The sequence below is a fragment of the Talpa occidentalis genome, unplaced genomic scaffold (genome assembly GCF_014898055.3).
Source record: "Talpa occidentalis isolate TD23 unplaced genomic scaffold, MPIMG_talOcc4v2.1, whole genome shotgun sequence".
Taxonomy (NCBI): Eukaryota; Metazoa; Chordata; class Mammalia; order Eulipotyphla; family Talpidae; genus Talpa; species Talpa occidentalis.
Window position 1 is genome coordinate 89931469 of NW_026555331.1, and position 72089 is coordinate 90003557.

Below are 72089 nucleotides of genomic sequence, written 5' to 3' on the forward strand. Positions count from 1 at the left end.
TACATTATCAATTAAAAATACGAGTACCAGCTAATTTTATTACTATAACCAGTGAAATTGTATATAGAGTAAGAGCAACATCACATTCTCCTTCAGATACAGAACTAATGTTACTGAGTCACCAATATTATGATGTACATTGGTTTATTCATATTCATGTCCTGACTTTTCAATTTAAGAGGTTTTTTTTTTTTTTTTTTTTTTTTTTTTTTACCTTGAAAATATTTTAACTATTTGAACTTGAGTACTTCTATCTAAAATAACTTTGGCATTATTTTGGTCTCAACTGAAAGAAATAAAACATATTTCCATATACTTCCATTGTTTATGACAGAAAAATCTCACCAATATTTTGCACTTCTCAACTTAAAAGGACTGGTTCAACATATTTATGTAATAGTTTGGGCATGGAAAAACATGCACCTGTAAACACAAGACTAAAGCTTCTTTGTGCAGAGTTGTTTCCTTAGTGCCTAAACTGTAGTCTTCTTTAAAGATTCTCTCATCCAGTGAACATACCAAACCTCTACCTGTACAAAGAAAAACCAAATCTAGTTGGATGTGCTTTTTTTCCTTTTACAGTATGATTTCAAGAACCAATAGTTAGATTTCAGATTCCAATGATACAGATTCATTCATTGTTTATAACAGCCATTAAAATGCTGTTTATGTTTAAAGATTGATGAACAGAATTTCAATATATGTGATTTTCTATAGACTAGAGTTCATAATTTAGCAGATAATTCTTGAATTTCACATGATCAAGGAATGAAAATGACTGTTTTTTTTTAATTAGTACCTCCAATAGTTCAATTTTCTCAAACTAAATAACAACTTGCTGCGAGTCTCAGATATTTGAAATCTCAGGTATGCCAAATTATTGGTAGTGTGCAAATGAGGGGCATCCAGGGACCCCAAAATTTCAAGGGGTGCATATTCTAAAAGGGATTGAGAGACACATGCCCAAAGGCAAAGAAAGCACGTTCTTTTTTTTAATTTTTTATTTTAACATTTATCATTTTTTAATTTTTTTTAGATATTTGCTCTCCCCTTCCCCCAGTACATTCTTAATGTGAAAGACTTTTAATAAAAATGGAGTGCATAGAGAGAAAGAAAAGAAAGGATTTCAAAATATATTTTCCTGTTAGAATTCCCAAAATTATACCACCTTTTGTGAGTAAATGGCCAAAATGTTTCAGCCTGAAGTGGGGGGCTGCTGAGGCTTGAAAGCTTGCCACAAATCCATATTACCTTCTGGTTAGTAACCACAAGAAAGTGGCTAGGCAGTCCAAGAGCTAGGACAAAAGGAGAGAATCAAATGTCAAAATATACCATGTCAAGATAACATCTGCCATTATGTCTGCCAAGCACAAGGAGCAGCCTCCCCACGTGTCTCTCACTCATGTGCCAAGCATCTCCAAGTGCCTATCTTCTATGTGTCTCTTTCCATGTATTCCTTCATTCCATCTTGCTTTATACATCCACCTCACTCCTTCCCTGCTGCCCCACACTTAGGAAGACCTATTCATGGCATGCTGGAACTTGTGGTCCAAGGTGAATGCATGTAAGTTGGGGAAATGCTGCCTCCCCTTCATAGAGGTGGATCAGTAATATTTATCACTCTTGAAGGTCTCATATTACAAATATATGTAGCAATAAGAAGATAGTCTTTAAAAATAAATAGACTTACACCGTATTACTATTTTTATGACTGTAAACAATATACTTAGCTATATTTGGTTCAGTTTCCTCAACCAAGAGATGAGAATAATACCCAATTTATTAATTCACTGTAAAGATTAAATAGTGATACAGTCAATGTAACATAGTCAGTGGGATGACAGACTTAATAGTTGCTGTTATAGAGGATTAATAGTTATTATAGAGGCTTAATATTCCTTTATGACCACTATACAGAAAAAAAAAATTAAAGATAAAGTGACCAGGTAGAAAAAAACTTCTCAATTTTTCTGTTCTTAAATATCAGTGGTTCACTTCCCCAGTCTACACACTAACACTCCAAAATAGAAGCAACATGAGGGAAGCTTTTTATTATACAGCTTGGGTAGAAGCCCCTTGGGGTAGTTGCTAATGCCTGAGTTAAAAGACTAGATGGGTAGTGTCAACATTACCTGAGGAATTTTGATCTTTTGGGATTTCAGCCTTCAGGATTTTGGAGTTCAAGATTGAGTCTTCAAGGATTCTGATTGGCACAAATTCTTTTTGGAGGGTACAGAGGAGGAGTTCAGTGTTAGGAATGTTTAAAATGGGACACTTTTAGAAACTTTATTAACAACTAATTCCAAATCTGACTTGACTTGGGGATTTAATTTAATTTCTTTTCTCCTGAGAAGTAAGTGCTTCACTTTTTCCAGTCATTAATGCATAAACAAACAGATGAGTTCTAAAACTTTCAGATCCAACCAGGCATGGATTATATATAGTTGATATTCAATAACAGTTTTGAAAGTGCTACCCATTGTTCAAAGTGAAGCATGGGATATTTTTCTTAGATTTAGTTGTGACTGTAAGAAGTATATTTTTGACATTCAAATCTTTAACCAAGAATAATTTGCATTAATTGTGTTTTGTAACACTGGAGGAAACTATCAGAAATTGCCTGGTCGAGAGGGTCACTGAGTTTTTCTCAATTTCTCTAATTAAAGATTGTTTTTTTTTTTTGGGCCTCCCCGGTGGCGCAGCGGTTGAGCGCTGGGTTGCGAAGCTGCGCGCGGCCTCTGCGGCGCCGGTTCGATCCCCGGCTGCTCCCCGGCCACCAGAGGAGGGTCCCACATGGCGCGCAAACCCCTCCTGCCGCCCGCTGCTCCCCTCAGCAGTGTACTTCGGTCCTTCTGCCTGCTCTGCTCCCCGCTCTGGCTCTGGTGAATTCTCTCGCCCTCCCGCGCTTCTGACTGTACCCAGTGCATGTATAAACAAAACAAACAAACAAACCAGCAAACAAATAAATAAAGCATGCCTCTATAAAAAAAAAATAAATAAAAAAAATAAAGATTGTTTTTTTTGAAGGCACACATGGCTCTATGTGTGAAGGGGCTGAAGTCATACCTGATTAAATAGTTTGACAGAAGATTTTGTATTATTTTTACCTGTTTTTGACTCAGTTTTTCAATATTTTCTGTTTTGTACTTTCAGAATTCTTTTATACTCAGGATTATGATTTTTGATATTTTAGATTTTAGGGATTTTGATCTTTTGGAATTTCAGCATTTGGCATTATGGAATTTAGGATTGAGTCTTTGAGGATTATGATTGGCGCTAGTATCCTATGTGTGTATGTATTACTTGTAGCATCCAGAGAAATATTTGTTAGAGTATCTATCTTCTTTATAGAAATGGCTGACTCAATGAACCAACTTGTTCCATTTTTCTCTGAGAAAAAATGCTAACATGAGAGATCAGAATCCAGAGGCAAATATATATAGCTTATCAATGAAAGAGCTATTTTGTCTCCAGACATAATAAATGAAAAGTTATCTTCTGTTTCTGCCTTGGCTCTATCCAGGGAAGCCAAAACAGAGAATGTTATAAACCTGTTGTCTGACATGTCTTTTATGTACATGTCTTAATGAAAAATTTAATTTTATAGTTTTATTATTGAATGTTTGCTAATGAAAATTAAGCCAGAGTGTATTGGGTATGTTCTATATGCTTGATAGCTTGGTAGGTCCTTGGCTTGAGTGTCTCTCAGTCTACAATTATTTTCTTTCTAATTCTCATAATGTTAACTAATTTATACCTTAACATAATTTAGGAAGATGGCTCCAGAGTTTATGCTGTGCACCAGAATTTACTCTCTGAAAGAGAACATAGATAGAAAATTAGTGCAGCTGGTGAATCACACACACACAAAGATCTATCATGTAAGTATTTAATTCTTTTATTCTAAGGTAACCTAAAGGCACTATATTTTTCCAGAGAGATTAACTTGTTTGAGAACAGAAGCTATTAATCTATCCCATAAAAGGCTGTTGAATCATTCTCATTCATTCTGTCAATGTCATTTTACAACTGAATTCCAGACAATTTTTGCAAGAGTAAGATGTGTAAGTATTCGAAAATGTTAATATTCTCAGTTAAGTGTTCCTAATTATGTCTTTGGTTTATATTTTCTTAAGGCTTTTATGTAGCAATAATCCCCTCTTCAGTTTCTTCCTTTTTCATTATATCACACTTGGCTGGTGCTAGAATGATGGCATTCTTTGACTGATAAGTCTCTACTTACCCTGCACAATGGGATGCCTCAATGGAATATATTAAAGAAATTAGTGATCAAAAACATGGACAAGATCTTATCACTTTAATCATTGTGCTAAACTAAAAACAGTTACTTGGACAGATGAAACTTTTCTCTGAAACACAGCACAAATGCAAAGACATACCAATTATTTTACCAAGTCACGTAGGTACTTTCATAAATAATCTTTATAATGTCTCCCAAATTTTCTCCTATGTTTTTGACTATTCAGAAAGAAGTATATTTCTAGATTTTTTAATGAACAAAGTCATCTTTCTATTTGCAATGTGAAATTAGCAATAGTTTCAAAAATTGAGGCATAATTAATCAAGGTGAAAATAAAATTACTTCACTTTATATGGGATTTTACTAATTTTTAATTCTCTGTGATACTTTGCTTTTTTCATTTAAACATTTTAATTTAGATTTAGATTTACAGAATTGTGAATACAGAAAATTCTAATATACTGCTCACCTAGATGCGCCATTAACATATTGCATTAGTATGGCATATTTATTTCAAATAATGAACCAATTTGATTGATTGCTATTAACCAAGTCCATATCTTTTCTTACATCTTTAATGTTTAAATAATGGTCTTTTTACATTCCTGAATTCCATTCAGTTTAGAATACTACACCTCATTTAGTTATCAGGTCTCCTTAGACTCCCTTAGGACAAGAGGATTTCTTAGATTTTCCTTGTTTTGACAGTATTAAAAGTTTTGAGGAAAACTCATCAGGTAATTTGTAGACTGTGCTTCAACTGTGTTTTGTCTAATGATTTCTCATGAATAAACATGGATTATTCGCTTTTAAGAGGAAACCCATGGAAAGAGAATGCTATTCTTATCACATTATGTCACTTGTACAACCTCAATATTATCTATTTCTACTGATACTAATCTTAATCATCTGGCCAAGGTAGTGTTTGTCAGGTTTTTCACTCAAAGTTACTCTTCTATCCCCTTTCCTTACTGTACTCTTTGGAAAAAAAAGGATTATGTCAACAAGTATTTTAAAGGTGAGGAGTTATGATCCATTACTCAGAGGGTAGAATATCTACATAAATCATTTGAATTTTTTTCTGTATGAGGCTATATGGATTCTACTCCAATTTTCTTATTTTTATAATTTATTTTTTATCAATATAGACTCATGAGTATTTATATTATAATTTAGGTTATAAACTAATACTACTTATTTTTTTTTATTTAAATTATTCTTAGAGCATTGGGAAGCTCTATTCCCATAAGTTGATTTGTTTGTTCCTTGATATTCCCACATATTTGTGTTTTAATTGAGCATGTTCTTAATCTCTGACATTATAAGATACTTAGTATTCATATGTTTTCTGCCCCAATTCTAGAATAAATTATTTTTCCAAGGCATTCTTTTGTTGGCTTAGTATTATAAGCCAAGATCTAGGTAGTAAGTATACTCATCGCTATAGTGTTAATAACCTTAACTGACAGAGAAAGGAAATATATGTGTGTATACAAACTAATGTATATATGGCTATCAAAACATGTATATTGTATATGTAGACATATACACACAAATATTTATATTAAAATATATGCATGCATATCATCATATGCAAATGTGCAATTTATACATGTATAATATATTATAATAGTATAATAGATTGTGTATAATATATATTACATATATTTAACTTTGTTACCTGACATATTCTTTACATACATGTCTTAATGGAAAATTTATTTCTATAGTTTTATCATCAAATGTGTGTTAATGAAAATTAAACAAGAGTATATTGTAATAGTCATGTATTTTGGACACATTTTCTTCCAGATCTTTACCTCTATCTCTATCCTTATATTACCCATTCTGGAAAACTGTACAAAAAAATCTTAAAATCTGTGGACATTGTGAAGTGGCTTTAATTATATACAAAACAAATGTGTCTATAACTATACATAATGAGGACCTGGTAAATATCAGGTGGAACTGTATTACAGTATTTCAGAGGGAAAAACAATTACCCTTGAATTTAGGATGGGAGTGAGAATGAGGTGAGAATTAAAGTAAATGAAAAAAGTAGGGAGAAAAAGATATCTATAAAAAAAGCTTACGTCAAGTTGATAGAATAAGTAAGGCCAAGCAGAGTAAATTTCATTTGAGGAGTATTCATAACATTAACTCCTCATGAGGGTGAGCTATTTACATACAAATTTGGTGATGTTGAAAGAAAATATTAGAATATTTCCAGAGTTGACTACATGTCACTTTTCCTTTATATGAATACCATAAGATAGATACCACTTAACGTTACTTCATTAACAGTATTATCTAAAGAAAACTGCTACTTCCTTTGATAGGAGTACATTTCCCCCCAGAAATAATAAGATATATATTTATAATATCACAAATGTGACTCTTAATACTATGAATATACTGCAAAGTTATAGTCTTTTGTTATTAAGGATAGTAAATTTTAGGTGCAGATAGTATCAATATTTATTTATATATAGGTTTTCAGTATGAAGACCATTTGATAAACGGATGAATAATATCTGTATGCAATGTTTTTGTGGTTCACCCAAACCTCCCTATGAGAAAGCCCTTTCTTTGACATTGGTGGAAAAATTCTTGCACTGGAGCTTTTCAGAGTTTATTGTCCTAAGTGGAAATAATTTGATGGGTCAAGGACAGATTTAGAACTCTGTTCACACTGAGTACTCAAAAAATATTTTTTTGAATAAATGAATAATTGTGGGTTAATTATTATGCTTAATGGCACAAATTAGAAACTTTAGCCATTACTTGTAGCATTGTTTCCATGGAAATTTAATTTCTTTCTGCTGATTTATCAATATAATTATAAAAAACCATCAAACTTTCAGTAAATGACACAGGGAATGCCACCATATATGAAAAGTTCCAGTGAGATGGCAGAAATTCAGCATTAATAAGAAGAATGAGAAGGAGGAAATTATCAGTGGATATTTGCATACTTATGAGTTGGATCCCCTGACAGGACATTCAGTAACTTTAGGAGAACACAAATACTTGTGGGCATTATGTAGCTTGGACATAAATGGCATTGGGGATGAGGTTCTGATGAATATTAAATGGTATTAGAAGGTTAAGATCTATCACCTGTCTGCATGCCTCTTTTCTGTTTATATTTCTATTGCACCAAGTTTGTGTATTTACCAAAACAAAATTTACTATGTCACATGTTTTATTTCTCTCATCATCATAAATTCCCATTTATTCTTAATAACTTAGTCCCCATGTCTTCTTCCTTTTTTATTATTTAAATTTTATTTTTATATTTCTCTTATAATTATAACCCCCTTATTTTGACCCCAATCCCTCCTTTCCCCGCCCCCCACCCCCCAATAGAGTGTCTCTGGTTCATAGTTGTTTGTTGATTTCCATATTTTCTTTCTTATAGTTATTCTTTTTCCTGGTCCCTTATTTAAGTTTTCTAGATTCCTGCTATGAGTGAGACCATCCGGTATTTTTCTTTTTTCTTTCTTGCTTATTTCACTGAGCATGATCCCTTCCAGCTCCATCCATGCTGCTGCAAATTGCATGTGTTTATCTTTTTTGATTGAGGAGTAATATTCCATTCTGTATATGTACCACATCTTCTTGATTCAGTCATCTATTTTGGGACATTTGGGTTGTTTCCATAGCTTAGCTATTATAAATAGTGATGCTATAAACATAGGGGTGCAGGTGCCATTTTGAATTAATGTTTCTGTGTCCCTTGGGTAAATACCTAGGAGTGATGTGTAAAAGTTGAACACTGTTAAAAGAAATAGAAGAAGACACAAAGAAATGAAAGACATCCCATGCTCATGGATTGGAAGAATAAACATTATTAAAATGGCCATCCTACCAAAAGCAATATACAGATTCAATGCTATTCCAATAAAAATTTCAATGTCATTCTTCAAAGAAATAGAATAATTATTGATGAAATTCATATGGAATCACCAAAAACCTGAATAGCCAAAGCTCTCCTGAAAAAAAAAAAGAAGGGAATGGAGGCATCACACTCCCAGACTTCAACTATACTACAAAACCATAATCATCAAAACTGCATGGTATTGGAACAAGAACAGACACACAGACCAATGTAATCGAATAGAAAATCCAGAAATAAACCCACAGATTTATGGTCAACTGATCTTTGACAAAGAAGCAAAGAATATGCATTGGAGCAAAGAAAGTTTGTTCAGTAAATGGTGCTGGGAAAACTGGGTCGCTACACGCAAAAGTATGAAGCTTGACTACTACCCATGTCTTCTTCTTCTAATGATCTTCCTTGATACTATTCTCCAAAAAAGATTGACTCTTTGTGGCATTTATATGTTTATTACAAGATCTTATCATACTCATCAAACTACATAATCAGGGCCTTCCCTGGTGGTACAGTGGTTGAGCTCTGGGCTGCAAAGCTGCCTGCAGCCTCTGCAGTGCCGGTTTGATCCCCGGCTGCCAGCGAGGGTCCCACATGGCACGCAAACCTCTCCTGCTGCACCCGCTGCTCCCCTCAGCAGTGTATTTCAGTCCTTCTGCCTGTTCTGTTCCCTGCTCTGGCTCTGGTGAATTCTCTCACCCTCCCACGCTTCTGACTATACCCAGCACTTGTATAAAATAAATAAATAAATCTTAAAAAAAAAAAAAAAAAACTACATAATCAGCATTTGAACAGAAATTTTTCTTTTCAGAGCATGAGCTTATGATCCTTTTACATGACTGAAGAATATGGTTACTACCATCCTAATCTCAGAGCCCAATGCAGTCACTGTTAATAGTAAGTGCTCATTAAACATTTTTATTTTTTTCACTTCATAATTTTATTTTTTTAATATTCTGTATATTGTTACATCACTTTTTTTTTATTTTTGCACAATGTATGCATTACTTACTCTTTTAATTTTTGATACAAGAAGGTAGTCAGTTTCCTGTAGTCTATGCAATAAGTGGTTACTGAGAAATATGGTTCTATAAAAAGAGACAATGTGAGAAAACAAAATTTAAAAAGGACTTGCACCGATTAACTGCTTCAGTTATAAGGCATTCATGCTATTGATAAAGAAGTTACAAAAAAATAACAGTTGCTTTTAACTTAACATGAGTTATCACCAAACAAACGTGTGAAGAGGCATGATCCTATATATCTGTAGGGTAAAGAAAATATCAGGCTTTTCTACCCTTCCGCCATCAGGATAGATGATGGATCCTTGTCCTGAATGCATGCCTGATGGCGGGCACCTGGAATAGGGTGTGGGCATAGGTAGATGGGATTCAGCTGAGCTAAGACTGTGCTTTTTTAAGGGCGGCGTCACGGGGACGCCAGCAGCAGCAGCAGCAGTGGGAGCAACAGTAGAAGCCAAAGCAGAAGCTGAAGGAGCAGCAGTAGAAGCAGCAGAACGAACGCTAGAGCACCCGGATAGAGTGAGGATTTGCTGGGGGCTGGAAGGACTGCCAGCCTCCCGGCCCCCCAGCACCCCTGCCTGCCATATGCCTGGTGAACCCCAATAAAAAACCTGCAAAATCACTGAGGACTCTGACTCCTCCTTTACCCGGTCTGCATGGGATCAGAAAACCTGCACTGTGTTCCGGTCCTGGCTTTACAATATCTTAATCATATATAGTTTTGTAAAACAGCAATAATTTATAGAAAAGAAAGAAAAAACTCTTGCATTAATTTCTCATTTATTTTTACAACATCATTAATTGTCTGTTTCCACTGATGAGGTAAGAGACAAAATATGACCTCTCACTTGAAACTACCACAAAATGGAAATAAAGTGTGGGAAAAAGTGGCTTTCAGTACACTGGACATCATGAATTTCTATTAATTTGACACTCAATCCAAAATTGAAACTACAAATCAAAAACTTCACTACAATAATAAATTTGGAATACACAAAAATGCTTTTTGAACCATAATTAGCAGTTGGTAGCAGCCTATTAAAAGATTTAGCACTAAGGAGAAAGATTCAAAGAACACAAAAGAACTAAAAAATAAGAATTAATTTACCATCAGCCAACTTCAAAACGATCGTTATTTTTGCCAAATCATCCTGAGTCACACTCCTTTTTTAACATAGGTAGTTAGATTTCTCACAAGAATTCTGTTGTTAACTCTGAATTCAACATCCTCTTGCTACAAAGAAGCTTCTGTGAGGGAATGAAAAGATAAAAATAAATTAAATAATTAGTATTTTGACTTTATAGATGAAAGCTGTTTAAACACATATGAAGTCATAATTGGTTAATTGATGCTGGTAAGTTAGACTGCTATGAACTGAATGTTTTAAAGGTCCTACTCAGGCACTCACCTCGTATACACCAGGGATAGTCTGAACTACCATGAACTAAAAGAAAGCTACTGTTCTCTTTTGGCTTAGTCTTAGCATTTTCTGGAAGCTGTTTAAAGAATCAAGACTCAAAAGAAACACAACTAGGGAGTTTATTTTGTAGAAAGGATTGGCTTAGTGGAAGCTTGGAATGGAATACAGTGGCCTTGTGTTAAGCCCTTGGCCTTGTGTATAGCAGAGGCATCACTAATTATTTATATCCTACTGTTAAGCGTAAAACTGGCTTGACTGCCCTTACAACAGCTGCAGTCTCACCACGTGTGCAGCACCATGAACTTTATGTGTGAGCTCTCCTGAAGAGCTTTCAGGGGCACAGGGCACTACAAGCAGGTAGAATCCTTGTCAGAAGAGTCTTCTGAAGAGTCCTGGTGCATCGGCAGCAATTAATGCAGGTGGTATTTTAGACAAGGGAGCTAATGAGCTTTAATATGCATGCAGGTGAGGGAGTGCTGAATCAGTAGAGCCATTAATGAACCTATGACAGCCTAATTAGCTACAATTTAAAATCTATGGAATCTAATCAGAGGAGCTGAACACTGCTGCAAATCTGTGTATGAATGAGTCTTTCTAAATACTCCAATCTGTTGCTTAGTCACTGATTGATAGTAATTGCTTTTTTTCCTCTATTGTGTATAGGAAAATGCCCAATTTTGCTCTGATAGGGGAGGACACAACATTGAAGTTAAATGCCTAAGATGTTTAGCTGCTTAAGTTTAATCAGTGAATGCTTAAAAAAAAATCAAAGCAAAATTAATTTTCAACTTTGAATATAGATGATTAAAAACATACTACCAACTTCTTATATATTGGGTTGGCAAAGGCTTCAGAGTTGTTAATCAACTCCAAATAGCATATCTGAAAGGCAAGCAAAGACACTGTAACATGCAAATGTATAAAATGCATTTATTAATCCATAATCTGTTTTAGAAGGATTTATTTATGTTAGTTATCCTAGATAACAGGGCAAATATAGTTTTATTGAATGCTTGAGATAAGAAATAGTTTTCTGTGTTTAAAATGATCTATTAAACATCCTACCTTAAAGTGACCGAATAAAGTGTTCTTGCAGAAATTGAGAATAATTTTATGAAGGTGTGAGGTGATAATATTTTGTAGTGCCCATTTGGTAATAACTGATGTAGAAAAGGTACAAGCAGTTTTTCTACTCTGACATTTCACCCATCTATAGCACAATTCAACTGAGAACCTTAAAGAACTTTGCAGGGTCTGATTTATTAAGTCTTATAACACCACTGGAAGACAGGTCAGTGCCGCTGTCCTCGTTTTACAGTCAGCTCTACAGAGTTCCATTTGTTGAAGGTCACAAGTGAGTCAGTGGAAGAACTATAAAAAGACACCCAAAAGTCCAGAGTACATTCACTTACTTTTTCCATTTGATAAATGGTGCACCTCACAATTCTGACATTTTAGATAAAAATCAATGTATCTAATTTTTGAATATCAACTTAGGAAAAAACCTTGGAATACCAGCTTGTAATTATGAGGACTGTTGATATTTGGCTTATCAATATAGTATTATCAGTTGCCACATTTCCTCATTGGTGTCAGTGGAAGTGATATTTAAGTGTTATTTCTATTAGATTATCTATCAGGTAGTGAGTTTGAAAGCAAAGGAAAAAGATTAAAGTTTTCTGTAGTTAGAAACATATAAACAAATCCATCAAAGAACTTCAGAAAAGATCTTTTAAATAATGCTGCTGACATAGGTGTGTATGATCCACTAGAATTTATTTTAGCGAAATCTCTCTAAGAGAATGAGAAAAATGTGAAAATATACAAACAACTCATGATATATTAAAGAAATTTTAGATTAAGCAGTTATGTTAGTACTCTTTGCTAAACATGTGCTAAGATGGGCAATTATATGAACTCTAATATTTAGATGAAATTCACTTGATCCTTGGCCCAATGGATTTTTTTTTCATATTTGACAATATCTTTTCTTGTTTTAACCATTATGCATTCAACCAGTATGCATGTGAGCAAAGTAATTTATAAATTCCTACTAATGTGATGGTGTTTACACAAGTTTCCATTTTCTTAGAAATAGTTAAAATATGCTTGTCACCAAACAAAAACAAGCAAATAAATATAACATAATATAGTATACAAATAAATAAAATACAAACCATTTACTAAAGAAAACCTGTAAATGTACCTTTTGTATTATTTGTATAATTTGCACTTGACCAAGGGAAAAAAAATTATAAACATTTTACACCATCATTAATTTAAAGACTACATCTGTTTTAATTATAATATTAGATTTAAATTTATAATAAAGCAGGGGCCTCCCCTGGTGGCGTAGCGGTTGAGCGCTGGGCTGCGAAGCTGCCTGCAGCCTCTGCAGTGCCGGTTCGATCCCTGGCTGCTGGGCGAGGGTCCCACATGGTGTGCAGACCTCTCCTGCTGCCCGCTGCTCCCCTCAGCAGTGTACTTCGGTCCTTCTGCCTGTTCTGCTCCCCGCTCTGGCTCTGGTGAATTCTCTTACCCTCCCACACTTCTGACTGTACCCAGTGCTTGTATAAATAAATAAATAAATCTTTAAAAAATATATAATAAAGCAAACCTTATAGGAAAGTATATTAATTTCATGTGGTGTGGTGTAGAAGTTAAAAGTTCATTTATAGTCAGTCTCTGATTCCATTTATTTTAGTTTGCTTTCTTTTTCTTTGATAACCCATCTTATTATGTTCTCTTCCCAACAATCATATTAATTTTGTCTTTTTTAAATTTATTTTATGCATTCAAGAACTGTAATATAGGCCAGAGGTGTGGGGTTGGGGGACAGGGAGAGGATTCACCAGAAACAATGGGGAGCAGAACAGGCAAATTTACTGAAATACCCTGCTGAGGGGAGCAACGAGTGAGACAGGAGTGGTCTGCTGTGACATCTGTGTGAGCTCCCTGGCCTGGGATCTAACTCATACTGCAGTGGCTGGTGATAGCTTGATAGTGCTGAGACTTAACCTCTTGCATCACTAGGGAGGCCCATAACTTTGTATTTTTTACAATCATTACTTAGTCTCTTCAGTTTCAGTATAAAACTAATCCATAAAAGACTTAACACCGATTATATATATTTGTATTGTTTATTATATTAATACTAGGATAGGTTTTCAATTAAGAAATGCTTCTTTTGCTTCAAGGTTATTATACTATTGCTGATAACAAGAGAGTATTTAATAAATTTTTTGTCTATGTCACCTTGAAGCTTCTGGTTCCAAATCAGTAACTACCTTAAAAATTTGTGCTCAAGTAATGCTCAAGGATGCAAACATTATATATTCAGGGACAAACTAGTACTTGATAGAAAACCATTCTACACATTGAAAATATTTCAATCAGTGTGTCAAATTTCCTGAACTTGATTTAATTTTGGAACCATAATAATTTAAATATTGGTTGTGAGTAGAATCATATTCCTGAGTAAATTAGTTGCATTAAGATCTTTATTTGATATAAATAGCTGACTTGAATTACTAGGTTCAGATATATTTGAAACTGAAAATTTAATTATACACAGATCTTCAAAGGTACTCATGTTCATTTGTGTATTTATTTATTTCCTTGAGCCAGCATTTTGTCAGAAGGATATTACACTTCATCTCCAAACTTAAAGTGCTTTATAACTATTGGGACTGATATTTTGACACATTTGCTGGATTCTGGACCACATCCTGGAAGGCCACATAACTTCTGAATCCCGCATGACTGAAAGATCCTCTGAATCACTAAGAATTTTGTTGAAGTGTTTGGCCACTCCAGGTGTGCCCCTCCCTTTGCAGGCATTCTCACAGGAAAATTACCAGGCATTTCCCCAGGAAAGCCACCCTGAAAACAAGCCAGATTGAGTCTGATTTTTGCCTGGTTTATTCCTTCCTGTGGGCTTTCTCATATTCTCTCCAAGTTTTCTTCACCAATTTTCTATTCTCTCTTTAATTTGTCACTCTTCAAGCTTTCACTCACTCTTTCTGTGATGTTCTGAAATTTTCTTACACTGAAATTCTTTCAATATTGCATTAACATTATCATCATAATCTGATTTACATGCAAGGACAAGACCATGTGCTACTTCTTCCTAACGACCCAAAAGTCTTTATGTTTTCTCTTCCCACTTGTAAGATTGAGTTGAAACATGGTTTATTTCAATAACTCTGTCACATAAACAGCATTTGGCTTCTATAATTTGATAAAGACACTGGTGATCTTAGCATTCAGAATAGTCAAGTTAGGATTCAAGTTGGTGGCATCACTGAACAAGTCAATCACTTTCTGTAGTTTGTCATCATTTGGGGCATCAATGGCAGGAACTTGTTTTTAATTTTTGTTGCATGATCCATCATCTCCTCAGTTATCCCAGCATTTTCATTTCCCATTTCTTGAGAGGCATCGGTGTCTAATTCAATCACACCTCCATTGACAAATCTAGATCACTTTCCTCACATCATGGTTTGTTTGCCTATGTTATCCTCTGCAGTCTTCCATCATGCTTTTTGACATTTCCTTGTGCTATGTGAAAAAATAAACTAAACCCAAAGTTAACAGAAGGAATAACAAAGATTAGAGCAAAATACATAAAGTAGAAACTTAAAAAAAAACTGTAGAGGTATTTATGAAGCTAAATATTGATCTTTAAAAGATAAACAAAACAGACAAATCTTTGGCTGGATTTAATTAAGAAAAAAAAAAGAACACAAAAGGATATATGATAATTCATACCACACAAATACCAAGGATCATAAAAGATTATTAGAAACACTTATATATGAATGAATTAGACAGTCTATAAGAAATGCATAAATTCCTAGAAACATTCAACATAATAACATTGCATCATGAAGAAACAGAAAATTGAAACAAACCAATTATTAGTAAGGTGATTAAATCAGTAATAAAAGTCTTCCAACCAAAAAATTCCAAGTCTACTCTCAAAACATCCATTCAACATGGTAATGGAACTCTTACTTGGTGCAATTATCTAAATTAGAATGTAAGAAGTAAAACAGCCTCTATTTGCAGATAGCATGATACTAAAAACAGTAACCCTAATAACTCCACCAAAAAACTGTTAGAAATAACTAATTAATTCAAGAAAGTTGCAGAATACAAAGTCAATATACAAAAATCAATTGTATTTTTATTTACTAATAGCAAACATCAGAAAAAAAGAACTAAAGAAAATAACACCAACATGCATCTGAGAAGATATGATGACAACTATGAGATACTGATTAAAGAAATTGAAGAAGCACAAATAAATTGAAAGATATCTATATTCAAGGGATGAAAAAATTAATAGTGTTATAACATCCATACCATTCAAAGCAATCTATAGATTCAATGCAATCCCATTAAAATTCTAATAGCATTTTTTAACAGAAAGAAAATAAAGTAACCCCCAAATTTGTATGGGACTGCAAAATAGCAAATTGCCAAAGCAATCTTGGGAAAGAACAAATTTGGTGATATTATACTGCATGATTTCATACTGTAAGACTTTATAATCAGAATAGTATGATACTGGCATAAAAATAGACACACAGGCCAATGGAATAGAATAGAATAAGAAAATAAACACATGCATGAATGCTTAATTAACTCATGATAAATGAACCAAGTGGGGAAAGAGTAATTTCTTCAATACATGGTCTTGGGAAAACTGGATACTCACATGCAAAATAATGAAACTGAACTTTATCTTCTACTATATACAAAAGTCAACTCAAAATGGATAAACATGTAAGCATAAGACCTGAAATCATAAAGCTCCTAGGAGAAAACATACCATGGATCTTGGAAATGATTTTTTTTACATTTGACACCAAAAGCAAAGTCAATAAAAGCAAAATAAGCAAGTTGGATTACATCAAACTAAAAAGTTTCTACATAGTAAAGGGAACAATCAACAAAATGAAAAGGCTATTTATGTAATAGGAGAAAATATCTGCAAATCATGTATCTGACAAGAGGTAATATCCAAAAATAGGTAACCCACAGATCTCATTAATAAAAAAAAAAAGGTACATTTGATTAAAAAGCAGGAAGAGGATCAGAATACAGAGGGTAGAGAAACTGGGCAATAAGATAAAATTTTGAATGAATGGCAACATAAAAAGGCAAGATTCAAGATACTTGGAACATAGTGAGTCCTCCAAAAAAAAAATTCTCTAATTAAATTGCAATTATTTGAAGCTATTTCTTGTGCTGGTTATTATATAATATTTCTGATTCAAAAGAAACAGGAATGTTTTCAATCTTTAAAATCTTTAATTGAAAAGTAGAAACTTAATGGAAGTCCTAGTGAATATTACATATAATTTTTATTATTATATCTCCCTTATGTAATAAAATTTTCATACTGTTTTAATTTTATAATGCTTTAGTTGAGAAAATCTTAGTTGGCTTTTGTAGTTGGCTTCATTTGTAGAATCCCCAAAAAGCCGTCAGGAATTTGAGAAAATTGGATAAATTATAATTATTCTATGGGAATTAATACTTTATAATTTATATAGAAATAGTACTTGTGTGAAAGAATTTGTTGACATTAATTCAAGAGCAAGAGCATAAAACACACAAAGTGCGGAAAATGGGAAATTGAAGGCTAAAGTTGTTATATTAGAAATAGAAAAGAAGTAACAGGGTCTAATCAGTTGCTTTGGTTTGAAGCAGTGATCATATTATAATATGTATTTATAACCCACTCTTTCAAATACATGAAATATTAATAAATTCATATAAATAATATGCTTTATATATATCTTTTACCTTGTTTCAAGATAAATTTTGGAAACTAAAATATTAAATTGATAATTTTTACAAAAGATTTGGAGTAGTAACATCACAGTTGCTAGATAATCCAAATGTTATGTTATTTGAATACTGCCATATAACTTTTACTACTATTTTCTGAAACATGAACTTACCATAGGTGACAGTTCTTTGCAAATACTTAGTAGAAGAAATGAAAACATGTGGATGGTTTTGTGGTATATTTTGACATGAAAGCAGAAACTTTTCTAAAATCTGAATTAGAAAAACCTTTATCAATTTCAATGAGACCAAAATCAAAGTGAACAAAAAATTCATTGTTTCAAAAACAAATGAATTTGTATAAAGCAACATCTATCCTACTGCCCAATTTGAAGAGGATTCTGAAAACACTAGTAACAGTTAGAAAAAGGTCAACATAAAATTTGATGTGAGAAATATTTGTGATCAAACAAAGATCAAGGTTCTTAGATTAGGGCAATTAATGCTTTGTGTGTGTCACTTTAAAAATGAATTTTTGCAAATGTATTAAACATTTGTGGAATTATTTTTCAATTTGAAACAATTTTGAATTGAGACCACTTTTATGTTAATATTTCATACTTTTCACAGTTTCTATAGCCTAAAGTCTGTCATGTAAATGTCTATTTTATGTATTAAATTATGTAATCTTATCACTAAATATTGGCTTAATGCATGTATTGTTATGTATTTTTACACAGGATATCTCTGGAATATCAAATATATATAAAGACACATTCAAAAAATCACTATTGTTATGTTCTTTCATTATCATTTTTTAAATCATGTACATACAGAACATATATTCAAATAATTCAATCTACTCTCCTGAAGGAAAATATTTTTCATAAAAATGGGAAGTTTCTACCGTGATTCCTATTGCAATAAACACCCCAACTCTTGCAGGAAGTGTGTACCGTCTGATCTTCTACACATTGTTAGGTTAGTATCTAAATTCATAGCTGTAATTATCAGAGATAATAAAAGGAGTATTGACACTGTCCAAGATCATTATCATTTGACTATCTAAAGAAGTTGGGGAGCAATGTAAGGAACAATAAAATTAACATATCACTCACTCACTTTCTCAGATTTTTTTAATGGGGTTTTAATGAGTTGGTGATAAAAAATAAGTAGATAAATAAACCAGTTGCAGGTTATTTTAAAACTCTTAATTTTATAAAGGCCGTAATTCAAAGCATTATTCAACTGTAGTATCCTTTTATAATCTTTTCAGGATATTTTTCTGTGCTTTTTTTAAGATTTATTTATTTATACATACAAGAACTGGGGTACAGACCAGAGGTGTGGGAGGGTGAGAGGATTCACCAGAGACAGAAAGGGGAAGAGAACAGGCAGATCAACTGAAATACACTGCTGAGGGGAGCAGTGGGCGAGTCAGGAGAGGTCTGCTGTGCCATGTGGGTAGCTCCCTGGCTCGGATCTAACTCATGCTGCAGTGGCTGCGGATAACTTCATAGTGCTGAAGCCTAACCCCTTGCATCACCAGGGAGCCCCTATTTTTCTGTACTTTAAAAAAAATTATCAAATGGACATTCACTGGTCATGTCAGATGATATAACTATTGGTCCAAGACCTCCTACCATTACACATTGCCTTCTTATCTGCTCTAATCTCCTAACAGAAGATCATGATCAAAATGAGACAAGAAGAAAGATGTTCTCATAAATGAGGTTAGTTCACTGGTAAGGGTTGATTGTTACTAGTCATACATATATTTTTCAGTTGGCACACAACATTGTAATTGGACAATATCTGAATTAGTAGCATTAGTTTGTAAATCAGACCTATAAGAGACCTATAAAAAGAAATTGATAAATTGAAGAATAGTCATTTGACAACATTACTGAAGTCAGAAGACATGGACATAATAAAAAAAAATGGATTACAAGTATCTTAACTTTTCAAAAACTCAGTGCCTTCATCTAACAAAAATGAAGCCAAAGACATACAAACTGCCGCTGCATGGACTTTCATTCCTCTTTTAAATTTTTGCTTCGCTTAGATGTGAAGATATCCTGTGACTGAGCTGTCTCATACTGAAGAGTCAGCACTGCTGTTGCTGTTGAAAGAGCTATATTGAGAACTTTATTATGCCCATCTGAAAAGCAAAATCAGTGATTATGAACAACTTACAGGACAGCTGAAAGTAGTTAAATCATTTACTTGTAATACTCCCAAGATCTTAAAATGCTACAATATATAAAACACATTCAGTCACTGCAGCACTTTTACACTCAGATGAACCCTCTTGAATCTATGGGAGCTTTTCATTTAATCTCTTTCTCCTTATTCTATTGTGAGACAGAAGTATTCATAAGTAGACAGTTTCTTACTTTGTGCTTTGAATTAGAGGTTTAAATTCATATGCTGTTTTCAATCCAGAAAAACAAGAACAATTTAACAAGAGGTCTTCTTATGGGATAATGTTTACTTACAAGCTTAAATGTCTGACTTTAAAGTCTTGGGCAAATGGATTCAAGTTATGGCTGAGTCACTTACTAGTTGTGTGAGTAGGAAATTTACTTAACCTCAAACTAACTCAGTATCCACATCCTAAAAATGGGCATAATCACCAGATATACTTTATAACATTGCCAGCAGTGTACTTCAGCTCCAAGATGAGATCAATCGAGAAACAGTTTGTATGGTGGTGAATTTCAGTATCAAAGGCATGAGTTTGATTTCTAGACTTATCACCAGTTATTGAATTCTTTTGGGTAAGATTTCTAATTTCTTTTAAGTCTCAGTTTATTTTTCTATAAAAGGAGTAATTTACTTCATATATGTATAGCTATTTAAATGATAGCATAGAAGTAAAGCTAAAGACTCAGTTATCCCTGCCCTTTTTCATTTGTTTAAACATTGCAGATCAGTCCAGTGATGGAGACCAGTGATTTAATCATTGTATTTAATGCAGACTTCAAAGGATGTCTGTTACCTGTCAGCCTAAGTCTTCTGACTTGAATTCATCTCCACATCCCTACAATAGGTCAAGTTATTCCCAGTGAATATTTCTGTCTATGTGAGATACTATCAAAATTCTATATATTAGCGAGCCATCATCATTTTTAAGATTTTTGTGACTCTAAACATGTAATTAGATCCATTGTTTTTTTTTTTTTTGTTTACTTGTGGTCTTGAAAAACTTTGCAGTGGGTCTTCTTGAGAGCACCATCTGTCATTAAGACTGAGTTTTGCTCATAGCGGTCCTCCTTTATACTATTTCCAAATTGTTTTTCCTTCTCCTCCTTCAAAAATTCTTAAACCTTACCATGTACTCTACATGGTACAAATTGCATTCACATTAATTATTTCCCCTATTCCCATTGTACATCCATCCTTATCCAGATATATTTCTGTGATCTATCACAATAAATACTACCTTTCATCCTGCTCCATTCCCTTGTCTTCTCTCTGTCTCTTTTTCTCTCTTCCTTCCTGGATTCATCTGCTTGATATCTGCACGTGTGTTACTGCAGTCAGCTAGAAACTTACAAAGATGTTGACTTGTCTCATTTCTGAATAATTATCATAAATCTCAAATAGACTTCCAACAGTATCCTTTAGGCCCACTACATTTGTCTGTGTTGGCACTTTCATACTCCAGGATTATCACTTCAAATCTTGGTCATTCATTAACTCTCTGTCATCTTTGCTCTCACACATACCCCTCTTACATGCAAATACAATTGAGTACGTGCACACACACACACATACTTACAGTCAATAAATTTGTTTTCATTTTTCTTCAGGAATGAATAAAATGTTCTTATACCTAAAACTTCTCACCACCTCAAAGTCTTTTTTCATTCTTTACACTTAAAGTTCAACAGCATTACAAATGGAAAACCTCAATTTTATCTCAGATCAGGCTAATGCTGTGTGAGTAGTTCACTTAGAAATGGGTAACTTTCTCCTGGTAGATCTTGTCACAGCCTAATGCAAACATATGTAATTGCCAGATAAGTCTCTTCTTAGCTTTTTAATAGAGAGGATTGACTTGCCTTTGGGTTTATAAAGGTCCTATACACATTTAATGCTCTAATGTCAACTTTTGAAATTCCTAATAATTTATGAACAGTTTTCACTTTATACTGGGCCCACAAGATAAACAGCCTGTCCTGACTTACAAATAGGTACTTCAAATTTAGTTTATCTAAACAGACTTGATTCTTACTTGCCAAACCAATTATTCTCCATTTTATCCTATTTTTTTTTAACTCCCAACAATATCATTTTAGTTACTCAGGTAAAAATCTAGAAGTCACATTTGTTGTTTTCCTCTTCTCACCAGCCAATGTGTCACAAAGTTCTATTTGTTCTGCATCCATGTTTCATCCTATATTTCTGTACAGTATACTCAATTTTTCCATTATTACACCATAGAGTATTAGACTGTAATGAATGTCTTCTAGCTTGCATCCCTTTTCTACCCTTAAGTTCATATAATCCATTCACCACATAGCTGCCAGAAATATATATCTATAAATATATCTATATCTATTATATATAATAGATATATTTATATATAAATACATACATGCATACATACATAATATATATTATTAAGAAATGCATCAACAAAGTCTTATGTCTAATAAATGAGTTCAGTAAGTTTGCAGAATACAAAATCAATATACAAAATCAATCATGTATTCACAAAAAAAAGTTTAAAAACGAATTTAACAAAATTTCCTACAGGGGGGCTCCCTTGTGGCACAGGGTTTAAAGACACAACACTATCAAGCTAGCGGCAGCCACTGCAATACCAATTCTATCCCTGGCCAGGGAGCTTACCCATATGGCACAGCAGACCTCTCCTGTCTCACCTGCTGGTCCCCTCAGCAGTGTATTTCAGTCAATCTGCCTGTTCTGCTCCCCATTCTGTTTTCCATGAATCCTCTCACCCCGCACACTTCTGACCTATGTCCCAGTTCTTGCATGCATAAATAGATCTTAATACAAAAAAAAGAAAAAGGAAAACAACAATAGGATCAAAAACATTTTGGAATAAATTTAAACAAAATAATTGCAAGATTTGTATAGTAAAAACTACAAAATATTGTTGAATGAAATTAATGAAGGCTTAAATAAATGGAAGGACAGTGCATGTTCATAATATTCTCCTAATTGATCTATTAATTCAATAGAATGCTAGTTTTCTTTGATTCTCCTGAAAAATTGATAAGTTGATCCTAAAATTTGTATGAAATGCAATGAGACCAAAATAGTAAAAGTAATATTAAAAAATAATAAATGTGTAGCACTCATATATCATAATTTCCAAACCTGCAATAGTAATCCAGACAAAGTGGTACTAAAATAAAGATATATGCTTCAATCAATGGAATAGAATTGAAAGTCCACAAATTAACCTTTGTGTTTATTTATGGTCAAATGATTTTTAACAAAGGTACGAATACATTTCAATGAGAAAACAACAATATTTTCAACATGTGTTGCCAGGAAATCAGAAATTCATATGGGAAAGCATCAGAGCCTTTTTTAATAGCACATGAAAAATCAATTAAAAATAGATCATATTTTTAAAGATTTTTTTAATATATGCATACAAGAACTGGGGTACAGGCCAGAGGGGAGGGGTGAGAGGATTCACCAGAGACAGAGTGGGGAACAGAACAGGCGGACTGATTGAAATACATTGCTGAGGGGAACAGCAGGTGAGACAGGAGAGGTCTGCTGCACCATGTGGGTTGCTCCCTGACCAGGGATAGAGCAAGTGTTGCAGTGGCTGCTGATAGCTGCATAGTGCTGAGACTTAACTTCTTGTGCCAGCAGGGAGACCCAAAAATAGATCATATTTAAATGTAGGAACTACAACTATAAAATTCTGATAAGAAAGCAGATGTAAATCTTTTTGTTTGCTAGTTATTTGTTTTGTTCTGTTTTGTTTTGTTGCTGTTGTTGAGATAGCCTTGGTTTGTAACATTGTATATAACTTAGAGGTATAGGATCTTACTTACCATACCACACCCAGCAGCAAGGTAGCAAAAGGGGTTGATATCAGTGTCCTGACTGCTCTATGAATTCAGTCCATAATGAAATACTAATAGATATCAATGTTCCTCTTTCTCCTGTACCCCAGTTTCCTGTACCTCTCCCATCACAAGCCCTGGCCACTAGTCTCACATACCATCATCACCACCTCTCAGCTTACAGTGTGCTTGCTCGCTTCCTGATTCTGGTAAATGAAACTTCACCACACATGCATTATTTTTGCTTTGTATAGTCAGTGTATTTACATTTCATCCCTGCTTTTACTAATTGTTACTATTATTTTAGGTTTTCTATGTTACTTGGTATGGTTTATTAGATGAGTGTTCGGCTCTGGAAACATTAAAAAATTTCTTCATTTAAATTAATTAATGGTACCTGCTTTTTCATTTTACACCAATTTCATTTAAGAAATGTTCATAGAAACATTCTACTTTCAGATAGTGGGGGAAACCTGCAAATGTGAAATAATGTTTTGTTTTAATTTTGAAATGAGTATTTGTTGTATTTGTCAAAGTGGGTTGAAGATCAAGAGAAGAAAGATATTTTGAAAATTTGGATATAATAAGTAATGGAATCTGGGAAACATTGAATTTTCTTTTTTATTATTTTTCAATATGGTAACAATTGTTTACAACATGGTATATGATCTGTATGTATAGGATCACACTCTTTCAGATGTATGTTAAAAAACCATTACCACCACCAGGACATACATTGTGCCTCCTCCCCATTTTCATCATTTATAGAATCTACAGAGTTGAGTATTTCACATTGGTAGATGACTTATGCCAAATGTAAAGTTGTTAGGGATACTGAATGTAATGTAAATGTAAAGTTGTTAGGGATACTGAATTGAAGATGAGGTTGGTGATCTTTTTCTTCCTTAATTTTAATGGTACTTTTCCCAATTTAAAATAAAATGGAGTATTGAACAATTAAACTTCAGAATGAAACTTCCATCAAGGAAGTTACTAAAACATGTTGTAATCTCTGAATAGCGTTTAGATTGAAATCTCCTAACCTTGAGCAGATCTCCAGTTTTGCTTTTTAACTAAGAAAGTCCTCTAAAATACAATAGTACTGTAAGTTCATGATCAAATGCAAATTCAATCTTGATGTAGGAAAGCTATTCTTCTTCACTAGTCAGCTTACCATGGGGAATGATTGCCAGAGTATGTTTCTGGCAATTGTCTTATTCTTTGAAAACTCCGAAACCATTCCTGGTTAAAAATATGTAAGACAATATTCCATTTTTTCTTTCAAATTTTAATAAAAAAATAAAAAGCCTAGTAGCAGTCAGTACTTAATAACGATAGGTACTAAAAGAGTCATTAATGTTTTGAATGATTTTTGTTTGTCTCAGTTTTAAGATTGTTATAATAACCCTAAAACATAAAGTATATGCCTATTTTGTATTGATGGAAAATTTTAAATAATCCGTCAACTATTGTCCAAATTTAAGTAGCAACTTCATCTATTTTATCTTTTAGTAATCACAAAAATGTACTATATGAAAAAAATTTTGCATTTTTATCTCTTAAAATACATGCATGGCAAAATGTAGGCCATGTAGTTTCTGTCACTACTTTTTATTTCCCTTTGCTTGATATCATCTCTGAAAATCTTTTAAAATTAGAGCAATAATTATAATAGTGTTTTAACTCAAGCCATGTATTCTCTATCAGATAAAAAGGGATATGCTGTGGGATATGAAATAGTTTCTACAGAGAATTTGGGATTGGTATTAGAACATCCTGCTATCAATAATCTACTATGTGACTACAGATAGCTCTAGTCCTCCTCTTCTTTCCATGCATCGAAAGTTTGTGATATCAGATGTGATGCACTTAATAAACAAATAACCACTCTGTCACTGCTAGTTGTTATCATTAATGTCTATATTATTGCAGTAAAAATACAAATTAAAAATCAGAAATGTTCTGGGTCTTTATAGATACATATATATATATATGTGTGTGTGTACATATATATATATATATATATATATATATATATATATATATATATATATATATAAATTACTCTGCTCAGAGAACTCTTCTTCCCAAAGTTTTTATTTTCATTGCTAGAAGACAGAGTCTGGAATCCAACCTACACTTTGCAATAAATGAATAACTCTTATCTATTTCTAACTGTGTAGATGTCTTTGAAATAATATCTACACCAAATGGTTTTTACAAACAACAATCTTTATTGATTTCATCAGTTTGCCCTATTTAAAATATCATTTGTTACCTTATTTTTTTCTAATTTTTGAACAAGTAACTTAACTAAAAGTTTTAGCCTTTGTTTTTGGTTGAAGTAAACTAACTTGCTTAATTATATATATATATATATATATATATATATATATATGAAATATCAATGAATGAGTCACATAGTATTGACTAAGCATTTTGATGGGAAATAAACAATTCTGATAAGTGGATGTCACATGAGTACCTTCTTCACTCAGGTTTTATTATTATTGTAAAATTTATAGTAAGACAAAAAGAAAGATCTCTTAGCAACCAAATTTGTGGTACTGACCATTTTCTATGTTTCCATATTGAAGATAAGAAAATCTTAATAGAAAACTTTTAAAAATACTCAACTTACATAGAGCAGTTGAAATAAACAGTCACAGTCAATCAACTTGACAAAATAGTCAGGATGTACAATTGTAATTTTACTTTAGCATACCTACTACTTTTCTTTGTTGCATATGTTATTTTCAGTCTGGAAAATTCTTCAAGGTAGTATTTAGTGTTTGATACTTTAATTGGTGGTCCTTTATAATTTCATTTCCACTTTTCTGCCCTATATTAGAATGTATTCAAAACTTAGAAAATTTTATTTATTTAAAAACACAATTTATTTGAATAAGTTTTTATTTGTTTAATTTTATATATTTTTACATCATTTTTCATTTTTGCACAATGTATGCATTTTTTTTTTTTTTTTTTTGGGTGGGACCCTCACCGGCGGCCCGGGAACGAACCGGCACTGCAGAGGCTGCGGGCAGTCTCGCAGCCCAGCGCTCAACCGCTGAGCCACTGGGGAGGCCCCTGTACCACATTTTCTTGATCCAGTAATCTATTTTGGGGCATTTGGGTTGAATGCCACATATTAAAAAAACTAACAACAACAAATGTTGGCGAGGATGTGGAGAAAAAGGAACTCTCCTGCACTGCTGGTGAGAGTGCAAACTGTTGCAAACACTGCAAAGCTGTGTGGAGATTCCTCAACCTGCTAAATATGGAGCTTCCATATGATCCAGCAATTCCATATGGAGCGTCCATATGGAGCTTCCATATGATCCAGCAATTCCACTAGTAGGTATTTCCCAGAGGACACAAAATCATTAATTCAAAAGGGCGTCTGCACCCCTATGTTTATAGCAGCACTATTTACAATAGCTAAGCTATGAATAAGCTTTTAAATTATGCAAGGTGTATATATAACGTAAGTCACTCTAAGTTGATGTAAAATCAGACTCTATATAAAAGATCAAGAATCTGATTGCTCTGTTAAAACTGATAAACATACTACATTCATCTGTGTTAATTCCTCTAGGCAAGAACTTTGTTGTTTTTTTTAAAATGGCACTTGCCCAGTCAGAAATGAAATCAGTACCAGTGAGATCAGAATAAAGCAACAGGAGAACATTGGCCTAGAACTTGGCTCATACACTCAAGACTGTGAGGCCTGGGGTTGTTCTGAGAAGAAGTTGGTCACCATGTGGTGCTATTGTAACACAGCAGGCCTGGGTCTTTTTGCTAAAGGAACAATCATATAATGCTGGCACAAAGCATTGGTAGGAATATGAAATCTTTCTTTCTTTTTAACACATCCATAACAGCAAAGGAAAAGATACAAGCCAATGGAAATATTATTGATAACAAAAATTGAATTAATTTTTTAAAGTTAATGTTCCTGAGTTCTTCAAGATTTTACACAGATAAATAAAATACACCAATTTTCACCACACTCCCTATCTTTTCTCTCTTACATATAGACATGCATGTACACATACACACAAACACACAGTCAATTCATTGCTAAAATACATTATCTTGCTAAGAATTTTGCAAGACAGACCAAATAGAGTCCCATGAACTCTAAAGATGAATGCAGCCATATGAATGGTACATAAGTAATACATTGGGTATGAGAGTAAAATAAATTAAAAATTACCTCTGATATAAGATAGAATGCATGTCTTCTAGTAACAAGCTATAAGTGTTCTTCATAATTTAGATATTCTTGTCAGGAAAAGGTAGTCTACTTATCTCTCTAAGTGAATTTTTATTCTTTTTTTAAAGATTGATTTATTAATGAATACAAGAACTGGGGTAGAGGCCAGAGGTATGGGGGGTGAGAGGATTCACCAGAGACAGAGTGGGGAGCAGAACAGACAGACTCACTGAAATATACTGCTGAGGGGAGCAGCAAGCAGGTGAGACAGGAGGGTCTGCTGAGCCATGTGGCTAGCTCCCTGGCCGTCTGGGGATCGAACTCATGCTGCAGAGGCTGTGGATTGCTTTATAGTGCTGTGCTTAACCCCTTGCACCACCAGGGAGGCCCTGAATTTTTATTCTAATCTTTTGCTAATCAATTTTCTGCATCTCCAAAGGAGGACTTCACTGGCACTCAACCTCTTTAGCAGCAACTGACAATCCGGAGACTAAACATTTTAATCCCTTGTTATAGTATCATCAATAGCCAAATTTTAGAGATTTTCAAAGTTTTATTGTGAGTCACTAAAGAATAATATTTTGTGCAAATGATAACACAAATGAAAAATTACTGAATGTGTGCCATTATTTTTGGTGAACAAATACTTTTGTGTTCTTGGTCACTTTTTTATGACTTGAAGAGAAAAATACCAGAAACAATACCAAGACACAGACACTCACATAAAATATTTTATGTTTGGGCTTATTTTTTCTGCTCTCAGTACACACAGTTTCTTTTGATAACATTCTTGCTTACTTGCGCAAAACAGGAAATCATTTTTTTATAGCACCAGTTTTCATATGTAATAAATGCAGGTGTGTATCATTAGAGACCAGTATCAGACTGCACTCACAATAAAGTAGCTACACAGTTGTATACAAAGTGAAGGTGTGGAGAAAATACCCCATTTTCTTAAATGAAATAAAATTATAAAAATGAGTCAGGTGACCGCCATCTTCATTTCTGTATCTTAGTGTCTATGAAGGAGGACATATAATGTCTGTGAGAACTTTCACCTTGGATTCAGTTAAAGGAAGGAGATATTCAGGAGATAGCTACAGGGGAAAAGTCCTGCCCTTTTGGTGGAGAAAATGGCATTTATTTGATTTTTTATACAGAGATTGACGATCCCTTCAAATGCAGCCAAGTAATTAAGAGTGAGATAATAATAACGATAAAATAAGGCAATGAATGTGAAGCCTAAGAGTAGACTTACTAACTCTGTCAAAATGGCCTTTCTCCTATTTTTGTTATTGACACACTTTTTTTCTCCACGGAGAAGAGAGGAAGAAAAAGGGAAGAGAAAGGGATTTTCTCTTGTTTTAAAATGGGAAAGAGGATTCCTCCTTTCAATAAGGAATGATTAGGCGCCATATGTATGCTCATTTCCAGGTGTTAATTAGTTAGACATGCAAACAGAAAAAAATATACAGGGGCCTCCCTGGTGATGCAACAGGTTAAGTCACAGCATTATCAAGCTATGGCCATCCACTGCAGCATGAATTCGGTCCCCTGCCAGGTTGGTGACCCAAGTGGTACAGCAGACCTCTCCTGTCTTGCCTGCTGTTCCTCTCAGCAGATCCACCTTTTCATGCTCCCCATGCTGTCTCTGGTGAATGCTACCCTCCCCCCACTTATTTATATATAGCACCTAAATCTCTGTTTCATGATTTATTAGCTTTAGAAATGCAACAGTAACTATGGATTGTTACCAAAAAGATGGGGAAATTAATACTATTGAGATGACTTTTTATTTTAACTTGTCTCCACCTTTATGAACAGTCAAAATGTAATCTATTTACAGTAAATCACCTTAACAATAGACAGTAGCTAACAGTTGATGTTCAGATTTTTTTCCTGTATCTGATTGTTTTTATTTGGGCAAGTTTGTATTAACATATCATTTATTGTCATCTTTTTGTCAGTTTTTAAATACATATCACTTTGTTCCCAGAACTACAACAGCTGTTTAACCCTATTACTATATCTATATGGATTCAATGCTCAATGTCATTCTATTATAGTATACTTTCTCTATTTTTGAGTTTCTTAATTTGATAAATTTCTTCATAGGTTGGATTCCAGCAATGAGTAGTCGTAATTGATTTTGTTTCCCCTTTTTGGTTGTGAAATTTTTAGTCTATGAACATGGATAACATTTAAATACATACATCAAAAATTGGATATGTGTAATACCCAATTTAGTTGGGTATCACTTTTAGGGGCAACATTTCCCCTCAGAAGTCAATTCCATCTCCTTCTAGGATTGAATGTCATTGGCCTGTTTTAATATTTAAATTCCATCTCTTGTTATTTCCTATTCATTTTGTAATAGAGCAGATTTGTCATTAAGTTATTTCATGGACCAGGAATATTTGATTTTCCAATAATTTATTTTATGCTTTCCTAATTTTCTTTTCCTGTTTTTATTCTTTATTTCATAAATTTTACTTGTTACATTTTTTTAAATAATGGTGCATGTTTCCTGAAAAATAATCCATTTTTTTCTGGAGTTTTCATCTGTATTGGCATATTATTGTTTTCTTGGAGGAGGCAGAAGTCTATAATTCTAGGTCATGTGGCCAACCATTTAACTATATTCTTAAAAAACTCTATCTTATAAACATTAAATATATTTGTTGTGGTCTTCTTTTTAAAAAAAGCATCCTAAGGTCTTTAGTATTCAATATTTTAGTGGTCGAACTTATTAACTTCATTAACTTTAGAATTTAGGCTATGTTGACAGACTAGATTTGTGTGATGAAAAAAAAAAAAAACAGTAGATGACTTTGATGTTTATGCTTGCCCCTCAGAAAGAAAGACCAATTTTCATTTTTCAGAAACAATGTCACCTCACTAATTCTTTCTGTCAGTTAGGGACAATGCATATTCACAGAAAGAATGGCTACTGAGGTTAATGTCATGGATGGGATAGTGCATGTGATAAATGTAGAAATGGAATCTAGGTCTCTGACTGTCACCAGCATACTAGCTAGAACATTGCTAAATATGATACTCAGTGAGTATTGCTAAGTAGTCAGTTTTAGAAATGTTTCATTCTATATAAAACTGGTATTTTTAGACTTCTACAATTATATTTTAGATCTGTAGCAATAATGTAAAAACTCTCACAACACTTTGATATCAAGTATGATTATTCCTATGTTGTATTTTGTTTAGATATAGAAATAATAATTTAATGAGAAAATGAAATTAAAAGAAAGTTGAAGAAAAACTCAAAAAAGACAAGATTTATTGAACATAAATGTTGGCATATTCATCAACAAGTTGAGTAGTAAATATTCATCATCTGTTGAGTAGTAAATGATTTAGGCACTGGGAATATTGGCAATCAGAATAGCTCCAACTACAGTGAACATGCATACCAATTTAGGTGTCAGAAAATAAACATAAACATACCAATGTCTAACATTTAATAGGTACTAGGTAAATGGAAAAAGCACAGGCGAGTTAGGGTATTTAAGTAACTTCAGTATACAGAGGTGTTCATATTTATAGAGCAGTTAGAGAAGACCTCTTTAATGCTAACATTTTGGTAGAAGCCTGAAGGAAGTGGGAAATTAGCCATTAAGACATTGGGGGAAAGCCTATTCTAAAAACCTGTAGAATAGCCTGGAAAAAAAAAAAACAAAACAAAACTTGTATTTAAACAGAGAAATAATATTACTTAGATTAACTTGTAAAGAAAACATTGAATTTGTGCTGTGGGGATACTCAAGAGTATGTCTGTCTTGAGGAATCTCTCTACTGTTTCCATAATGGCTGCGCAATTTACATTTCCACCAACAGTATGTAAAGGATCCCTTCTCTCTACCACTTGTTTCTTATCTTTTGGAGAATAACCATGTTTGATCTGCTTAGTTTGATTTGTATGTGTCTAATAATATTTGATGATGAACATCCTTTCTTGTGTCTATTGGCCATCTCTATATCTTCATTGAAGAAGTGTCTCTTCAGATCCTCTGACATTTTTGATTGTGTTGTTTGTCTTTATTGTTGAGTTTTCTGAGTTCTTGCATACATTAGATAATATGCCTTGTTTGACCTCTGAAGAGCAAATATCTTCTCCCACTCAATAAGATGCCTTTTTGTTTTGATGCATGTTTCTTTCACTGTGCTGAGAATTTTAGTTTGATGCAATCCCTTTTGTTTATTTTCACTTTTGATTTTTTTGCTATTTGAGTAAAGTCCTGTGAGGGGAATGTTGTGAAACATATTGGCTGTGACTTCTGTGCATTCTGTGGTTTCAGGTTTTACATTTAAATCTTTAATCTGAATTTCTTTTTATCCACTCTATTGGAAAGGAGTTTTTCTTTCTTTTTTCTTTTTTTTTAGAGATTTATTTATTTATGCATACAAGAGCTGGGGTACAGGCCAGAGATGTGGGGAGTGGGGCGGTGAGAAGATCCACCAGAGACAGAGTAGGGAGCAGAACAGGCAGACTGACAAAATACACTGCTGAGGGGAGCAGCAGGTGAGACAGGAGAGGTCTGCCTTGCCATGTGGGTTTCTCCCTGGCTGGCTGCAGATAGAACTCATGCTACAGAGGCTATGGATTTCTTCATAGTGCAGTGCTTAACCCCTTGTGCCACCAGAAAGGCCCAGGAGTTTTTCTTGATACACTGTAAGTTCTTGGATCCTACTTATTAATTAGTTGTCCATATATGGGTCCCAAATCTGTTCCATTGAACTGTGTGGCTGTTTCAGTCCATTACAAATGGCTTAAATTACCATCTCTTTTTCTTATAGTTTGAAGTTGAGGAGTATGGAAATAATAATTCATGATCCAGTTACCCCTCTTCTGGGTATTTATCTATTTTTTTTAAATCACATATTTGAAGATGTTTATAACATATATAAACATATATAACATATATAAACATGTTTATAACATGTTTATAACTCCAAATGTTTATAACATAACAATTTACAGTAGTTATGAACTAGAAACAGTGTCCATTAATGGAGGAATAGATAAAAAACTATATTGTATATAAACACAATGGAATACTATTCAGCTATTTAAAAAAATTCTGAATTCCTTCCAGTTGCAAAAATGGATTACATAGAGACATGTATTAAGGTAAAAAGCTTAAAAAACTAAAGTTGAATATTCAGTGTTCTTGGCATAATAAAGCCATTTAAAATCATCAGTGTGGATTCATTTCCTTTAAGCAGTAGACTGAGAAAACAGCAACACTCAAGATTTATTTGTTGAACATCCACATATTCAGAACTCAGAATAATAAGGAAGAACAAGCAAAAGAGGCTTAGAAAATGCAGTCTGTAAAGTAAGGAAGGAATTAAGACAGCTAATGTGATATCTGGCAAATCAAGTTGAAATAAACTATTTGAGAAAGGAGGGATGATCAACTATGGAAATGCCATATAGACTCAATACAAGGAGGTCTAATAGTTGTGCATTTTATTTGGCAAAATGGAAGGCACTGTTCACTTTGATATGGCCTAGTTTAATGAAAAATTGGAAGCATGATTTGGATAGGGTTGAGAAAAAGCAAGAATGTATTCTTGTTCAGTCAAGATGTCAGTAATTGTATTGAATAATTCCAAACCTCCTAAAGGAAATTAGAAGATCAGAACTTAATAGTCAAATAAAATTTCAAGGAGAACATCTTTAAAATAAGAGGCCAATTAAGTGAATATTGACTTAATTCAGGTTGAGAGAATTTGGTGCTTGTAGTCTGAGTGCTAAGAAGGAAATGAGACATGGTTTGATCTTTTGTATAATTTTAAAGAGGAACCAATAGGATTCCCTGAAGGATTGTATGTTGGGTTTGAAAGAAAGACAGGCATCTAAGATGACTCTGTATATTTGAACAGAGCGTCCAGGGCGGTACTGTTGCCTTCATTGAAATGACAGTGATTTTATTTTTTTAAGAGCAAGTCAGTTCATTGCACCTAGCTGATTAAAATCTTCCAATGGTTTTTCTCAATTAATTTAGAGTTAAATCAGAAGCTTTTATTATGGTATACCCCTTTACACTTCCTAACAAATCTCAGTTCCTATAATATTACAATCTTAAATTTTTATCTGACAATTAATTGTATTCAACCATATGATATTATTTATAAACATCATGTATTATTTTTTCCATGTGTATGTCTTTCTGTACATAAATGAATCATAAGCTGCTTTAATTAAAACATGCTTTTTCTCAGGATTTAGCAGTAGTCTAAGTATGTACATAGAAGATGTTCACACAAATCTTTTTAGTAATTAAAGGAAATAATATGAAGGAAAATCTTGTTTAGTATATATCTGGCATAAGTACACAGTTGAATTAGTTGAAATAACTAAAGTTCTGCATATTCAAGTAATGTGGATGTTTGGCTAGATGTCTAACAGCTAAGAGACTAGCCAGGTTTTCTGGAGTACGCTGTTTAATATATCAATTTTTTCTGACTACAAAATTAGTTTCACCTTTTAGATTTTACACATCACTTTAAAGTAGATTAATAACCTAAACTAATAATAATGCGTTTCCATTGTTTTGAGTTACATGCTTCTATTATGAAAAGAAGTGCTACAGATGATTTCAGTGCAAAAGGGCCTGAACTAAAAGAGATTTTGGAAATATTTCATAAAGAGCTTAAATGTAACAAAAACTAACTGAAGATTTATATTTTTATGAAAGAGTTTGAAACAAAGGAAGGAAAGATTGGATAGTTTCAGCTGATATAACAACTTTAAAATCTTATATAGGATTGTCAGATGTTTTAACATAAAATCTTGAAGGATTCAACTAAGAGTAGTAAAAAAGCAGGTGTTTGTTCTAAAACTAGATGACCAAAACAATGAAAACTTCCAAGGTAAAAAATTAATGAAAAGAAAACTCATACATATGTTATAAAAGGTAAGTATTAACTCAGATATAAGCCAGATACTCTCCTGTGAATTGAATTTTAATAATCATAGAAGGTTCTGTTTAGTCAAAAAGGTTCTATTTGATGGGTTATACATGTGGTAGGTAGAGAAGTTGGTTTATGAATGATGATAATTGGACAAAAGCAGAATCGTGAGTTTCAAATTTGGAGATTGATTTGGATATCATTAATCCTACCTGTTTGCAGAATTTTCCATTTTCAAGCATTAATGGTCAGTCACTGTTTTGTGACTTATAAATTTATTTCTATGGAAGTCATTTGTCCGAGTTCCTGGGTTGTTTTATTTTTAAATGAGTTATAACATGAAAAGCATATATGTATGTTTTGTAAAACTTTGCAGTATTATCTAGTTAAAAAAATAATATGTGATCCAGATTCTGTGATTAAAGGTAAATAAATTATCCATTATTTGGAATTAAGTAAATTATGTAGGAGACTAAATTCTGTAGCCATTTAAGTCTCTTAATATGTGGCCTGAGCTAATGTTAAATAAAGGTAGCTATAGATCAAGGTAACTGATCAATGATCCTAGGCAAATTAACCCATCAAAAATGAACAAGCTTCCAAATACTGACCAACCAGATGAACATGACTCAATCAACATCAAAATCAATGAGGTGAAAACAGTCTGCCTTCAGTGAAAATCAATGGTGGTGAAAATGGACTTCCTTGAACTTGACTTTTACAGAATTGGAGTCTGCCTGGAATAACAGAAATGAACTTCATTCATAACAGAGTCCTGCCTCTTTGTAGTGCTTTTAAAATCTCCTAGAATTTAACAATAATTCCATGTTAGAGTACTTGGAATCTTTCAAACTCAGTTAATGCCAGAAATTTCAAATATAAAGAAAAAGACAATTACCTTGTAAGCTGTAGATGGTTCTATCATCTAAATAATCACATCATTAAAGAGTTATTAAATAAACATTTGTCCATCATTTAAATTCCCCAGGCATTCCTATCCTCTTATTTAGCTATTCCAAAGCACAACAAAGTGTTTTTGCAACATAGTTCAAAATAAAATTGTTAGATGAAAAGTATGTATAGTATACTTTTGCTACCCTATTTTTGTTCCCAAACAAAGCAACTTTGTCCAGTTTAAGTATAGTTCTGCATTTCAATCTGGACACAGGAATTGTAATGCAAGGGTACTAGAGGTTCTGTGTCCATTACTCCACCTTTGCAAACTTATTGATCCATACTTCCTACACCACTCATTCAGCCTCCTTTCTCCTCTAATATAAACAACACAGGCCCTAAATTCCTAATAATAAAACCTTGCCATTTACATGCTATGAGATTATGGTTTTTCCCCAAGGTACATTTGTTAAGTTGAGATTTCTGATTTTCCAAATATGCAGTCTTTAATAATTGGGAGGCAAAATTCAGTAATTTGGAGCCAAAGTAACATGCCTTTTTATTGAAGTTCTTTGAAAAGTGCAGCTAATGATTTATATTTCTCTTTATTAGAGATCAGGAAACCTTTTCTGTAAAATGATAGTAAATATCTTGGGCTTTGTGGGATGTAAAATCTTTGACAAAATCCTTTGTTCTGCCATAAAAGTTAAAAGATGGCCATAGAAAATGCATAAAGTATAAGCATGGCTCTGACTGATGAAAATTTAAATTGTATTCATTTTATTTATCACAAAATAGTATTCATGTTTGATTTGTTTGAAACTAAATGTGAAACTAAAAATCTATTTTGTTGCTGGCTATGCAAAAAGAAGTTGGGCAAGATTTGGAGTTTGTCAGCTCCTGTTCTAAGGTAAATATATCTACAGGTATACATAGTTTAAGTCCTTGTTACAAGTAAGTGAGTGAAAAGTTCAAACCCATTAAATACCACCAGCTTCTATCATATTTTTCCTGACTATTAAAATTTTGGGAGCTTGATTTGCCATCTTATTATTGCTTTATTAACTTAATGCATCTTCTTTAGTGGAAACACTGATTCCATACTACCATATATTAATCACAATATCAAACGTATATGGAATAAAGGAAAATAATCACTGTCTTCAAGTTTCTCACATTAGGTATAAATATTTCATAATAGATATATTTTAGATAGTATTTCAGTCCATTTGTTGTAATATAACATTAGTTAAACACAGTTTGGATTAGGGTCAAAATAAGAGGGGGTACAGTTGTATGGGAAATATAACCAAAATGGAAATGCATACATTGTGCAAAAATGAAAAATGATGTAAGAATTATATAAAATAAAATATTAAAAAAAACTAATTTGAATCAATTGCCATAAAAGTTATCAGTCTCTTTTTAAACATGTAATTTGTAGATTTATGATCTATTGTATTTTAAACAAACTCATTATCTAATTAAAATATGATATATATAAAGATTATTTGAACTTTATAATCAAATATCACACATATTACACATTTTATAAATCTCCATCTTTTCTTAACTAATGAGACATTATTATTATCTCTTTGGTTTAACTTAAAATACTTTTTTGGAAACAGTACCCTAAAATAAAAATCTCAGTTGTGATTCTGTTCATTTTACTTACAGTTACTAAAGTATTCAACAAATATTTTCTCCATTCCCACAAATGGTTAGGCACTATTCTAAGAACTTATCATTCTAAGAACTTTACACTGATTCATAAATAGGGCTCATTGTCCTTGTGATGAGAACACATTCATTCTAGTAATACAGTAAAAATGGATGAATATTCATAGTTGGAGAACAAATTGAAATTTGAAAGTACACTTTTGTGTGCAGTACTATGATAGGGTAAGAGGCATTGTGATGATCGTTATTGTTACTTGGGGTGTCTTCTAGAGGGAGTTGCTCAGTGCTAGTGTCTATAGCAGTTCAAAAATAAAGATTTGTAAGAACAATGAATCATAGCCAGAGTTGAATTAGGTTAATGTTTGAGAGTATCTGGAGGACTGCAAAGAAAAGTTGTAATTAAGTTATTGCTTTTATTAATATAAAAAGAAATTACTCATGTAGGCATAAATCATTCAAGACATTTATTTCCTAAGGTAGTTGAACAAAAATCCCCAATCAAGTACGGTCCTTTAAGTCCTTTTACCCTATGGTGTTTTGAGCTCCTGCTTCTGTATATGATCTATTAAAAGCACTGTGTTCTGGGACACTATTCAAAACTTCCTCAAATGGCTTTTTCTGGAGCCTCTCTGGTGGTGCAGGGGTTAAAGTATCTGTGCTATCAAGCTTTCACTATCACTGCAGCATGACTTATATCCTAGCCAGGGAACTAGCCCACCAGCCAGGGAGCTAACCCACATGGTACAGCAGACCTCTCCGGTCTTGCCTGCTGCTCCCCTCAACAGTATATTTCTGTAGATCATCTTGTTCTGCTCCCCACTCTGTCTTTGGTGAATCCTTTCACTCCTATTCCTCTGGCCTACACCCCGGTTCTTTTATGCATAAATAAATAAAAAATAAATCTTTAAAAAAATGACTTTTTCTGAAGAGATAGGAAAATTGTTTCCTGTAAATCCCCAATAAAATTCTCCTGTGTTTTACCAACCCAAACTGGATTATATATCTATTTCTTTACCAATCCCTGTAGTCATGGAGCACTGTACAGTGATTAACTTAGGTTTGGACTTCTTGAACCAACCACTGATTGAAGCAATCATTGCTGGTTACTTCATCTTTGAAGGTTTGAGAGAAGACCCTTGTGAAACCATCTTGTCTCAGGTTTTTGGTTTTGGAGGGACATTTTTGACTGCCATTTAATTTCCTTATTTATAGTTGGTCTGTCAGGTTTTATATTTCCTTGGACTAAATCAGGTTGTATAATTCTAAGAATTTGTCCATTTTTTAAAATTATCCAAATCTATTTTGTCATAAAGGTGCTTGTAATACTACAAACATGTATTATCTTATGATCCTTTGTATTTCTGTGGTATGTGTTGTAACTTAAATATGTAATCTTAACAGATTGGATATGTTTTTCATCTACAATATTTCTTTTAGCAGGAATCATTACTCAGAGTGAAAGAAAATCTCACCATATTGTAGGAACACATTTTGTAATACTGTGTCATACAAATATTTTCAAAACACATCAGGATTTTAATTTAAATTTAGGCCTGGCCCTCAAAATTGTAAGAAGCCTCAGTTCAATCATTCAGACAAATTCAGGTCTGGCCACAAATAAGCTGCAATTAGGCCAACCCTCTTGCCATCCCAGTCAAGCCTCATCATCTTCCATCTCTGACATAGGACATGTTCCTCTGCACAATGAAATTCATGTCCAGGCACTTCTTAAGTCAAAATAAAACTATTTTATCAAAAATTAACTGAGTACTCTTTTAACTGCGTGATCAGTAATTGAGACATTTTTCTCAAGGACTAGCTACCAAGTTACTACAAGAACTAGATACCAAAGAGTTACTTTATTGACTTTCCTCTGACATGGAAACTAAGTAACTCTGACTTAGACAGATGTTGATGAATTTGCTTCTTTTTTATAAGGGAAATTAGTCTTTCTGATGGAGGTGGAAGAGTGACAAAGTCTTTTACATATCTTTAGCAGCATAGAGCTACTTGGGGTATTATTTTTTTCTACTAACATAATGAAATAATATAAGGGCTTTAAATGTAAGTGCTTGAAAAATTTATAAAAGATTTTGATATAGCAATTGTGCATAGACTCTAATCAAGAAAAACAAGTATCCTATGACAGATGCAGATAGATGCCAAAACCAATAAGTTCTGAAGCCGGATGTCTTGTTCAGTCTCCTTTTGGTGACACAGCAGTGGAAGATCCTCCTCAAGGTAGCATACACTGTTAAGTATTCTGATTCCAATTTAGTATATTGTCAAGTGTCCTCAGAAGAGTCAGTTTTTATTAAATTGTATTCAGTGCAGCTTTAGTGTTAAGTTTATTTTTTCTAATTTATTGCAATATAAATCTAATATAATATGGCATTAAGATGGATATTTTCTTGCATTATTTTCTGTATTATATATTTTGTATATGTATATGGCATATACAACAAATTAGTAATATTTATTTTTTTAAAGATTTATTTATTTATGCATATAAGAACTGGGGTACAGGCCAGAGGTTTCTGGAGGGGGGGGTGAGAATATCTGCCAGAGATAGACTGGGGAACAGAATAGGCACACTGACTGAAATACACTGCAGAGGGGAGCAGTGGGTGAGACAGGAGAGGTCTGCTACGCCATGTTGGTAGCTTCCTGGTCAACTGAGGATCGAACTCATATTACAGGACCTGTGGATAGCTTCACATTGTTGTGCTTAACCCATTGCACCACCAGGGAGGCCCCAAGTTTGTAATGTTTAAACATTGTATTTAATTGGAGCATAATGTTACTAATATTAAAACTGCCCAAATATATTGAAAAATGATGGTAACATATGAAAAAATGTATTGGTGTGATGATGATATGTATCATTAGGATGAAATGCCAAATCATTCTGTGATTTCTGTTTAAAGCCTTAGAAAATTATACATCTCCAAAGATATTTTTAGCTCATTTTCAGTAGAAACATATTTTCACACCCACACATCATTTTACTTGTATCTAAATGTTTTTTGAAATGATATGGTTCAATGAAATGATAATGGTAAAATCTCAGGTTCAAGTTTAGTGGAAATAAAACCATAATACAAACCATATCTGAGAAAAATTGTTAATTTTATATAAAATGCTGAAAATTATGAGTCAGTGCTCAAAAAAGTCTATGGATTTAATTTATATGTGTCATACATGTCTTCAAGTCAGATTTAAACTCACTGTTGAATGAATATTCATTAAACTACCATGAGATGCTTTTTTCTAACCAGAACAGATTAATAGCCTTGATTAGAATGATTATCTGATAAAGCAGTCTAGAATGGTCTTAATATATTCTGTAAAAATTAGCATCTCAAAGAATAATGTAATATGGCATTGCAGGATTTTGCATGATATTTATCTTTTATTATGGGGTTTTCAACTGTTGAACAAGGGAAAGCTTCTTAAAAAAATTTTCTCAAGATAATATGAATGGAAAATACTATTTGTCCATAATACATTTAAGCCACCTGCTTTGCACCATGGTTTTCTTCTTTTAAGGATGAAACCATTCTGCATTTTCTTTAGACTATTCAGAGGGCAAGTGTTCTTTTCATGAAAACCAGCTGTTCTGAGTAAATGCAAATATGTGTCACATCACAATTTGCTGAAGGGGCAGAGTTAAAAGCAAAACCTTTTGCTGTACTAATTAATTGGGAATCAACGCTTCATCAGTGACTATTGTCTGTGGCTACATGAAAATCTTCTAAGTACAAAGATTAGTTTAACAACATGACAATTATAGGAACCTAGAGATATGTGAGAGTTAATAAAGCACCAATAAACTGCAACCAACTTTAAAAATGGTCATTTTTAACAACTGAAAATAAGAGTTTGCATGAGGTGGATTGTAGAATATTTGTACATCAATCTGTTTAGCATTGAGTGGTGAAATCATTGAGAGGGCATATTCATTTAAATGGTGGGCAAAAACACTCCCTTGTATTCAGTGAGTCATTTCAAAAAATTCAGGTCCAAGCAGTACTATAGGCAGGTTTTATAATGGACAAGATAGACTTTCTTTCCATGGTGATTTCACATTTTGTGGGACAATACAATATCAGGGTTGCCATATTGCAAAGCTTCAGGGGGCACTATAGGTTACGATTATCATTCCTTTCATCCTAACACAGACTTTATGTGAATGGAGTCCCCTGAGTCTGTGCAGCACACACTGTAGAGCCAAATGTGGTGACCTTTTGCAATGAGAACAAATACCTGCTTGCTGAGGGTACTCTGAGAATGTAGGACTAGGAAATGGAGTCACTAACATTTTCTGGGAAAAGAGAAAGCTGTATGGGGAGGTTATCTTTTGGATGGTTCTTGAACTACAAAGAGCAGTGAAACAGGACATTTCAGGCAGAATCTGCATTATGCGTAAAGGCAAGGATACTGGATTTATCATCTGTTTAAAAAGTGGCAAGATACAGGCATTGCTCTAGTAGTGAAGAGCAGGAACAAGTTTGATAATGAAATAGGCAGGGGTTAATTTTGAGTGGTGTTTGTGGAATATCATTGGGAGAATGAGGTCATCATTTTTGTAGTCTGGAAAAAAATCAGTCTGACCAGAGTGTTAAAATGGAATGAAGATACTAGATTCTGTGAAACAAATCAGAAGGTTTGTCATTGCTGAAGCAAGAAATGATAAGGGCAGGAACCTTGTCTGTCTTTTTCATCATTATATTCCCAGTAGAATGGATAGTACTCGGGACATAAAGTTGAACTAATGAGCAGACAGTAGGAAGGATCCAAGATGCATTTAGAAAATAGAACTGACAGGATTTGAAGTTTTAAAAGATAGGATCAAAACACTTCAAACTACATTTCATATCAAGCAATATCAACTGTAACTAAAATGTTGTCCAGAGTCCAGTTATAGATTTTGGACAAATTACAGTGACCTGAACAGCCAAACTGTTCAACCATGTTTTCTTTACACAAATATCTGCAAAATATGTCTGAGAGGAACCATAAAGAACACTCTAAAACTTTCTATTTCTCACCAGTTCCTGTGGAATTACTATGTGCACTGCTGTGCTTGCACTGATTTAAATGTTCTGTTTTGGGGCCTCTCATTCAAATTCCCTGTTAATATACCTCATGTTGGTAATAGGAAATTGTCTATAGTGGGAGTATTTATACCATAGAAGCTGGCATTCTACAAATCAATGTTTTATTCTCCAGAAAGTCCGCTGTTAAATAATAATCAGTCTACCACTGACCACATGGTATCTTCTATGTTTTTCCTTGCCTGTTCCTTCTTGTGCATTTATTCAGCAATTTTCACAGACTATGAAGGCTCAGTAACCATACATCCAAAGGTGCTATTGCACAATTTTTTAAAGTTACTAGTCTTAGAATTATCAAAACAGGACCAGAATCTTGGTCAAGAAAATACACCTTTTCTTTAGTTTTTTTTTTTTTTAAAGATTTATTTATTTATGCATACAAGAGCTGGGCTGTAAGCCAGGGGTGCAGGGATGAGAGGATTCACCAGAGACAGAGTGGGGAATAGGACAGGCAGATTGACGGAAATACACTGCTGAGGGGAGCAGCAGGAGAGTCAGGAGAGGTCTGCTGCACCATGTGGGTAGCCCCCTGGTGGGGGATGGAACTCATGCTGCAGTGGCTGCGGACAGCTTCATAGTGCTGAGACTTAACCACTTGTGCCACCATGGAAGCCCATACCGTTCCTTGATTCTTGCTGCAACTCACATTTCCAATTTTTGCTTGTTCTGGGATTTTCTAAATTATCTCATAATAAGAAATTCCTGAGTTTTTACCCTTAAACAATACAGGCTTTCCTATCCTACTGGCTAGATGTGTAGGGAAGTAAAGGAAATGGGCTACATGTTATAGACTAGACTGAAAGCTACAATATGAACTCAGACATAATACATATTTAACATAGAATTATATACCAGGAAGCTTATAAAGTATTATTTCGAAACTATCAATATATGGGTAAGCTTTTTTTGTGTGCCTGACAATGCAAGACCTTTCTTCCCAAGTGGTTGAATTACAAAGTAAAAATTTTAAAAAAGAAATGATGTAAACTTCAGAAAATTAAGCCTTGATTGAAGGTAAAAGAGCAAAAACTTGGAATAAATTTATTGATTTTATTTCTGAGTACCTTTCACTCTTTTGAGACCTTCTCTTGCTTAACCATGAAAAGATTAGAAGATTTTTTTATCTTTATTTACATAAATTTGTGATATTTGAATAAATATATTAAAAAATACAAGCATCATATACATATTAATGCTTTTCTCATTGTTGAGATTTAATCAAAGAAAAATTATTTATTTTAGTTAGCAAAAGTATAACTTTAGTATATTACCTTAAGCTTTCCCAATTTGTTTTCCTTTTTGTTTTGATTACACAATCACCTATGTTCTCATTTTGTATTGGGTGTAAAAGGTACTTTTCATATGTTGGTATGGATATGATAGCTCTAATTTACCAATTGTCTAGTTCATTTGATGAATGCAAGAATCAACAAATTAACCCAATATGTAGGAAATTTAGTCATGTGCCACATAAAATTTTGCTTAATATTGGACCACAAATACAACGATGGTCCCAAAATTCTTGTTGTTTAGTGATTGCAGCATCATAGCATTTGACATAGACAGTGACATCACAATCTCCTGTTTTCCAAATTTCTTGATGGTGCATTTCGCCTTGTGCTTGATTCAGTCTGTTCTTGTTTTGTTCATCATGGTCCCTGAGCTTACAAAATCCACTACTGATGTCCAATAAGGGGCCACATTGTGTCATTAACGTGGGAACAAAATTTTTAAGTGATTAAAGATTATGAAAGTAAAGAACCAGCTATGGTTATTGGTCAATAGTCAGGCACGTCCTATTCTATCATAGGTACAAATCTATTCTATCATAAGTGTCTATTCTCTCATAGGTATCTATTCTATCATAGGTACAAAGAACAAGGTGACAGAAACTGTTAAAGGATTCATTTCTTTGAAAACAATTAAAAATAGCAAAAATTTGAAAATGGCCTATATCAGATGTTGAAGGATTTCTAATGACCTGGATTAATGAGTGATTAGACACAGACATGTATCCCTCTCAGCCCAAGTATAACAATGACCAAAAGCAAAAAGATTATTTGCCAGTGATGTTGGGAAAAAAAAAAAAAAAAGCCTAGGCTAACCTTTGATGTTAAATTTGCTGTTAACTTTAGGTTGTTAAACAACTCAAGAAGGGTATATCATTGCATAATGTGAAAGTGATTGGATTGTCTACGAGTGATGAGTCTGTAGTGTTGATACAAAGGAAGCTGGAAAACTTTTGGAAATGCTACATAAGCTCATTGTAGTGGAAAATTTGCTCAACAAAGCAAATCTTCAATATGGATGAAAACTTCTTATTCTGAAAATGGATATCTGAAAGAATTTTCATCCATAAGGAGGCTAAGTCAATGCCAGCTTAAAAATCTTAAAAGTCTGTAAAGGACAGGATTGGGGGCAGTGTTGCAGACTACAAATTAACACCTTAAGATACCCATTGTAAGATGCCCAAAGGGGTTCAAGCATGTCAGTAAGCACACACTACTAGTGTATTATGGAGCCAAAAATAAAAATAACAGTCATGGATAATCCATTCCCTCTTTATTGACAGCCTCTTGAATTGCAATGCCAGTGAAATAGAAAATCAGCCCTTTTTTTAAGATTTATTTATTTATTTATTTTATTTATACAAGAGCCGAGGTACAGGCCAGATGCACGGGAGGTTGAGAGGATTCACCAGAGACAGAGCGGGGAACAGAACAGGCAGACTGATGAAATACACTGCTGAGGGGAGCAGTGGGTGAGACAGGAGAGGTCTGCTCACCATGTGGATTGCTCTGAGACCAGTGGGGATCGAACTGGTGCTTCAGAGGCTGCGGCAGCTTCAGAGCACTGTGCTCAACCGACAGGGAGGCCCCAGACATCCTTTTATAATTGGGGATCTTTTTAACCTAATATTAAAGTGGTTTTCCCCTCTCAAATGCCATATCTTTGATCCAACCAATGGATTAGGGAATTATAGCAGTTTTTCAGTCTTATTACAGGAGGAGGACCTAATCCCTGGCTGTTGTTACAACTAAGCCAGGCGCTCATGCAATTCTGGAATGATTACCTCTATAAGTACATCAAAAAACTTGCTTGGGTTTGGAGTGGTGTGGCCAAGGAGTATATAAGCATTATTCTTAAAGGAGATACTCAAGATATTATATCATGAATTCAAAGGATTTGCCGAGGATGAGGAGGTTGCATAAAACAATGAGGCTGTAATTGAGATGGGATGCAACTTTTAACTGGGTGTGAATGAGGATGATATTGAGGAACTCCTTGAGGTTGTTCCTGAGGAATTAACTAATGAAGAGTTTTTGGAACTGGAATATAAACATGTAGCTGAAGAAGAGACAAGAGAAAATAAAATTTCTGCAGCGAAAAAAAGGACATGAAAGAAAATTCACACTGAAAGATTTGGCAGAAACTTTTGCCAAACTCTTATCAACAAGTTTCTTTAAAAACTTTGAAAACATGGGCCTACAATACCAAAAGGTTTTCATTAATAGAAATGGTCATGGTGCATTCTCTGATTACAGGCAAATCTATGGCCAAAAAACAAAATAAATAAATCAAGCAAATTACCATGAACATGTTTGTAAAATAATTGACATCCCCTCAGGAAGAGCCAGAGAAGTGCTTCAGATTGTGTTCCAATAGAAGCCAGCATTAAAGGAAAACAATTGCCCCTGAAGACACTCTAGTGGGACAAGATGCACAGGGCAAAAACAGTGATGCTGGTGCTGTCAGAGTCATCAAATGTCAGATGTCAGATGTCAAATGTCAGATGTCATAGCATCCCTAAGCTAATATATGTATTTGTGTCTTGGTTTTTAATAAAAAGTTTAAAATATGAAAGATAAATTAGGAAATTAAAAATGGAAAAAAGCTTATAGAACAACAATATATATAAGTATAAGGCAAAAATATTTTGTACAACCACAATGTATTTATGTTTCTAGCTATGTTATTACTAGAGTCAAAAGTCAGAAAAAATTGTAAACTTTTATAAAGGAAAAAAGTTACAGTAAGCCATTGCTAATTTATTATTGAAGAAAATAATTTTCATATCAATTAGTGTACCTTAAGTATACAGTGTTTATAAGTCTACAGTAGTGCACAGAAATGTCCTAGGCCTTCAAATTCACTCACCACTCACCCACTAATTCACCCAGAGGAGCTTCTAGTCCTCCAAGTTCCATTCATGGTAGAGACCTGAATTTATTTTTTATCTTTTGTATAATACCATTTTTTTATCTTTTGTATAGTATTTTTTCAGTACCTTTTAATGTCAGAATATATTTAGACATATCAATTCCTTTGCATTGCTATTGCCAAGGGTATTCAGGACAGTAACAGAGTATACAAATGTGTGGCCTAGGAGCCACAGGCTCTGTAGTATTGCCAAGGGGCTACATATACCATGAAGATTTTTATAAGTATATTCTGTGACATTTGCACAATAATGAAATATCCTAACAATGTATTTCTCAAAATCTATCTCTGTTGTGAAGGGATACCTGATTATATATCAGGTATAGAGTTTTGATAACAAAAATAGCAAGAAATGCAAAATTCCCAAAATATTTAGACATTTAAAATTATTGAAATTTTGGGCCTACCTGTTGGCACAAGGGGTTAAGTCTCAGCACTATTATCCACAGCCACAGCAGCATGAGTTCGATCCCCAGCCAGCGAGGGAGCTAACCCTCATGGCGCAGCAGACCTCTCCTGTCTCTCCCTCTGCTCCCCTCAGCAGTGATTTCAGTGGATCCCTCTGTTTTGCTCTCCGCTCTGTCTGATGAATACTCTCATCCCCTCACCTCTCACCTACATCCCACTTCTTGTATCCATAAAGAAATAAATATTAAAAAAAAGTTTAAAAATAAAAATATTGAAATATTTATTACACGGAATTTTAATCGTAACAGACCTAGAGTAGAATAACTCTCATAGTTTCATGGTCCTGGGGACGATCTTAAACTTCAGAGCCTACTTCAAGAACAGATAATATTAATCTCTTCAAGAATTTCTTTGAATTATGGAAGAAAATTTTTTTAAAAAAACAGTATTTAGGGCCTCCCCTGGTGGCGCAGTGGTTGAGCTCTGGGCTGCGAAGCTGCCCGCAGCCTCTGCAGCACCGGTTTAATCCCCGGCCGCTGCCAGAAGGGTCCCACATGGCGCGCAGACCTCTCCTGCCACCCGCTGCTCCCCTCAGCAATGTACTTCGGTCCTTCTGCCTGCTCTGCTCTCCGCTCTGGCTCTGGTGAATTCTCTCACCCTCCCGCGCTTCTGACTGTACCCAGTGCTTGTATAAATAAATAAATAAATCTTAAAAAAAAACCAAACAAACAGTATTTAAAACATACCATTTACTGCATATATATTTGCATATATATATTTATTTCCCTTTTACCACAGACTCATCTATGATAAGAAAGAAAATTTTTACTTTGTCTTTTGTCTTTGAAAAAGATTTTGTGCACATGCGCTAATGTTTGGAATCTATATTCTGTTAGGTTTCCAATGTGATGTCTGAATTACTAAATAAAGATCATTAACAACTTGATATTTTTAGCTTGTTCTTTTTTTTATTACTGAAGTTCAGCAGAAGAAATATGATCATTTTATGAATGTGTGAGACATTGAATGAATATAAAGTTTAATTTGGGCACCTTCATAAAAACTTTATTACTTTTTTGTTGGCTGAATAGTTTTATGCTAATTAGACTTAATGCCAATACTATCTGAACATTTGTGTTTAGTGTTTTCACATTTTACATGGAAATAAAATTTTACCTAGAAAAGAGACTCCAGATCATGATCAAAATATCTGTATTTGCATAGAATGTTTTCTAATGTGTTTTAAATCTGAGATAATAAAACAATCTTAATGATGTTAATTATTCTGATACCTAGGATGGAATATTGTCCCCTCCCACTGCTCCACACCCCTCCCCTTTCCTTTGCTTCTTTCTTTTCCCATCCCTCTCTTTGTTTTAATTTTTTTTAAGACTTGTTTATTTATGCATACAAGAACTGGGGTACAGGCCAGAGGTGTGGGGGGTGAGAGGATTCACCAGAGACAGAGCAGGAGCAAAACAGGCAGAAAGGGGCCTCCCCGGTGGCGCAGCGGTTGAGCGCTGGGTTACGAAGCTGCCGGCGACCTCTGCGGCGCCGGTTCGATCCCCGGCTGCTCCCCGGCCACCAGAGGAGGGTCCCACATGGCGCGCAGACCTCTCCTGCCGCCCGCTGCTCCCCTCAGCAGTGTACTTTGGTTCTTCTGCCTGCTCTGCTCCCTGCTCTGGCTCTAGTGAATTCTCTCACACTCCCGCGCTTCTTACTGTACCCAGTGCATGTATAAACAAAGAAACAAACAAATAAATAAATAAAAAACATGCCTCTATAAAAAAAAAAAAAAAAAAAAAAAAAAAAAAAACAGGCAGAAGGACTGAAATACACTGCTGAGGGGAGTAGCGGGCAAGACAGGAGAGGTCTGTTGGCGGGCCAGGATGGAACTGGTGCTGCAGAGGCTGCGGACAGCTTCACAACGCTGCGCTCAACCCTCTGCACCACCGGAGAAGCCCCTTCTTTAGAGGATTTTAGAAGGATCAACTAGTCTTCTTTGAAAAGTTTTGTAGAATTCACTAGTGAAACCATCTGGTATTTTTAGTTATATTTTCTCACTCATTTCAGAAGTACTCAATACTTCATGTAGTCCAATGTATCAATCCTTTCCTTAAGGTTAGTAATTTTTGGATTTTGACTATCTTTTTTTTAATTTTTTTTAAAGATTTATTTATTCATGCATACAAGAATCCGGGCGCAGGCCAGATGTGGGGGAGGGTGAGAGGATTCACCGGAGACAGAGCGTGGAACAGAACAGGCAGACTGATGAAACACGCTGCTGAGGGGAGTAGCGGGCGAGACAGGAGCGGTCTCCCTCACCATGTGGGCTTCTCCCCGGCTGGCTGGGATCGAACTGGCGCTGCAGACAGCTTCACAGCGATGCGCTGAACTGCCTTCGCCACCAGGGAAGGCCCAGATTTTGACTGTCTTATAAATATGGAGGTATTTACCTCTGTAGTCAATGAGATGTTTCTTGTTCTAGAACTCTAAGTGTTCAAATTTTCACCTTTAGATCAATAATTCCTCTGGAGTATATAGTCAAAATAGTATAAAGAAAAGATCACATTGGGGTATCCCTGGTTGCCTGGGGGTTAAGTCTCAGTGGTATCACCACAATGGCCTGAGTTTGATCCCCAACCAGAGAGCTAACCCATGTATGGCACAGCAGACTTGTTCTGTCTTGTCTTCTACTCCCCTGAACAGTGTCTTTCAGTAATTCCACGGGCTCTGCTTCCCACTCTGTCCCTGGTGAATCCTTTCGACCCCCGCACTTCTGGCCTACACCCCAGTTCTTCTATGCAAAAAGAAAAAAAAAAGTTAATTATTCTTTTTCATATATCTAATCAATTGACTCAACACCAACTACAAATAATGTACTATTTCACCACAGTTCTAAGTATCTATGTATCTATTTATGTATGTATCTATCTAATATTGCATCATTTCTGAGCCCTGTAACTTTTGTTCCACCATTCTCTTTCATCTTATGTATTGGTGACACTGTCATGATTACTACTGATTTATTTGATATTTTATGATGCATATTCTTTCTTCAAGATTGATGGCTTTATTTTTACGTGCAAATGTAAATATCAGTTTTATTTTTTATTCCATCAAAAAAGCTGCTGGCATTTAATTGAATCTCTAAATCAATTTAAGAAAAATTGATATTTAATAATACAGAGTTTTGACAAATATTGACATGGATATCATGTCTTTATTTATTAAGGTCTTCTTTAATATCCTTTAAAATATTCTACAACATTCTATGTAAAGATCATACAGTATCTTCATTAGATTTATTTCTAAGTGTTTAAAGGACTTTTATTCTAGTGCAAAATAGGCATTTGTCAAAATGCTCTGACTCTCTTGAACTAATTATTTGTTTTCTCTTTTATTCTGTTAATGTGACTAATTTTTAAATCTCCACCAGTAACATCTCCCTAAATATATAAAATAAATATGACACCATATTTTAAAATATATTCATCATTAAAATGTTGATATTTCATCTGTTAAGTATTACTACTCAGTATGCTAGTAGTGTCAACTATTTTCAGTGTTAATGAAATGAGCAAATAAGCCATAGTTCAAAGCAAGAATTATAAATATCTGAAGAAACATTTTTCAGAATAAAAAATATATTCTGCTCTTCATTTTACTTTAGCATAGGCATTACTAATAGACCAGGGTAAAACATTGAATTTTGTCAAATAAATTTGATATATTTAGTATATCTATAGAAATTAATGATTAATTCAATGCTAAGGATGAGTAAAGATTAGAGATTTGGGATATTTTCTAATGTCTTCCTTTAGCAGCTATGAGAAGATTAAAAACCTTTTTTGTGTAAAGGGAAATAAAGGAAGAGAGAACAAATTCTGGTTTGGGCATTTTGAAATAATATGTATCTGAGATATTATAGAAGTTATATTGTGGTAGCAGACATACAGGTAATTTTTCTCAATACTCCTTAGAAATATTCAATGAGCACATATTAATTTTACTGTCAGAAAAAATATAAAATAAGTATCATTAATAGGTTGCCTGTGGAATTATTATATTATAATTCATTTATAATCATTGAAATAATAAGTTTGTGAGGATAATTATTGAAGGAGACAGTGAATGGTGCATAAAAGTATTACTAATATTACTTCGGGAACAACTTGAATAAAGAGAGAGGGACAAGAGATGAGGTTGAGATGTATAAAAACCTGCACCTATATGGGACCAAATGTCTTTGGAAGGAACTGAGGATTTCAAGATCAACATCTCCACAAGAAAAGTGATAGAAATCATAAAAAAAGAATGGTAGACAACCCTGACATACAGTCCCTCAAGCAATGATGTTGGGGTACCAGGCCCAAGGTCAGACAGACATCAGGGTTAAGGAGCTTCCCTTTGGGGACTGAAGGGTCCATTCCCCTGTTGGGTGGCCCATCACCTGGAAACTTCACTGGAGAGGGAGATGTGGAGAGTTGAGGAGCTGTGCTGTGGAAAACAATAGGACTTGAGTGAGCAAAGATTATTGAAGGGAGCATGTATGTAGTGGAAGAACTTTTATTTGTTGAAACTAAAACCTCAATATGAGCTCCAAAAAGGAGGTGCAGTCTGTCCTTCAGTGGAGACTCTGTTAAGTGCCTTTCCTAGGCTCCTCTTTACTGAGAAGTGCCAATAATAATATTGGGGCCACACTACCTGAAATCAGATCAGGTGCAGGGTTGAAGGACAATCTCTGAGTCCTTCTGCCATCAGAGATTTTTGACGTTTCCAGTCAATCCTCCAACCTATATGCCCTACCAGCCCAGAGTAACTGCTAGTGTTCATACTTCCCAGAAAAATATGTAACTTGCTGGGAGAAGTTAGCAAATGCAATTACCACCTGATGATTTCCCACAGTCAGTACAACCCCTGGGACACAACCACCCCCCTTCACCTGGCTTTAGCCAACTGCCATAGTCCCAGGGAACACTAGCCCCAGACCCGTTTGGGTTTGGCAGGCCCTAGGCAGCCTACTACTACTGAGCCTGCAGCCACCTGGTCCCAAAATTGTGTCCGAAATGAATAACTCCCCTGTTGCTCTGCTCTTGCCAGACTCTAGGGAAGCTCTCTGCTTCCAAAGTCTACTAAGATCAGAACCAGGCTACAGCTGAGGGGTCAGTTGCAGTTTTATTATTATTATTATTATTATTATTATTTTAATTTTATATATTTTACATCATTTTTCATTTTTGCACAATGTATGCATTTTCATTTTGGTTATAGTCCCATACAATTCCCACCACCTTTTGTTTTGATCCTACTCCCTCTCCTCCCACCCCTGTAGTGTGTCTTTGGTTTACAGTTGCTTGGTAATTTTGATTTTTACTTTATCATAATTAGTCTTTTTCCTGGTCCCTTATTTAGGTTTTCTAAATTCCTGCTATGAGTGAGACCATCTGGTATTTTTCTTTTTCTTTCTGGCTTATTTCACTGAGCATGATCCCTTCCAGCTCCATCCATGTTGCTGCAAATTGCATTAGTTTATCTTTTTTTGACTGCTGAGTAATATTCCATTGTGTATATGTAACACATCTTCTTGATCCAGTCATTTTTGGGAAGTTGAGTTGTTTCCATAGCTTACCTATTGTAAATAGAGCTGCTATAAACACAGGGGTGCAGGTGCCCTTTTGAATTAATGTTTCTGTGATTAAAGAACTAGATTTAAGACCTGAAACCATAATATATATAGAAGGAAATACAGGCGAAACACTTCATTACATACACCTCAGTAACATCTTTAAAGACACATCACCCAAATCAGTGATAGTTAAGGCAAAATAAACAGCTGGAACTACATCAAATTAAAGAGCTTCTGTACAGCAAAAGAGACAGCAACCAAAGCAAAGAGACATCCCACCGATTGGGAGAAAATGTTTGCACACAACACTAATGGACTGATCACAAAAATATGCAGTTTGAGGCTTAAAAGAACTCTCTGCCAGGGAATCTCTCTTGAGTGTACAATGATTTCAGATAACTCCCTCAGCTTAAGCAGCTCTAATATCTAAGGAGCCCCTGCCAGAGTTTACCCTATTTTGAGATCAGGGGAATATATTTTCATCTTAATTTTGGAATACTTTTAAAAAGCAATCAAATCACTGTACTTGGGGAAAAAGTCTAACAGCCTGTTTGAACTGGGCTTTGGAGTTACAGTATTTGGACAAATTCAGCTACTTTTTGTCTACCAGCTTTATGGCAAAAAATATTCAATGTGTCTCTCAAAGGTTTTCATTTGTAAAAAACATTAATTAATCCAAGATATGTGCTTAGCCCATTACATGTGTTAAGAATAAATGCCTGGGGCCTCCCTGGTGGCGCAGCGGTTGAGCGCTGGGTTGCAAAGCTGCCCGCAGCCTCTGCAGCATCGGTTCGATCCCCAGCTGCTCCCCTGCCACCAGAGGAGGGTCCCACATGGCGCGCAGACCTCTCCTGCCGCCCGCTGCTCCCCTCAGCAGTGTACTTCGGTCCCTCTGCCTGCTCTGCTCCCCGCTCAATTCTCTCACCCTCCCGCGCTTCTGACTGTACCCAGTGCTTGTATAAATAAATAAATCTTAAAATAAATAAATAATAAAAGAATAAATGCCTGGATTAATATTGTTTGTTGAATGGATGAACGAAGTACAGATTAATTTCTAGGTTGCCACCTGAAAGTATTATGATAGCAGCTTCTAAAAACCATTATCATTTAAATATTATTCATGAAATAATATAAATTATTTTTTAAATATATACATTTACATTTTTAAGAGAATGGCACTATATAGTGAAACATTTTACACTTCAACCTAACCAGATTTTGTGTTAGGGATCTTTTAAGCAGTTAAAAAAACAAAATCTGGTTAGGTTGAAGTGGTTATGTGTGTATTATTTAAGAATACAAATATGAAGGGATGCTGTGGGACAAATTAAACATAAAAGGAGTTTTCCACCATCTACAGCAATATTGAAATTCTGAAGTGGAAAAATCAAAGCTCTGTTCATGCATCCCATGGAACTATAACATATATAACATAATTCATGTCAATACTAATATTTGAGTTTCCATTGCATTTATTGATGAAACCTAATGCCAATGCCATAGTGTTATTATTTTGAGTAGTAAAAGCTTCAGAAATGGTTCATGCCTGGAAACAATTGGATAAGTGCTGTATTAAAGGTAAAAATCTGTATAAGCATTGTAAAATCTTAGTTATTGACCACATGGAGTTATTATTTAGTATCATTATAGAAGGACATATAAAAAATAGAAACAATTTGAAATTTTGCCATATTGTTTTATGCATCAATTAGGAAATGTTTAGTGAATTTTAACACCATGTACATTTTGCTGCTATTATGCTAGTCATAATTTTCACAGCATTTTGAGGCTTATTCTTCATTATAAGTGAATTAAAAATTACAAAGTACAATATGCATTAAACGTATGTACACCAGCCATTAAAAGTTTGAAAACAATTTTATATGTGTTTGGAGTAGAATTAAAGGATCAATAAAAATTCTGTATGTCACTAGTAGAAAATATTTTCACAATAGATGATAGACACACAGGTAGATACCTATATATATATATATATATATATATATATATATATATATATACACACACATAACACGATATATGTATATTATTTTCATTCTTAGTTACTAGAATTATTTGAACAATGAAAGATTTTAAAATAGCAGATATTTACTAGATGCCTTCGATGTCCCCATTGTTATGTATGGACTTTTCTTTTCATAAAATCTGGGCTGGTAAATATTATTAGACATAGTTATAGACTAAACAAACTAAATGGTATTAAGCAATTTGATCACATTGCATAACTTCTAAGTGGCAGGTCCGTGTTATTTTCAGGTAGCTTGTTCGCTCTCTAAGAAACTACATCAGTCAGGTTAGAGATCTAAGTTAAAAATGTGTTTATGAAAAACCTTTGAGATGTATTGAAGAAAATATTAATTTTAATAAAAGGATATAAGTCACAACCCTAATAGAATATTAGCTTCAGTGAGTAAAAATTGTTTAAATAGATGTAGATTTAGTTATATTTGATAACATTTAATTAATGGTAAAGATAAAATTGGTAAATATCTAGAAACAAAATATTAATGTTGACTATAAAATATATACAGCATATAGTTCTCCTTAATGAAATAAAAAATAAGAAGACAGAGTTTGCATGTTCTTAGGGATAAATATTTTGACTAAAAATTATTAATTCAAGTAAGTTTTCACTAATGATGATCACATTGAGCAATGACATTTTGCAAAGATTAAAAAAATAATGTTATCTATAAAGTACAACTTTATATCATAAGAAATACATAGCAAAGCAAAAATAAAATAAAAACTGGAAGTCACACTGTAAGTGCTGCTTTAAGATTTGAAATCAAATAAGTTTAAGTTCATAATATTTATAAATATGACGAAACTTGGGTTCCTGTTTTAAGATATTGCAAAAAACTTTTGTGAGTTAAACATAAGGGACAAAGAATTTAAAAAAAGATATATAAATATGTTTAAATGTTAAAAATATGCAATAAAAATCTTTCCCATGTCCCAAATTAAAATTTCAAATAATAGAATTTTTTACCTAGTCATTATTGGTAATTAATTACTACTTAGTTTAGAAAAATGTAGATATCATTGTTTCATTCCAAAATTATATGTTCAGGTACATGTCTATTAAAAAGAAACAAAAGATACCCTCAAAACTAATAAAGATAAGTTTAATACCCTAATAATTACAAAAGATAAAATATAAACAATATGACTAACAGACCAAAATTAAAGGAAACAATAAATAGCATAAAAATAAAGGTGTGAATAAAGAACATTGTCAAATAATTCAAAACATAAAAACTATTAAAAACCATTTGGACTTCCTCCATCTAAAGGAAAAATATTGATTTCTATTCTTTAATTTTTTTCAATGAACTAGTTTATTTTTTATTGAGATAACTGGTTTACAGGGCTATATATGAATCAGGGCAACAGGTTCACACCCCCTTAGATGCACAACATCGCACTACACCCACCACTAGAGCTCTCACATAGCTACACAATATTCCAACCTCAACCTCCCCTCCAATAGGTTCAATTTTGCAATCATCTTTCTAGGTTTTGTTTTGGTTTAATTTCATCAGTTCCTTTCTTTTGTTTCTCTATATTATACAAGTGAAATTATCTAATATTTGTCTTTCTCCCTCTGGCTTAGTTCGCTGAGCATAATCCCCTCTATTTTGTATGTTATCACAAATGGCAAATTTTAATCTTTTTATTGGTAGTTGAGTAGTGTTCCATCATGTCTGTGTCCCATGTTTTCATAAGTCACTCATCTGTCTTTGGGTGCTTAGGTTGTTTCTATAACATGGCTGTTGTGTTACAATGAACATGACTAAATGACTTTTAAAAAAAAGCACCTTTTACTTATATGAGGTTTGTATAATATAGCTTGATTCATAGGCAAAAAGAAAAGTAGATCCCAGGGACTGAAGAGAGAGGGAAATAAGGAGCCATTTTTTAATGGGTGCATAGTTTTAGTTTCCTTAGACAAAAAGAGTTCTGGAGATTGGTTGCACAATGTAAATATACTTAACGCTACTGAACAGTATATTTACAAATGAGTAAGATGGTAAATTTGATGTATATTTTATTAAGAATAATTCAAAGTATAAAAAATTCTGATTGCATTAAAATAACATTTAGATTTATAGCATGAATTAAAAATTATAAAATGAAGAGCAAAACTAAGCAGTAAAGAAATAGTATGCAGCCATTAAAATGACAAAGCCTTGTCATTTGCCACAAAATATCATGAAGGGCAAATGCATGCCTCAGAGGAGTATGATTTATATGATCCCCTTGTCATTATTTTAACTAAACCCATAACAAAAATACTATGTATGCCTATTTAGAAATACATTTTAAAATATGTAGACAAATAAAATAAAAAATAGCCAAGTTCAGAAATAGGAAGAGAAATTGACAATAAAAGTGTTTATTGATTCTCAAAGCAAGGTTTCACTGAGGATGCAAGACTTGTCACAATACAATTCAGATCTCTGGAGACAGTAGGAGTCTAAATGTGACTAAATGTGTCCTCTTCAGATAGATAGATAGATAGATAGATAGATAGATAGATAGATAGATAGATAGATAGATAGATAGATAGATAGACAGACAGATAGAGCATTTCATTCCAGCGTGTGTATGTGTATGTGTATGTTTGGAAGGATTTTTCTCAACATACTGACCACTTGCTATTAACATATTGACCGCTTGCTGCTAAATATGCAAGTCTGCTTTACATTTTACTTAAATCCTCCACAAGGTAGTTAAACCTAAATTCCTGGGAGTAATACTTTTACCTGAAATTTCCACTGCAACTAGACACTTGAGCATACTGCATACTTGCTTCTATCCTATTGAACAGACCTTGTTTGTTGAGTAATATCAGTCAATTTTTTGAATTTTCTTGCCCTTACACTATTTCTCACATTTGCTATGAAGATTTCCCTCATCTCTCAACCAAAGGGAGTATCTGTATTATATTCTTCCATTGAACTCATTGTTTATGTCAAATATTCATTTGATAGTATATTTAATATTTTATGCTTGTGGCCATTTTCTGTATCTTTAATATCTCCTTGAGTTAGGGACCGATTGGAACACTGGGCCATGTCTCTTACTTTTTGTAACTCCAAATGACTTTATAAATAAGTGGATATTAGTATGTGCATGTTGAAGGAATCATTAAATAAAATGATTTTCAAAAAAATAGTGTTTATTGAGGCAACTGAGGCAAATTTTAAATTCATAACCAAGTAGAAATAATGATCAATTTCTATTCATCAATAATATAAAATCAGAACATGAATTGAAATTTTATAAGGATGAAATTATAGAAACATTCTTTATTGGCACTTAAATATATTACCATTAATCTATGTGTTCACAGAGTAGTTAATAGACAGTGAATAAATAATTCCAAAGTAGATAGGCATAATAAATCTAACAAGATTAACTTAATAGAGTGAAAAGAAATGAATTTGTTCTCCATGGCAGTGGTTTCCCTTATGCTTAGATGACCACTCAATCAAAATGATTCCCTTTATTAAATATTTTTAATTCTGGATAGTTATACAAAAGAAACCCCAAAAAATTATAGAAAACAATTTAAACATGAAATTTTCTATTCTAGCATTATTTGCAAGGCAGAAATTGGAAATCGTTAAAAATTTAAAGAGGAGCTAATTGTGTTGCACATGCACATATAATATTACTAAAATTATACATAAATACAAGGGATTTTTTTAATGATCTGGTGCCATCTTAAAAATAATGGAAAATCTGGGCCTCCCCGGTGGTGCAGTGGTTGAGCGCTGGGTTGCGAAGCTGCCCGCAGCCTCTGCAGCATCAGTTCGATCCCCGGCTGCTCCCCGGCCACCAGAGGAGGGTCCCGCATGGCGCGCAGACCTCTCCTGCCGCCCGCTGCTCCTCTCAGCAGTGTGCTTCGGTCCTTCTGCCTGCTCTGCTCCCCGCTCTGGCTCTGGTGAATTTTCTCACCCTCCCGCACTTCTGATTATACCCAGTGCTTGTATAAATAAATAAATAAATCTTAAAAAAAAACATAAAATAATGGAAAATCAGGTTGTAACAGTATATTTTTAGGTACATAAAGGAAAATTTATATTTATTTTAGAAAAATGTACACTGAAAACACATACTGACATAATAAAAATTATATTATTGAGATGTTGGGATTTTAACTTGGTACTTGTTTATAATGTTTCTTAACTTTCTATCATGTTATAACTGTTTCTTTACTAATCAAATAGAAAATTTAATGCAATGCGATAATTGCCTTTTTTGAAAACAATCCATATAGGGAGATTCATTTTTATAATTATTGTCTATAAGTAATATTTACCCCTTTAAGTTTAATATTTTTTTCTTGCAAGCAACTCATAATGAACATATCAAATATCTAATTTATTATGAGAGATTATATACATTATATAGTATATCTATTATATATTATAAAGTGTATTCATAGACTGGTTAATCCAAGCCTCATCTTCAGTTTCATCTTTAGTCTCATCTTTTCTCCACTATATTTAAAATTAAATATATGTAAGTTCTTAGTAAATGTTGGAACAATCACTTATATTAAGAATCATAAATACTAAGCAAGGTTTTTGTCTGATTTTGAGATTAAAATCAATTAATTTTACTGTATTATCAGTTTCTCAGTTATGATTCAGTAAAAGTTTATGAATAAATCAATTTATTATTTAACATGCAATATCAACATTATCATATATCAGCCTTATCAACATTAATTACTAACATTTATAATTATTGAAAAAAATAAGTCTCAGTCATTTATTTATTTTATTATTTTATTTGTTTAAAAATATTTATTTATTTATGCATATAAGAGCTGGGGTACAGGCCAGAGATGCGGGGTGTAAGAGGATTCACCAGAGACAGAGTGGGGAATGGAACAGGCAGGCTGACTGAAACACACTGCTGAGGGGAGCAGTGGGTGAGACAGGAGAGGTCTGTTTTGCCAGGTGGGTTTCTCCCTGACCTGCTGGGGATCGAACTTGTGCTGCAGAGGCTGCGGATTGCTTCCTAGTGCGGTGCTTAACCCCTTGCGCCACCAGGACGGCCCAGTCTCAGTCATTTAAATGGAATAAGATCACAAGTATTATGTTAATATACTTGTGTATATAAATATATTTTAATGAATGTTTTCTCTTTTTAAGGCTGAAGCAGAGGACAAATTGATTACCTATTACTTTTAATTTCTATACATAAGTAGCATTTTTAAATTTAGATAAAGAATTTTAGATTATGTATGGCTATTCTCCGAATGTATCTTTCCAATTTCTTTGTTTTTTTTCTAGAACTAACAATATGAAATGTGCTTACAATAGGCAATTCTATTTGAATGTTACTTTTTCTAACTAAAACTATAAAAGAGACATATAAAATATTGCATAATATCCAAGACACTTTGATTGCATATCTTCTCAAATTCCATGTGCATATGCACTTTCTATTACCACTAATGAGAAGTTTGCATGTGTTTTGAGGGTAACTAGCATCCAGTAATTTTCTGAAATGGACATATCGTTAAGTTCTTTTCCTGTCATTTTCTTTTTTTTTTTGATCCTTTGTTGTGTGCTGAGGAAACAAATTCCTGGGGTATTACAATCTGCATTCTTCCAAAGGGATTTCTCAGTGCTTCAATATCTAATTACTTTGCACATGAGAGATCAAAATCCTCTCCTCTGGTAATATAATCCTGTTAAAACACAGGTTGAGTAGCTTATTTTTACTGTGTGTTGGTGAGTGATGTCACTATCTGTTTTAAATTTGGAATCTCATTAAGGATAGAGGCAGATCCATTACTGAAAATTTAAGAATTATTTTTAATATACCATTTTTTACAACATTATACATTTTGGGGGGATAAAGGAAAGAAATTTTAAAGTGTGATAACAAAACAAGAAAAACAAACTTTAGGAAAATATCCAGTTCCAAGCACTGATTGCTTGTCAGAATCATGTGATAATCTTAAATAAAATAAAATATGAAAGTCTGACCCTGTACCTGACCAATTAAACCCATGTGTGAATCAACTTTGCATGGGCAAACTTTTTTAAAAAGAATTATTTATGCATACAAGAGCTGGGGTACAGGCCAGAGGTGTGTGTGTGGGGGGGTGAGAGGATCCACCAGAGACAGAGTAGGGAACAGAACAGGCAGACTGACCGAAGTACACTGCTGAGGGGAGCAGTAGGCAAGACAGGAGAGGTCTGCTGCGCCATGTGGGCTGCTCTCTGGCCAGCCAGGGATTGAACTTGTGCTGCAGAGGCTGCGGACAGGTTGTGTCTTAACCCCTTGTGCCACTAGAGAGAGTCTGCATGGGCAAACTTAAGTTTATGAATTCTAAGCAATCTAGCTCACAAAATGTGTAAGCAGAAATTATACAAGGAGTTATTCACATGGTGATAAAATTATGAAAACTGACAACATGATAATCAAATATCACTTTATTTTTTTAAAGATTTATTTTATTTATTTATGCATACAAGAGCTGGGGTACAGGCTAGACATGCGGGGCTTGTGGTAAGAGGATTCTCCAGAGACATAGTGGGGAACAGAACAGGCAGATTGACTGAAATACACTGCTGAGGGGAGCAGCAGATGAGACCGGAGAGGTCTGCTGTGCCATGTGGGTTAGCTCCCTGGCATGGGATTGAATTCTTGCTGCAGTGGCTGCTGAGGCTTAACCCCTTGCACCACCAGGGAGGCCCTCAACTATCACTTTAAATGTTACATTCTTGCAATGCACAGATTAAAGTGAGGACCAATAGCAAGTAACTCAATCTTGCTTTCCACATTACCTAGTAATTCATATAACTAACAAAAGAGAAACACACTTTTTCCCTTAAATGTCATTGATTTACCAATCAAGTATTGGTATATCTTCATATGGGTATATTCTTCACTCACACACCACCCAAAACTCCAGTGCTAATACCCTGTCATTTTCCCTCCTCTATTCTCTCTTCTCTTCCTCCACTCTTTATGGCAACCCCTATATATTTCACAGGATCTAAGAATTATTTTTACTTTGCTTGGCCAGCTTGTTTTCTTTGGTTATTTATAATATTTATTATATGCTGCAAATGAATGAGGCTGTTAGCTGACATTCAGTTTCTGATTTATTTCACTTACCATAATCACCTCAAGGTCCATCTATTTTGTCCCAAATGGCACTATTTCATATTTTCTTTAATACAGAGTAGTATTCCACTGAGTATATATTTCACAGTTTCTTTATCCAGTCATCTTTGATGGGCATTTAGGCGGGTTCTATTATTATGAATAATGCTGCTGTGAAAAATAAGAGTGCATGAACATTTTTGAATTAGTGGAAAAACACATTTTATCTAGATTGAAACAAGAGTTCGTTCATGAACATGAGCTGATTAGCAAACAATCAAGAGCTTTCTTTCCTTCCTTTATTCAAAACTTAGAATGGAGAACCTGAAAAAATTTGATTATTCAAAAAAGTTGTTTTTCTCATCCCTTGTTCTAGGTCTTAAATTTGGAATATTATTATTTATTTAAAGAAGTTTCACAACATTTAGTTTACCTTCTTCATTCATGTGGAAAGAATTGGTGTCATCAATCCCGTTTTAAAGCTAAAGAAGCATATGCTAGAATCAGTTAAATCCATTGATTGACAAACTGTTTGCCTTCTCCTCTCCAATGTATTTCAGGTGGCATGCCAGGCATGACACTCAAATATTCCAGACTTTAAGAACATATGCTAATTAGAAATGTTAGTGTTGATAAAAGTTGTCAGTCTCTGCTCATAAAATACTTCACTGACCTTTAATTTTGATATGAGTAGTTTGGTGTCATGTTCATGAAGACCAAGAGATTTGTTAGAAATGAATAGTTTATATTGATCTATAACAACTAACTCTCTCACGCTGTTAAATTTTACCCTTTTTAAATTTAGAAATGAATCCATCTACCTATAACCAAAGTTGATTGAACCTGATTTTTAACAACTCAAAATGTATATTAAACTTGACTAAGGTTTAAAATCTTAATTATCACTTAATTTTCTAGGATTTTTTTAAGGCAAATATTAAAAGTTTTCAATAATCTATTAACAAAATTGAGGAAAAGTTAAAATAATTTCTGTTATCAATAATTCACTCTGGAAAAACTGAGCACTATTATGGGGCCTGCTATGAGTGGAGTTAACCTGAAACAGTCCCAAATAGAGGAGGTATCCTCTACTTCACTTCAGTAAATTAGTTCTCTCTTTGTGATTATTTACATCCTGACTATAGTCCAATCTATAATAGAAAATGCAATTTCTTCTCCAACCACTCTTGATTGACACCTTGGCTGAAAAATGTTCCTTGCATTCTCCCATTTCTGATTTAGATTCCTGACTCATTCCTTAGATGTTACATTTATTTACTCACAGTTCCAACCCTATATCCATTCTTGAATCAGCATTATCCTAGTTAACTGTGCTCATTTGAAATTTTAGGATAGCTTCTATTCTTTATTTTTAATTATTTTGCACATACTTTACTATTGTGAATTGGCAACTAATATCTGTGCCTATACTATTGTCGTATAGATAAAACCTAGATAGCACTCTCATTCTGTTAAAATCACAATATCTGTATATGACAATTAATTTTAGTACTTACTGTATAATAAGTATATTTAGTATGGAGCTGCGTATTATTAGTAGATTAAAAAATCTCCAAATCTTATCCTTCAGAAACCCTGAAGCAAAGGAACTTATCAATATTACAAGTGGCCTAGGACCACTTGGGCATAGACCTTGCTAGCCTAAACTTCCTGTTATTGAGCCCCCAGGCTAAGAGTTCCAGGCAGCTAGCATCAGTGGACATTAGACCCAAAGAGGCTTCCTGATTTTAGGCAATGGCTCTGGAACTAGATGAAACCTGATGGCTATGCAGAAGCAGATGGCAGAAGACTGGCCTAGAAGAGGTCTAGGTCTCAAACCTGCTAAAATTCCTACTTCATTGTGGTAACTAAAAATGGTAGTTAGACATGATACCTATGGAAAAGTATGTGACTCTTCTGTGTATGCTCTACTATAGTCTGGCCTAAAACAAGCTCCCTGAGTCCCACTCCACCCCATAATCAGCCCCATAAAACCAGAAATCCCGCCTCCGTACTACACCCACACACACCCCCACACGCACACCCCTACCCCCACAACACACCCCTCTCAGGTGAAAGCATGGTTCAGTACACTTCCTGCCCCTGTCCTATTGTGTGATCCACAATCTGTGGCTCCTCACTTGAAAACTCAAAATTTGTGGGAGATTAATTACTGAGAGCAATTAAAAATAAAAGCAGACACTTTAAGAGTATAGGAAAAGGGTAACTAAAAATCAATTTGAGATTCATAGTTCCAAATCAAAATACTTGAAATAGAAGATACACTGGATAATAATACTGCCAGGAATATTTAAATATCTTTTCTGGACATGAATGAAAAGGAAGGAGAATGCATACAGAGATCTTACTACTCCCTCTTTAAACAATCATGTTTATGAGTGTGACTCCTGTGATTTATTTTTATAACCGCAACTAATACTACTTACACTAATAATTATTCATACTTTTCAAAGTGGGTGCTATCATGCTACGTTTTCACCTCTTAATTTGATTTTGCTAATCATATAAAATTAGGGAATAAATCTGTTAATGATAACAGGTGTGCTTGTTAGCACGCTTAATGGTTATTTTGATTAGTTCATATCCTAAGTATGCAAACATTTTTGATTACCTGTATACAGTATAGCATTATAGCAAAACTCTAAGATGAAGTCAAAGAATTTCTGAATTGCAATCTGCAAAATATCCTTCAGGTTAAAGCAATGCATCTAAGGAAAAGGGAAAAATAAGATCTGCAGTCTATGTCATATAGAGTTTAAATTAGAAGACTGATTACCTATTTGCAAAACCTGTCAATGAGCTCGTTCAGCAGTCATAAATGAAGTGTTTTATAATAAAAATATGTCTATGCCCTATATGAACAGTGGATTTAACAGTGTTTTCAGTCCCATAATTAATACTATTATTCCTTGTTGGCAGTCAATATTCTACAACGATCAACTTTTTACTATACTATATGAATAAATACTAAAAGATAACAAATACTCTATTGTTGAATTTCTTTCCATCTCACTTAAATAATATACTTCAGACATTAATATTTCTAAGTATTTTTCACTGTTTAGATTTTTTTATGATTTATGTGGCTATAAAATAGTACCTAGAGAGAAGTGACAGACTCATTGTTATTATAAAGCTCTGCATTTATTGCTATATTAAGCAACGATAGCTTTGCTTGTTCTAAAACATAAATCAACACACTTAGAGGCAAATTTTTGATGAAAAATTACTTATTTTTTCTTCTGTCTGAAAAGTACCATGTTAATTCAAAAACAGGTTGAAATTTGAATGTATGCTGAAATGTGCTGTAGTAAACTAAACTATAAAAGAGGAAATTTTAATTTTATAAATAATTACCCTTGACTAAACATTCCCTGTGTGCTCAGGAATACATGAAACTTTAACTCTTCAGGAAGCTATATAATAATTTTACAATACCACAAGTTTTGGATGTTTTTGTTTCAGATTTCATTATTTTAGCATGGACTAGGGTTACCCAGGGACCCCAAACTGTTAAGGTCTGCATGTTCTAAAGTGAGTCTGGCCAGTCATATGCAAAGGCAGTGGACTCTTAGTGTGAAAGACTTTTACTAGAATTGATGTGCATAGGGAGAGAGAAGATAGGATTTCAAATAATGGTTTCATAATAAAACTCTAAAATTTATTCATCTTCTCATGGGAAAATGTCCAGCCAACCAGGCTTGGCCTCTACCAGTGCCACTGAGGCCTGAAAATTTGCCACAAGCCTAAAGTACCTTCGGGTGGGGAACCACATAAAAAGAGTTAGGCAGGTGCCAGAAAGCTGGTTCAGAAGGAGAGACTCAACATTCAAATTATAGCACATAATCCAACATGAGGTCACAATAACAGCTGCCATTGTTGCTTCTAAGTAGCAGAAGCAACCTCCCCATTTGTCTCACATGTGTTTCTTCCAAGTGTCTCTACATGTTTCTCCTTCCATGTGTCTCCTCTCCTTCCTTCATTCCACTTACATTTATATATTCACCTTGGTTCTTCCCAGCTGCCCCACCTTCAGGAAATCTGTCTCATGTCATATTGGGACTTGTAATGTGAGGTGACTGCATACATGTCGAGGCACGGCAAATGGCATCTGTTCAGTGCTCCTCCCCTTTTCATGGAGAAGTATCTGTAATAATTTAATGATTTATATAAAGGTGCAATGGAAATCATCTGGTACCCTTCTGGGTGCTTGAGAAGCTGGACAAATAATCAAACCACATAGAGTGATAAGAGAAAAAAGTCAAAAGGAAGTTTAATAATAGTATGTATACTACCTGTGTACATGGGCCAGACCCAGCAAACACTGATTAACTAACTTCAAATAATATCTTGAATATCTGTGCTAAAGCAGAAGAGGTTGGGGGAAGGTGGGGGAGCTATTAGGGAGTATCAAATCTGGGAGGCACAGTAAACAAAGGTATAATTATTATGAAAACTTAAATTCTGCCTTCTCCACTGAGAAGAGTTAAGGATATTAGGTTTTCCTGGTGCAGTGATGGAGATGCCCTTAAGGGAGAGAGCTTCTTTATACATATGTTTATTTCACAAAAGGACACTCTCCAAACAGCCTTCAAAACCCCTCCTATGCAGTAAGTCCTCTTCCACAGAAGACATATTTTGAGGTGGCAGATTTTTGCCCTCACTGCAGATGAAAATTGAGGTCCAGGGGCCTCCCTGGTGGCACAAGGGTTTAAGCCCACACCCTGAAGCTCTCTTGCAGCCACTGCAGCATGAGTTCGATCCCCAGCCAGATAGGGAGGTGACCCACATGGCACTGCAGACCTCTCCTTTGAAATCCTACTAATATCATTTCAGTCTTTTGATACATCAGATATCTCTGCCACAAGAACTTCCTTCACATAAACTTACTCAAATGCAAAGTAGTTATAAAACCTCTCATACTTTATACACAAGGATTAGCAAACATTTGAACTTAAATGCTTATAATGGCCAGTGAGTTGATGTCATTACTATTACTATCTTCCAAGGAAGATTTTCATGATAGTATGTAGTAAGATAGGTAGGTATAAATTCCTAAGGCTATCAAAGCTATCATGGTAAAAGTTTGGGAGTCAGTAAGTTAGAGTAAAGGGATATGTTGAGAATTACTCTTTCCATTTCCCTAAAATCATTTTAGGTAGGAAGTCATTTCTCTTGCTTTCCTAAGCATGATACAGCTGATTTCCAAACCAGTGTTCAATCCTTTGCCAGAAAATCCTGAACTGAAAATGGATGTTCTTCTTCTTGAGGTACTGTTTGTTCCCTAAGAAGACCATCAAAAACTGAGCATGTACTTACCAATATCAACACATATTTTAATTTTGCTGTTATCCTGCTGAGAAATCTCTCAAAAGAAAATGCTTTGAAATAATAAACAAGCAAATAAACATCTCCTGCATTTGTGAATTATATATAGGAAGACCCCAAACAATTTGAGAGACTAACTGATGTTACTGAGCAATGGGCTTGTTACCGGAGGGTCATAAACCTACAATTCCAGGCTTAGCGAGAAGAATGAAGTTTGTGCCCTAGGGTATGAGGATAATTTAACCCTTTAATCTTGGCTTTACTGGGACTTTGATTTCCACCTGGGAAGCCTTTCCACTTCTTGCCATTACTTAGAATTTCTATGTTTCTCTTCTTTTTTACTGCCCAAACTCACAATATCCTGTAATCCAAGACTCTCCCCATAAATTCTAGGACTGCTGCTCATGTCATTTACCTGCTGACTGGCCTGTGAAAGAGCCAAAAATAGAAACAATCTCCAAATCTATCCTAATATCTCATCCTCAAAGAGATTCAATCAATGTCTAATAAAGAGGGAAAGCTCCTGAAAAGGATGGCGATTTTCCTGATAATGTGAGACTTGTGTCTAGAAGTCATTACTGTTGTCCCAAATCCAAGTTATATACTTCTTACAAGATTTAAGTATATAATAAAAAAAGGACATCTATTTTAGGTAAGATCTCCATATATACAATCCTGTAATTTTGGTAGTTTTATAGGGACATGAATGGGAGGAGACAATCAAACTCCTATTGAGTGGTGGAATGTTAAGAAAGAGAATATGGTTCCCTTACCACTAAAACATACTTAGACAAATTATTGCCTGAAAATTACATCATATGATTCACATACCATCTTCCTTTTGCTCACAATTCCTACCCACCCACTTATAACTTCCATTTTAGTAAAGCACATAATCCCAGTCAATGGAATTTATCACCACAGGCTTCTCATTATGAGAAGACAAGGGTCACAGTCTGTAAGAGCAACAAGAAGAACCATGAGTTCAATTTTCCACCTGCTGGCCAGGAGTGCTGAAAATTTCAATTATCTGAACTTTGTTCCCCAATTAGTTAATAACAAAATTTCTGTTATTTATGGAACCTCAGTTTTGTATTCAGTTAGTGGGTTACTGCCTTCCTTTCTCCCTTTTTCTTTCTTTCATCTATATTTCATTTTTTCATCCCACCTATAAAAGTTACAGTGTAGGCACTCCCTGGTGGCATAGCAGTTGAGCACTGGGTTGTGAGTCTGCCCTCAGCCTCTGCAGGGCCGGTTCGATCCCCGGCCGCCAGCGAGGGTCTCACATGGCACGCAGACCTCTCCTGCCGCCCACTGTTCCCCTCAGCAGTGTACTTCGTCAGTCTACCTGCTCTGTTCCCCACTCTGACTCTGGTGAATTCTCTCGCCCTCCCGCGCTTCTGACTGTACCCAGTGCTTGTATACATAAATAAATAAATCTAAAAAAAAAAGTTAAAGTGTAAACAATGATGCCATACAAATATGTGCCATCCAATTATATTCTAATAAGCAGATTAAGACATAATAAGGCATAGTAATGATAAAGATAATGCTCTATGTCCACATTAATAATGTGCACTAACTTTTAAAATTAAACTTTATTGATAGCATTTTCATAATATGATGATTCAATCCCAACAACTAACTACAAAATTAACTTTTAAAAAACCATGTGTATATACACTACCTCAAGTCCTGGATTCTATTATTTCTATATATATATTATCGCTGCCGAACTATAAATTGCTACTTGATTATTACTCTTTTCAATTTAATTTAAATAAATTAAAAAATAATGCTCATATATTTTAATTATCATTTGAAATGTTTTAATTATCCAAATTTTCTTGTTCAATTAGTTAATAACAAATATTATGTAGATGTGCTGAATAGGAAAATATGAGAACAATGGAAATATTATGGTCTTCCATTATCCTCATAAAGGAAAAAAATAATAACAAGTGAAATGAGTTTTTCAAGTGATTAATTTCTATACTAGTTGTAAATTTTTAAAAAATTGAATAAATGTGAATATCAGTTTTTAAAAATCATTTAAAATGAAGATGGAGTTTGGAAAAAACAAAATTGTGTATAGTGTTTTCTTTTTTTTTTTAAAGATTGATTGATTGATTGATTGATTTATACATACATACATACAAGCACTGGGTACAGTCAGAATCGCGGGAGGGTGAGAGAACTCACCAGAGCCAGAGCAGGGAGCAGAGCAGGCAGAAGGACCAAAGTACACTGCTGAGGGGAGCAGCGGGCAGCAGGAGAGGTCTCCGCGCCATGAGGGACCCTCCTCCGGTGGCCGGGGAGCAGCCGGGGATCGAACCGGTGCCACAGAGGCAGCTTAGCAACCCAGCGCTCAACCGCTGCACCACCGGGGAGGCCCTGTAGTATTTTCTTTTCATATTAACATCTGCCTTTATTATTACACTAACGTGTGTTTTTCAAGGTCATTTCCATAATACCAACCATTATGTGTATTTATTAATATATAGTGTAGTTTTAAAGCTCACTAAATTTCTATAAGTATAAAAATATCATGCAAATAGGGTGCTTGGTTTATCTAAAATTATTATTTCCATCTTAAAAGAAAAGTCAGTGGATATACATAAATTCATGTATGTACTTATGGGTTTAATGAATGAATGCAGATAACATACAACTGTGCACACACATACATGGCATTGTAATTTACAATGATTGTTATATTTTATTATATTGTTATTATGGTAGTTTATTGACTTTTCTCAAATATGAAAGAAAATGTAAACAGGTATTCAAGTGATAAGATAAAGGAAGTGAAATAAAAGCCTTCCCTAGGTAACAGCTACTTAACTCTCCATCTCTGCTATTCCTTGATACAAGTTTGTTTAAATCAGCATAAATGGATGATTTTGAGACACTCTACACAACTAATCTACTCTTCTAATGTGAAATCTGTGTACTTTTACATAGATCTAAAATGGTTAATATCAGTCTGGATAACTTCTGAAATGTTTTCACTCTAAAAGTAGAAACCCTTTCTTTGGCTGACTCAGTTTTCATGAAAGTATTTTCTAAATGTACTGGGAAAATATTGAGAGAAAAGCACCGATAACTCTTGCATATAAACATGGCACTGGATTAATTTTATTGACCTACACCGAATCATTGTAAATTGGGTATATAATACATATAATTACTCAATTATTAATATTAATAATTAAGGAATTATATCTTATATTTATATATTTTATTAGGCTAAATTACATACTATAAAAATTTAATGCATAATTCAGTGGTATTTTATACATTTGTAATGTAACCATCATTTCTATATACTTCCAGAAGGGAAACCCCTTAGCCATTAAGTGTGCCTTCCCATTCTGTTTTCCTCCTAACACCTCATAACCACAATCTGCTTCCTATGTCTCTGAGCTTAGCTTTTATGGATAGATAATACATATAAATGTAATCATGAAATGCATAATACCTTTTGTGTGACTTCTTTCATTTAGCATAGTATTTTCCAATGTTCCTCTATGTTATAACATGGATCAGTACTTTGGTCCTTTATATAGGCTGAATGATACTTCATGTTTATATCATATTCTGTGTGCTCATTCATGAGGTGATGGACATTTGAGTTATTTCCACATCTGGTGATTTTAAATAGTGGTGCTATGCACATTTACATAAAAAATTTTGTCTTATTACCTGCTTTTAATCTTTGGGATATAGACCTAGAACTAGAATTGTTGGGATTATTTGGTAATTCTATACTTCACTTTTTCAGGTATAACCAAATGATTTACTGCAGTGGTTACACCATTTTATACCCTTACTATCAATGTATGAGGATTCCAGTGTTTCCACATTTTCCACAATGCTTGCAATGTTTTGATGATAGGCACCCTAGTAGATGTGAAGGGGTATCTCATTATAGTTTTGATTTGCATTTCCCTAATGACTGATGATGCTGAGCATGTTTTTCATGTTTTTGTATATCTACTTTGGAGCAGTATCTATCCAGCTCATTTATCTATTGTTCTAAATTGTGTTACTTGTAATTTTTGTTGTTACTGAAGTGTGAGAGTACTTTGAATGTTCAGGATGTGAGGCTCTTATCAGTTAATGTGATTTATATATATTTTATCTCATTAAATGTTTTTGTCATTTTCTTAACAATGACCTTCAATGCATTTTTTTTTAATTTTGAAGACTACTTATATCTATTTTTTGTTCTTGTCTGTTTATTGCTATACTTTTGGTAATATCTATGAATGTATTGTCACAGCCTAGTTCAAGGGGATTTACCCTTACAACTTCTTCAAACCTGTTTTGAAGAAGTTGTATTTAGAACGTTACATTTAGAATGTTAATGTATTTTTAAGTTAACTGTATATGTGAGGGAAGTAGTGATCAATCATTTACTATCATGTGGTTACCCAGTTGCCCCATCACCATTGGTAGAAGAGACCTTTTCTCCTTTGAAGTGTCCCGTCATCCTTGTTGAAAATAAATGAACCATAAATTAGTGGGTTTATTTCTGAAGTTCTATTTCGTTGATCATTATATCTACCTTATGCTAATTTCACAATGTATTTTTATTACTTTAACATGTGATAAGCTTTAAAATAGGGAAATGTGTTTTTCAACTTTGTTCTTTTTCACGATAATTTGCCTATAGCAATTCCAAATGAATTTTATAATCAGCTTTCCATTGCTACAGAAACTTTATATCTTAAGATATCAAGTTATGTTATTGACTTGGAATCATTCTTCTTTTTTTTAATGTGGTAACTTAGAATTGTAAATGGCCCTGCAAGCATTTATTTTGCTATATCCAATAAGCTGTGAACTGTGTGTTTGCTTTTATTCATCTTAAAGTATTTTCCACTTTCTTGTAAAATATTGTTTTTGACGCATTGGATGTTTAACATTGATTGTGCTGCTAAATTTCAACATAATTGTGAGTTTTCCAGTTTAGCATTTGTTATTGATTTCTAGTTTTATTTCATTGTAGT

General features: G+C 33.9%; 1 long non-coding RNA gene and 1 pseudogene across 1 annotated transcript; both read right to left on the reverse strand.

Moving 5' to 3' along the window:
• Nucleotides 1–14192: 14192 nt before the first annotated feature.
• LOC119250108 (hsc70-interacting protein-like) lies at nt 14193–17621 on the reverse strand (annotated as a pseudogene).
• Nucleotides 17622–19425: 1804 nt separating this feature from the next.
• LOC129145316 (uncharacterized) lies at nt 19426–37346 on the reverse strand. Its single transcript, XR_008550725.1, has 3 exons — nt 37184–37346; nt 20846–20953; nt 19426–19561 (listed from the first exon to the last, which is right to left on the reverse strand). It is a non-coding gene; the product is annotated as an uncharacterized LOC129145316 (long non-coding RNA).
• Nucleotides 37347–72089: the final 34743 nt, after the last annotated feature.